We start from the raw sequence: 66,539 nt of genomic DNA on the forward strand, positions 1-66,539 counted from the left end.
ATCGATATTCTCAGGAATGTCTCCTGCAACGTCATTACAGAAATGAGGAAAGAATGAAATAAATAGATGTAAGGAACGGGATAAGCTCCTAAAAACCATGCGGTTAAGATACTTACTCGGATGATTCTGTGTCAAAGGGATCTCATAAGGAGGATCTGCCACGAAAACATGAGTATGACAACCATCTCCAAATAACGCATTGGGGGCAGATTGAGCATCAGGAAATGTAGGCGCAATCTGCACATGCAGGTAAGGTTTCGGAACGGGAGGGTCAATGTGTGCCGGATGATCCATTGCTAGGGTAAACCCATGAGGGATTGGATCAACTAACACCTGACGAACAACCACGTCCAAACATTGCAGCTGGCTCTTCATAGCCGATCTCACATAGTTGTCCCACTGATCCGCACAACTAATTGAGATCATTCGCCTGAAGATGTTCGGAGGACAACCTAGGTGCAGTACACCATCAACTGCAATGTCATCATCTCCAAAGCAATGCAGCTCCTCCCGAGCCCTTGCAACCATATCACTAAATGAAGGCCTATCATTGAATAGCACAGGCACGCTTTGCATGTCAAGAAACTTAACATATCCATAACGATCGCTTTCAACCGTGCCTCCATAATATATGGTCACTAGGTTGTCCATCTATTTAAAAAACGTAACGAAACACATGTCCTTTAGTCCAAATTATACGATAGATAGTACCTAACAAGTACTTTCTAACTACAAACTAAGTAATCATGATAATACCTACGTATATATTTATAGTGTACTCACTAAATAGCAAGATCATATGTAGTTAACTACAAATATAACTACATATCTAAGTAGCTATCTAACTATATCTATTTATCAATGTATTTATATTTCTATCTATCTACATATATATATAACTAAATCAACTAACAAAGTCATCACAATATAACTAGTCAATAACATACACCAACTAAATAGGTACATTGCATATTCATATTTTATACCTTTCCGGGTCGACGGACGATGGGCGTAGGTCAAGGCGAATATCCGGGACTACGGTGGCGCGGCCAACGACAGAGGTGGCGCGCGGCGGTCGCGGGGTGGCCGGCGCTCCGCGCTGTGAGACCGGCTCGACGACCGCGGGAGGCGGGGCGAGGCGAGGACAGCGGTGGACGTCGGCAAGGCGGGGCGAAGGCCGAGGCCGGCGGTGGAGACAAAGGCTACGCGACGGTGGAGGACTGGCGGCTCGGTGCTGGCAGCCACCACGGCCAACGCGCGAGGGCAACGCGGCGCGGTGCGGGCTCGGGCGAGGGAGCGGAGGGCAGCGCTCTGGCGCGGGCTTGGCCACCGGAGCAGCAGCGGCTCGGATGGGAGGCGAGCGCTCCGCGGGGAGTGCGCGCGACCTAGAGGGGCTGGGGGGCTGGAGGCGGCGGTCGATGGGAGCGCGGGCGGTCGGGGTGCAGCGTGTGCTCGCCGAGCGGCGCGGGCGGGTCTGTTCGTCGGGTCGGGCGACGGTCGGGGTGCGGCGGGTTGCCGGGCGCGGGCGTGTGGCGCAGGCTGGCGGCGGCAGGGTCTGGCTAGGGGCAAGGAGATAGGGAAGAAGGTCCAGGTAGATATTTAGGCCGAGCTCGGCGCCAGAGTGGATGGCGCCGAGCCCCTTGCAGGCCGTTTGCCCGTGGCCAGGAGCTCGGCGCCAGTCACCGTGGCGCCGAGCTCGGCGCCACTCACCCTGGCGCCGAGCCAAGGGTCCATTTCTGGAATTCTTTCCGCCAGAGGTCTATTTAAGAGAAACTTTCAAAAAAAAAAAGGGCCAAAAAGTAAAAAATTCGGACAGACTGACGAGTGAAAACAGGAATAGGTTCCTTCCTCGTGAGCAGCAGTCTGATTATGATTAGAAAATGGACTTCCGTGCAAGAAACAAAATCGGCACTTGCTTTGGAAACAATTTCCTGAAGAAACCGGCGCTTCCACAGTGCCGGTGGTGGTACTGGTACCATGTGCATTTTCTTCAGAAATGCAACACAAATATTCCTACATTGAACAGGGAACACATCGAATATTCTGGAGCTCGAAACAATGAAGCTGTTTGGACGGAAATACTACGTGCAGGGTTACGTATACATAACCAGCAGGCTGTAGCTGGTAGATCTGGTGTGGTCAGGTCAACAATTCCTGCTAGTGGTCACCGGGTCGTTTCAGCTAGCTCATTTAGTTCTTTCTGTTCTGCGTGGGTACAAGCAAAGCGGTCGTAAAGGTCGAACAGAACAGAACCCTCTCCGAAAAAGAAAAGAAAAGAAAAGAAAAGGGTGAACAGAAGCATGGGTGGACTGGGAGCGCACTCAAATTCTGCAGAAGAGGCTCAACGGCTCAATGCATCGATGGCGTCTCGATGGCGTTCACCAACTTATCAGCTCGGTTTATTAGCCATCCAACAATATTTTTCTCTCATAATAAATCAGATTCAGTCGACTTATCAGCCACCGTAGAAACCTTCAGCCAAACAGGTACGGTATTGAGCTCGCCCACCAAGAACCAACCCTGGTGATTGGGTGAACGATGACCTGACGGGTCTGTTCGCTTGGAGGAATTTGGATGGTTTGGAGGAGTGCTGGAGAAATTTATGAGAGAAAAATACTGTTTCGAAAAAAAAAACGGATCAAGTCAGATTCAAGGGCACGCGAACGGGGCGATGACGCACCTGCAGGACAGACTGGGCGACTACAGTCTGCATAATTGCTGATGAAGATGAGGCACTGATGATGATGTGCTAGTTGCTGCTGCTTCTTTTTTTTCCTGAGAAAGTGTAACAGAGAAAAGTGACAAGTAGCAAGTGGTGTCTGTAGCCAGAACAAAAACAGCGAGCGAAAGCAAGCAACATGCCGCCCGGCCTGGGTGCCTCCGGTCAAACGCATCGTTGGCCGGATACAAAGCTTCTTCTAATCCGCTTCGCTGTCGACTGTCGTTCGGTGGTGTGTGAAACGAACCGAGGATTACGCCTTTACCCCACGTGCACGCCTGCCTGCCTTGCTTGCGGGCCTCGCCGAAAGCAACAGCGAAGGGGAAGCAAAAGTTCCACATCCCCACCCGATCCAGCTCCAGCCCGCCCCCGGGCTTTCACCGCAGGTTGTTTGTTACTGCTTGCTACCACCAGGCGTCCAGGCGCCAGCGCAGTCGGTCAGATTAAAAACTAGCTGCTGTCGCGGTGAAAGAGCGGCGCGATTGGTGCACCGGAGGGGGATATGCCCCGTGCCTTTACGTGCAGCGATCTCGATGCCGATGCCGATGCGGACGTCCACGTCCTGTCAGGCCGAATTCTCGCCCCGGATGCACGATGGATCATTAAACAACAGTATCCATTCGACCATTCCCCTCTCCAACGGACGCGCGCGCGCTGCCCTGGCCGGCTGGCCCTGCTCAGCTGAGTTCAACGGCAGGCAGGTCCTGGGATCGCGGCGCGAGCGCGCGAGGCGGTGACGGACTGACGGTGGTGACCCGATCGGGTGGCCGTGGTCCCCTCTCGCTCGCCCGCCACGCCTCCGAGGTGTCGCGTGCGTGAGCGCGAGTGGCGGTGGCGGACGAGCCTCTTGGGCTCTTGCCCCGGTCCCGACCCCGCGCGGCCGCGTGCGCGCCGTCGCTTTCGCGAGTCGGGGGCGCCGCGCCGGGCTGGTGGTTAGTTGGTTGGGCGGCCTGCTCGGCGCGCCGGAACCCCCCTCTCGTGCTCGGTCGGCCCGGCCGCGGACTCGGGACTTTGCTCGTTTGACCGCGCGCGATATGGGTGCTCGCTCGGTTCTCGGCTGGCTTGGCTCTTGGTTCCGGCAAGTGGCCATCGCGCTCGCGGACGTGCGTTTCAGCTGGAAACCAGCCGGAAAACGGTGGGAATTTGGAACAAATCATGGTGCGGCGCTGACAAGTGTCGGGTAGGCAGTTGTTTTCAGATTTCCATCACCGGCAAATTTCTCAGCCACAGCAGCATGTGGAGTTTCCTCCAGGGCGAATAGTCAGGCCAGACCTATTTTCTCTGTGGAATACGTCTCCACCAGCGTCGCACCAACGAACGTTTGTTACCCTTGTGTTGTTGTTACGGTAAGCTGAAAACTCAGCTAAAAGGTTGTTTTTTACGGTACGGTGATACAAGGTCTCAACGTGCGTGTGAACTAACGGTCTTGGTAGATACCATGGATCGAGTCGTTGTTAGGGCTCGATATCGAGCCAGCTCGGCTCGGCTCGGCTCGATCCAACTCGAGCTAGCTCGTTAGGCTAATAAGTCAGCTCGGCTCAGCTCATTAATATTACGAGCTAGAAGCGTAGTTCAGCTCGGCTCGTTAGCGAGCTACTCGTTAAGCTCGTGAGCTATAAAAAAATAGGGCACACATGTTTATAATATTTATGTTACATTAATTCTAGAAGGTCATGACCACTATTATACAACCATACATGATTAATACACATCAGGTTTATTAAAAGTATCAACCATGCAACATTTAAGTAATAGTTGGTACATCCATGATCTATGTAGTTCCAACATACTTACTAGTTGATTGCCACCATAGATTTAGAAAAGTCCACAAGTTCAATATCAGCATCATCTTCTCCCTAGAAAGTAATCCATAAATCATCATTTAAGTACTACGACAATTATAAAATCAAAATCCATACGAAACAGATGAAAATAAGGACTGCATACAAATAGAATATGTTGACATTTATAGGTCAGCATCATCATCTTTTGGATTCATAGTTATGGGCTGATAGGCCTCAGATTGTTTCAGCTCGTGAGCTGACTCGTTAAAACAATGAGCCATATTTTCAGCCAAGCTCATAAAAAAGTTAAAACGAGTCAAGCCGAGACTAGCCAGCCACGAGTCGAACGAGTTGACGAGGCATGACTATTTTGTCCGGCCCTGGTCGTTGTCATCTGCCAAACACCCGCGCCACGAGCGGTTTTTTTTCGCTAACGGGTTTTAGAGCAAGGCTAATAATACAGCCGGTTTGCTGGTTGTAAGATTCCTTACAGCCTTCTCTCAGCCCACTCATATAGTAGTTAGCTCTTTACAGTTAATACATGGCCCACTTGTCTCTCTCACAGACTTTTTTTTATTCTTGTGCTCAAATCGACTATAAGCTTACAGCCCGTTTTTTCTCTCTCTCTTCCACCTTAGCATTTAGTCGGCTTACAGCCTGCTATTATACTGGCTCTTAGAGCGTTCATACGTAACAGAGCGTCCCTTTCGTGTACGGTGCACAAATTGTGATGGAAGGACGCATCCAATTCATGTAGGCGTTGGTATGGCATGCAAAAAAAAAAAATCTAGGGGGGGGGGGGGGCAGGGGGGGTTTCCCCTCCAAACACCGTTAGAATGACACGTTTCAAGATTTTATTATGAGTCACAAGTATCAATATCTACTTACCTCTTATTATATATATGTTCAATCCGTGTGAATCATGAGGATCACCTTATGTTTGCCCGGGTTTAAAATTTTACTCCCTCCGTTTCAAAATATATGACGTTTTGGCTTTTCTTGATGCATTATTTTTATTATATATCTAGACATAGCGTATATTTATATGCATAGTAAAAACTATGTATTTAGAAAAGCCAAAACGTATTATAATTTAGATAGAGAGAGTAGAGTAGACTAGCAAATGTGCTCGTCTGTTACAATAAAACTCAAATACATATTAATCAGACTCTGTATTGGCGCTAGGCACGAGTTGTTATAGCTAGTATGAGCATGACTAATCATGATTTTGTCATACACGAGATACGGAGGGCATGGTCCAATACGTCTTGGATTGACACTTCTTGTCGGTGCAGAAAGTGAGAACAAGTAAATATTTGTAGTTTTACCGTACGTTGTGATCGGAGATGGCTTAGCACTCAATGACATAGGGTTTATACTGGTTCAGGCAACGTGCCCTACGTCCAGTTTGAGTCGGTCAGTGACTTTATTCCTAAGTCCAGGTGCTCAAAGTTTGCAGTGGGGTTACAAACGAGAAGGAGAAAGATGAGGTATACTAGAGGTCCGATCGGACTCTGGTCGGAAAGGCCGAGAGTGACGGGAGCCCCGCTATGAGCTAAGTGTTCAAACGTGTGCTTGAGGTTCAAACCTGGCGGTTCTGTGGTTGTGAACTAGTGAACTTAATCGATCTAATAAATCTGGAATCACTTGACTGAACCTATCTGTTGGGAGATAGCGCATCCCTTTTTATAGATGAAGGGGATGGCCTTACAAGTGAGATGGAAGGAGTATGTTTGCTTCTAAGCCTTGTTGCCCATGCCGGTGGATACATGATGATGGTAGGCGTCCACAACACTGTTGGATGTCAGATGCACATGGGAAGTTACGTCGTCTTGTTTGGGTATGACAGATGTCGGTACCTGCTGTTACTATTGATGCCTAGAGGCATGTGAGAAGTTTCACCATGTTCACTCGGTACGATAAATGTCGACGCCATAACGATGTCGATGCCTAGAGGCATGTGGGGGAGCCTTACCATATGGGAGTTAACGGCGCCCACAATACTGTAGGGGAAAATGTCGATGCCTACAACACTGTTTGGGCTCTATTGTGCTAGGGAGGTTGTAGAGTACTGTTTCTACAGGTGTATAGAGTATGGTCCCTGGTATTGAGGTTTGACTTGTGCGCCCTGCTTTGCTTTCTCTGTCCGTTTCCTGGTCCTTGCCGAGCGGACGTCTCCGGTTGATTGGTCCCAGTCGACTTTGATTGTGCCAGTCGGAGAAGAGCAATGAGCAAGGTTTTTGAGTGCCCCGGTCGGAGACGTGGGGTCGGAGTCGGATGTAGCGCTTTGGCCAGGCCTTCCAGTCGAAGAGGTGGGCTAGAGTCAGAAGGCGGGTGTCGTTCCTCCTCGGCCAGACCTTTTGGTTGGTGATTGGATTTCTTTTCTGGCCTATCGTTCAGATACTTGGGTTGGCCCATGAGTTGCGTGTTTGTCTGCTTGGGCCAAGTCTTTGTTGGAAAGCCGGTCCACGAGGGACCCTGGCTTTATGAACCCAATAGGAGCCCCCGAGCCCCCGGGCAATTCGGGTAGGATCGTCTAGGGAATTTTTAGTCTTGACGGCGGGTGTGCGCGAGCGCACCCACGGGTGTAGCCCCCGAGCCTTCGGTCAATTTGGGCAGAATAGTCCAGGGGGGTTTTTCATGTTGCCAGCGAGGGAGGTTTTCGTTTCATCAGCGGGTGCGCGCGAGTGCACCCGCGGGTGTAGCCCCCGAGCCTCGGGTGATTCGAGCAGAATTGTCTAGGGATGTTTGTCACTGACCGTGTGTGCGTGCTTTTTAGTCGAGATCGAGTTATCAACCAAGGCGTCGTTGCGCAGCCAAGGCGGTTAGTTTTTTTAGGGATCGAGTGAGACGAAGCTCGTAGATCCTAGCGTCGGTGCGCTCCATGGCATCGGGTGAGTCAGAGTCATGGATCCTGGCGTCAGTGTAGCCTATGCAGCCGAGGCGGTTTAGTATAGAGATCGAACGAGGCAGAGCTCGCTGATCCTGGCATCGGTATGCGTCATGGGATCAGGTGAGTCGGAGTCGTGGATCTTAGCCTCGGTGCAGCCTGTGTAGCTAAGGCAGTTAGTATAGGGATCAGACGAGACGGAGCTCGCTGATTCTGGCATCGGTGCGCGCCGTGGGATCGGGCGAGTCGGAGTCGTGGATCCTGGCCTTGGTGCAGCCCGCGCGACCGAGGTAGTTAGTTAGTTAGTTTTAGGGATCGGGCGAGACAGAGCTCGTGGATCCTGATGGGCTGAGTTCAGGGTCACAGACCTAGGCGTTTGGTGTGCAGTCGAATCGTAGCCGAATTAGGTGAGTTTAGGGTCGCAGAACTAGGCGTTTGGTGTGCAGTCAAAGCATAGCCGGATGGGGTGAGTTTGGGGTCGCAGACCTAGGTGTTTGGTGTGCAGTCGAAGCGTAGCCGGATGGGGCGAGTTTGGAGTCATAGACCTAGGCGTTTTGTGTCTTGAGCCCCCGAGCCCCGTTGGGCTTTAGTAGGGGTCGATTTTGAGTTATGTGCATTACCTCGTCCTCGGTTTCTCACAACTAGAGAGGTTGAGTTTTGTCGCTTGTCCCGATCGCTCGGGCTCGAGTGACGCGCTCGATGAGTTTGCTAACGGGTATGATCGAGTGGAATCCAGGTCCATCATTCGTGATGGGGTTAGCATAGCCCTCTTGTGACATTCCACTGCTCCTTTACCTACAACTCGGTAGATGCTTGGGTTGTTTCGGAGACCGACCCGGGTGGCCTAATGGCCTCCCCTCGATGGAGGTTCTGTGGGTTTAGCAGAGGCTTAGGATCGAATGAGAAGGTTGAGATGACCCTATCTGCTAGACTAGGCGAGGGCCGCATAGGGCTCATCTGCGTTTTTCTCCCCTGGCTCTGTTTGACATGGGGCGGCCTTGAGCCCTTCGTGGGCCAGCCTTCTGAAAGGTCCATGTTTGGTTTTAGTAATTAAGTGACAACCTAGGTGGACTAATTATGTTTATGTGAGATACACAGGTGATTAGTCCACAGGTACATGTGTGTGAAAATGGCTTGGAAATGTTGCAAAGCTCACACATGTGATGATGAAGGAGCTTAAATACACATGAGACATGACATTGAGTCATGTGATCAAGGTGGAGAAGATCAAGACAAGACTTGGCTTGATGGACCGGTTGCAAGCGTAAAGGGCAAGTCGAAGGCTTTGGAGTGATGGACCACGTGGCGGTGAAGCTTGAGCAAGACTTGGCGTCGATGGACGATGGCAACGGTGAAGAGCAAGTAGAGTCAAGATCGATGAACCAATATGATCATGTGATGATATGAAGTGGATCATATCATTATTGATCATGTTGGTGCATGTGTTGCATCGATATTGAAGGAGATGGAATGGAATGCGCAAGGCAAAGGTATAACCTAGGGCATTTCATTTCACCGGTTATAGGTGTGTAGAGAAGTTTATGACAGGGTTTAGGATAGATGGTCGTACTATCAAGAGGGGCAAACTTGTTTGCATATCGGTCATCTAGTGCCACTCGAGTGATCTAACTTTGTATTATCGCTAGGATCGAGTGGCGTGGCAAGTTGAGTGGCTAACATCCTTTGGGAAATGATCGTGAAAATGCTAACACACTTACACATGGTGGTGTACACTTGGTGGTGTTGGCACATTTACAAAGGAGGTGGTGTTTGTAGGGGTGAGATGGGTTTGGGTCTCTCTGGATTCGGCGCTTTTGGGAAAATGGAATGCCTATTTTCTATTGCGCCGGATGCAAATTCTTGGTGGTTAGCACATTGGAGCAAGGGTGAAGAAGTTAGAAGTGAAAACGAGTTGGTCGCGAAGATGCTGGCGTCGGTCAACTAACCAGACGCTGGATCTAAATGCACCGGACGCTGGCAGGCTGCGTCCAGTCAGGCTGATGTATGATGACGCAGAAGCTGGAGTGTGACCGGACGCTGGCTGCGTCCGATCAAGTGTGACCGGACACGTCCGGTCGAGGTCGGTACCTTACTGGAAACGACCAGATGCTGGGGGTTCAGTGTCCGGTCAGTTGAAAGCTGTTGTGTCCGGTCAAGTCAAGTGACCGTTGGAACCGGGACACGTGGCCGTCTGCGGGCGACCGGACACTGAGGTCCAGCGTTCGGTCAACACGACCGGAGCATCCGATCGGCCCGACCGTTGCCCAGTGAAGGGGTAACGGCTAGTTTAGTCCTTGGGGCTATAAATAGAAGTGGCCTTCGGCCATGGCTGGTGTGGAGCACCTTGGGGGACTTTGTGTCCATGCTTGAGAGTGCTTAGGAGCCCTCCATCTCACACATACTTGATAGCGATCATCCGATTATGTGAGTGAGCGATTCTAGTGCTATTGCATCGTGAGGTTGCATCGAGTGGCACTAGGTGATCGAGTTACAAGCCAGTGGTGCGTGTTACTCTTGGAGGTTGCCACCTCCTAGATGGCTTGGTGGTGGTCTCCATGGAAGCCCACAAGAAGCTTGTGCGGCGCTCCGGAGAAGTGCTTGTGAGGGGCATTGTGCTCGCCCCGCGGGAGCCGCGAAGAGCAACTCTAGTAAAGCATGTCATTGAGCTACCCTCACTCAAGGGGTAGGTTCTTGCGGCGCCCGACGTGCGGACTTAGCGGGTGATGCTAATTAGCCGCCGAACCACCAAGTGAGCGGTCGACACAACGGGGACTAGCGTGTTGGCAAACACGTGAACCTCGGGAGAAAAATCATCGTGTCAACCTTGTTCTTCCCGTTGGTTTGCATCCCCATTACACAAGCTTGCTATTACTTTTATACATATTAATCTTGTGTAGTTGCTCTTGTAATTAGATAGCTTGTGTAGCTTGCTAATTACCTTCTTGCTTGTGTAGCATAGAAGTAGCTCCCTTGCGTGGCTAATTTGGTTTTAGTAACCTTGTTAGTCACATTGCTTAGTTTGTGTAGCTAAGTATTTGCGCTCTCTAATTAGGCATTGGTTGCCTTGTTATTGAGCATTGCTAGTGAGTATCGTTAGCTTTGTGCTTTTGCTTACTAGCATGTGTAGGAGCTCCCTTGTCGCTTAAAATACTAGTGGCATAGGTTTGTGTAACCTTGCTCCTAGAATTGTTTAGGAGAGCTCTAGCTAGCCGGCACCTTAGTTGTATAATTAGTATCTTTGCAAGGTGCTAGAGAACATAGATAGAGGGGTGTAGTCTTGGCTAGACCGATAGTTATAATTCCGCACTTGTTTCGGTTAGCCGACGCGATTAATTTTAGAAAAGACTATTCACCCCCCCTCTAGTCGCCATCTCGACCCTTCACCTTCAAACCCTAGTCGGTCGTCGCTCATATCGAATGAGACAACTACCGCTTTATGACGCAACTTGGAGCATTGTGATGCATTTCGCTGCACGTGCGATGCTTAGTTCCTGAGCCCCCGGGCGGTTCAGGGCCCGAGTTGTCCGGGGGGCATGGGCGTATGGAATGAATGCGCATATAGATGTATGAAATGATTTAATAAAGAAATAGTGGGGGTCGGTAGTGGTACCTTGATGACTTGAGTGACAGGGTTCGAAGAGCTCTAATCAGAAATGTCCGACTAGGACCCGTGCTCGTCGTTCATGATGGAGTGGGCATGGCCTATATGGGGGTGCCCCTTTACTCCTTACCTGTCTCTCAGTGTGTTTTTTTGAGCCATTCGATCGACTTAGGAAGCCCGATGGTCTCTCCTAGCGGAGATCCCTTTGTTTGGATTTTTCAAGTCCTGCCTAGGGAGGCGGAGAGCCGCCCGCGTGTGGTGGTGCTTTGGTTTTTGTGCCCGGTCGTGTGGTAGGGGTGGGCCATACCCAGGCCACGTCCTGTTTTATCAGGCGTCGTTTCATCTGACCAAGCGTCGTTTCGTCGGTCAGTGTGCGTCCCAGCGGTCATAGTACGTCCCATCATTTCCCATTCGCATTGAATGGGGAAGGGAGAGAGTTTCTCGCTCTGATCTTTTGCCCCTCTTCAGCTATCGTGTTTCCTCTTTAAATAGGGGGAGGGAGAGGGCTTCTTGTCATAGTCCTTTGCCTATTCTCTAACTGTTGTCTCTCCTCCTTCTTCCTCACCGAGAGTGTAGTATGTCATAGCGGTTTCTAAGTGAGAGAGAGAGTAAGCGAGGGGGAGGACTTACAGATTCTTTCGTGAATCTAGAGCGTGATGTCGAGCTGGAGGCTACCCAGGGCTATGCTGGTCATCTTTGCCTAAGAAGGGGCGGCTTCAGTCAGAGGGGGTGGCATGCTAGATTCATCTACAAGGCCTTCTTCGGGATGGAGCCATGTGTGGATTTTCTTCGGTGGATCTTCATTGGGCGAGCCTTGTTGGAGGGGAGTTTGCTCAGGATCATGCTGGTGGAGGGTTTCGCGCCTGCAACTGCTTAGGTTGGCCAGTTCATAAAGTTTGATGAGATCTCTTCCAGTCATGGTGGCCATACCTCGGTAGCAGCATCCCTGCCTAGGAGCTACCTCGACTACATGAGAAGGTCAGGAGCTCCATGTTCTTCTACTGAGCATCTATGGGTGCGACACCCTTAAGGTACCCATTGCACTCACCGAAGTCGAGGGAGCGAAACCGAGGGGGGGGTCCCTTGAGGTACACATTGAGCTCACCGAAGTTGAGGGAGTGGAACCGGGTGGGTCCCTTGAGGTACCCGTTGAGCTCGCCAAAGTCAAGGGAGCAGAACCGGGCGAGGCCCCAGCGACGGTGGTTATGTCCAGCAGCGTGTGTCGTGGTTTCTCCTTTGGCGTTCAGGTGATGTCATCAAGCGGCCACAATAGTATTTGGAGTAGTAGTAGAAAATGTAATAGTTGAGTTTGTGGGTGAGTCCCCATGTGAATAGTTTTTTTTGTATCAATGAATACATCAGTACTGCTTTTGCGATAGAATCACTATTCGTTCCTTGTTTTTATCCTAGCATAGCTATTGTTTTTTCCTTTCTTTTTCGCACTTGCCCATTAGTTCCATAGGCTATAGCTTTTTTAAGAACCTAGGCATGGCCCGCGGGGCTCAGCTACTCATAACCGTAGGTCATGGTGGGGTGCGTTCGGTTAGGAGTACGAACAAAGTTACGTAGGACAATCAAAGGAAAAGGAATGTGCTTCCGTTCGGGGACGAAGTTGTTTACCATGTGATAGTAAAAAAGAGAGGTAGTATTCAGTATTGTACCCTCATGGAGCCCTCGAGTGACCTGGGCTAAAAGTGTTCGGGCTAGGGTGCTTTACAGGGGCAAGTGTTGACTAAAAAGCGGTAAGATCAAATTTAGGGGAAAAATGACGTAGTTGTTCAATGTTCCAAGTCTTGGTGAGAACATTGCCGTTGTTGTCCTCCAGTCGGTAGGTGCCCGGTCGGATTACTTTGGTCACTGTATACGCCACTTCCTATGGTGGAGAGAGTTTGTGTTTTTCCTTCGTTGATTGGGTCCTCTAGAGTACGAGATCGCCAACTTCAAGTATCCTCCCCCTAATCTTCCTTTCATGGTACCTGCGCAGGGTTTGTTGGTAGTGAGCAGAATGGATGACGGTCGTCTCACGGGCCTCTTCGAGCAGGTCATAGTCAAAAGCCTTCACTCTTAGGGCACCATGGTTGAGGTTGGAGGGTAGCACTACCTTAGCTTTGTAGGCCAGGAAGAAGGGTGTGAACCCTGTAGATCGGTTTGGGGTCGTTCTTAGGCTCTAGAGGATCGCTAGGACCTCTGCAACCCATCGCTCAGTGTACTTGTTGAGTCGGTCGAAGATGTGTGACTTAAGTCCTTGGAGGACAATGCCATTGGCACGCTTGACCTGACCGTAAGTTCATGGATGTCCGACTGAGGCCCAGTCGATCCTGATGCCGTATCTATCACTAAAGTCTAAGAACTTCTTTCTAGTGAAGTTAGTCCCATGGTCGGTGATGATACAGTTAGGAACGCCGAACCGGTAGATGATGTCGAGGAAGAATTTGACTACCTCTTCCGAGCAGATGTTGGTGATGGACTTGGCCTCTATCCACTTGGTAAACTTGTTGACTGCTATGAGTAGGTGAGTGAAGCCACCTAGGCCCTTTTTGAGGGGTCCCACCATGTCGAGGCCCCAGACCACGAATGGCTAGGTGATGGGGATGGTTTGAAGCTCCTGTGTTGGCAAATGGGTTTGCCAAGCGTAGAACCGACATCCTTCACACCTATGGATGACCTCCTCTACATCTTGTAGCACGGTGGACCAGTAAAAACCTTGGTGAAAGGCTTTTCTGACCAGCGACCTTGGGGCCACGTGATATCCACAGATCTTGGCATGGACTTCAAGGAGGAGCTGCTTCCCTTGGTTGGTGGGGATGCACTTCATGAGTACCCCTAATGGACTCTATTTGTAGAGTTTGTCACCGAGCGTGACGAAGGTCTTGGTGCGTAGAGCGATCCATCAGGCCTCAGTCCTTTTGAGTGGGATAACCTCCTCGAGGAGGTAGGTAAGTAGCGGTGCTCGCCAGTCGGTTTGATCGAGTGCTAATACGGTGATGTCGGCAGGTGACGTCGTCATGGAGGTACTAGGATCGGTGCCCCCAAGCGTTGGCTTAGCATTGGGGTCAGAGCCCCCGGGCGCTGGCTTCACGTCAGGGTCAGAGACCCCGGGCACCGGCTAGGCATCGAGGTGTGTCAGGGCTGGACCCTCTAGGATGTGGGCAGACGGCTCATGGACATCGTTGATGAAGACCATTCTTGGAGATGGATCCCGCCTAGCGGCCAATTTTGCAAAAAAAATCGGTGGCATCGTTGTCCTTTCAGAGGACGTGATGTAGCTCGATCCCTTGGAATTTATCCTCAAGCTTATGCACCTCTTGGTAGTATGCTATCATGAGGGGGCTTTTGTAGGAGGACTCCTTTATGACCTGATCAATGACTAGCTCTAAGTCACCATGAACGTAGAGTCATGTAGCACCCAGCTCGATGGCGATGGGTAGTCCGTTGATGAGGGCCTACTACTCCATGGCATTGTTTGAGGCTGAAAAGTAGAGGCGAATGATGTAGCGGGGCCTACTCCCATCTGAGGAGATCAAAACCACTCTAGCCCCTGAGCTAGGAGCCATTACGGACCCATCGAAGTACATTGTTCAGTACTCGTGGGTGATGTCTGGGGTCGGTAGCTGCACCTCTGTCCATTCGGCGACAAAATCTGTGAGAGCCTAAGATTTAATGGTAGTACGAGGGATGTACCTCATGTCATGGCCCATGAGTTCGAGAGCCCACTTAGAGATCTGTCTCGTGGTGTCGTGGTTGCGGATGATGTCCCCGAGCGGGTATGAAGTGACGACCATAACTTCGTGGTCGGTAAAGTAGTGCAGGACCTTCCGGGTCGCCATCAGCATGGTGTATAGGAGTTTCTGGACCTAGGGGTACCAGACCTTGGGGTCGGTGAGTACTTCCTCGACGAAGTATACGAGCTGCTAGACCTTAAGTTGGTGCCCTGGCTCCTCCCTTTCGATGACCAGCACGGCGCTTACCACATGGTTGTTGGCCATGATGTAGCGGAGAAGGTGTTCTCCCTGTTCAGGAGCGACGAGGATCAGGGCTGACGTCAGGGATGCTTTGAGCCTCTCTAGGGCCTACTGGGCTTCCTTAGTCTAGACGAAAGTGTCCGTCTTTTTGAGGAGCTTGTAGAGTGGCATCTCCCATTCACTGAGCTAGGAGATGAATTGACCTAGGGCAGCCAGACAGCTAGTGAGCCTTTGCACATCCTTGACGTTGCGTATGGGACCCATGTTGGAGATGGCCATGATTTTTTGGGGTTGGCCTCGATGCCGCGCTCGGACACAATGTATCCTAGTAGCTTCCCCTTTGGAACCTCAAAAACACATTTTTGGGATTTAGCCTGATGTTGAATCTTCAGAGGTTCGTGAACGTTGTGGCCAAGTTTGTGATCAGATCATAGGCTTGAGTTGTTTTGACCACTATGTCATCAACATAGACGACGATCATTGGTCTTGGCCGCTCAGCTTGATCAGGCTGATCGAGCAGGTCGATTTGGTCAGCAAAGTATTGTTGCATGCACCTTTGGTAGGTGGCGCCAGTGTTCTTGAAGCCAAATGGCATGGTTACATAGCAGTACAAACCATATGGGGTGATGAATGAGGTTGTGAGTTGATCGGATTCTTTCATCATGATCTGGTGATAGTCCGAGTAGGCATCCAAAAATGAGAGGATCTCGCAACCCAAGGTGGAGTCAACTATCTAGTCTATGCACGGCAAAGGGAAGTGGTCCTTTGGGCACGCTTTGTTGAGGCCGGTATAATCAATGCACATTCTCCATTTCTCAGTCTTCTTTTTAATAAGAACGGGATTGGCAAGCCAGTCGGAGTGGAATACATCTCTGATAAATCCGACTACCAGGAGTTTGGTGATCTCTTCGCCTACGGCCCTACACCTTTCATTGTCAAAACGGTGCAGGCGTTGCTTGGTGGGCTTTAAGCCCAGGATGAGGCACAGTGCATGCTTGGTGACCTCCCGTGGTATGCCTGGCATGTTAGAGGGCTGCCATGCGAAGACATCGCAATTGGCGAGTAGGAAGTCGATGAGCTCGCATTCCTATTTGGGTGGGAGCTAGATCCTGATCCACACCATCTTGGCCGGGTCGATGGGGTTGACCCCCACTGCCTTGGTTTCCTCGAGCGGATGGAAGGCCGTCGAGGAGGTTAGTTTGTTGTAGTCTGGGACTACCAGGATCAATGATTCCCCAAGCCATGGGAGCTCAGACAAGTTGATGACCATAGTGGCGAGCTCGTAGTGCTCGTGGTAGCACATGAAGGCGTGCGAGAAGGCGCTGCTCACGGTGATGACACCATTTAGCCCCGACATCTTCAGCTTGAGGTAGGTGTAGTTGGGGATTGACATGAATTTGGCGTAGTATAGCCGCCCCAAGATGGCGTGGTAGGACCCTAGAAAGTCCACCACTTCGAAGGTAAGGACCTCCGAGCGGAAGTTGGCTCGATTGCCAAACGTGACAGGTAGGTCGATCTACCCGAGCGGATATGCCTACGCTCCTAGGATCACGCAGTGGAAGGGAGAGCCCGCCAGGCGGAGCTTTGACCAGGGATGCGCATGGCGTCGAGGGTGTCGACGTAGAGGATGTTGAGGCCGCTGCCTCCATCCATCAGCACCTTGGTGAGGCGCTTCTTGCGGATGATGGGATCGATGGCGAGCGGGTAGCGTCCTGATCTCATGATGTGGGAGGGATGGTCCCTCTGATCGAAGGTGATCATAGATTCCGATCAACTGAGGAAGGAGGCGATGGCTATTTCGATGGCGCATGCCTCCCTATAGCGTACCTTGTGCTAGCGCTTAGACCAGATGGCGTTAGATCCATCGAAGATCATGATGCATTCATTAGCGTTGGGGAAACTATCTCCATCCTTGCCCACCATGCCTCCTTTCTTGGATGCCGCCTCTTTGTCGTCCCCTTCTTTTGGCCCGCCGGTTGTCATAGGAAACATTTGAGGAGCTCGTAGTCCTTGTAGAGGTGTTTGATGGGTTAGGTATGGTTGGTGCATGGACTGTCTATGAGCTTGTTGAAGTGGTCATGCAGTCCCTGTTGGGGCTACTTGCCCGTGCGATCAGCCACGGCGACCAACGCGGTGTTGTCCGATCAGCGTCAATCCTTTTTGTTCTTCTTGCCCCTCTATGTGGTGGGGCCCTCATCTTGGTGTGTGTGCTTAGCCTTGCCTTTGTCCCGACCCCTGTTGAAGACCGCTCCAACCGCCTCCTCGCTGGAGGCGTGGTTAGTGGCGATGTCGAGCAGGTCACGGGTGGTACGGGGCTTCAGGCATCCAAGCTTATGGATCAGGGACTCACAGGTCATCCCAGAGAGGAATGCGCTGATGATGTCTGCATCGACGACATCAGGGAGGGAGTTGTATCATTGGGAGAACCTATGGATGTAATCCCGCAGGGACTCGCTGGGCTCCTGCTGGCAGCTCTTGAGGTCCTAGGAGTTTCCAGGGCGGACATACGACCCCTAGAAATTTCTGACGAAGACCCTCTTGAGGTCCACCCAGTCATAGATGCTATCGTGCGGGAGGAACTCAAGCCACGTATGAACATGGTCCCCTACGTAGATGGGGAGATACTGAATGATGAAATAGTCATCATCCACCCCTCCGGCTCAGCAAGCGAGCTGGAAATCTTCGAGCCAAATACCAAGGTTTGTCTCCTCGGTGTACTTGGTGATGTTGGTGGGCGGTCAAAAGCGCTGTAGAAACGGCGCTCTCTAGATACGCTAATCAAAGGCCTATGGTCCTAGGCCCTCAGGGCTAGGACTCTGGTTGTCCAGCCGATGACTATGCCTAGGGCACGTTTCATCGCTCCCCTTAAGGGTTTGGTCGGGATCCATGTCGCCTACTCTCACCACCGCTCGGTGGACGTCATCATCATGCCAGGCCTAATGTCGGGTGCTGACGACACTGCGAGCATCCTGGTGCGGACCGGGCTGTTCATGTATCGGCGGTCGATGCAGAGCAGGTGCCAGGTCGGACCGAGGCGCAGCTGCTACCTCTCGAGTCACACCTGGCGGCTACAACGGTGAGCAGATGGAGCAATCTGTCTAGCGCGTCCCTGCTCCCCTAGTGGGGAGAGAGGGAGCATGTTGGAGGCGTGATGCAGAGCTTTCCGCTTGTTGAACGGCGGTGGCTTCTACAAGAATCCGGAGGTTTCGGTAGACCGCCCGCTCCTAGGGGTCGACGGGCTCGGGAACACCGTGTAGAAGCATTGCTACAGCAGTGATGTTCTGGCTAGCTCAAGCGAACTGTGGGAGATCGTTCCCCTCGTTCATGATGTCATGTTGGACCTGGCGGGCTCGACCCCGAGCGCCGCCCACCGGGTTATGCGCATAGTGCGCAACGTGCTGTACCGAGCTTGCCGGTGCAAGCGGCGGCTGGTTCTGTCGCTGTTGTCGTAGTTCCTGGGTGTGCCCTTGCACAAACATGAGGGCCCCACATGCGGGTCTGGAGGGATGTGAGTTTGCGTAGACTCCACAACGACCGGCTACTGTGCCAGAGCGTCCGCCATAGCGTACTCCTGGGACGAACGGTGGCTAGGTGCCACGTCGCCGATGCTGGAGCCGTCGCTCTCACCCTTATCATCCGGGAGTTTGTGGAAAGTGGTAGGAGCATAGCTCGCCATTCCTACAAATTCGGATGTGAGAGGGGATGGCGATAGCGTCCCTCGGAGCCCCCGAGCGCATGCGTCCGCGGGGGACGCGAGGCCATAGGGGAACCGATCGTATGGTGTCCGTGATGCGGTAAATATGGTCTCTCTAGATAATCGGTGGGAGATAGTAAATAGAGAGTAATAACAATATGCATATTACTCACAGTGGGGTTTGAACAGAGAGTTTGCTCAGAATGAAGCGCAGATGTCGTGTCGTTGAAGTCGTCGCGCATCCCAGAGCTGATGGAGGGTGCCCCTACGATGAGCACCGGAATCGGTGCCTCCTCGCAGAGGTGTAGTACGCTGAGCCGGTCGACGATGAAGTCCAAGCTTCCAAGGAGGAAGGCCTCGGATGGCTCGAAAATGGGTGGAACCCACATCCCAACAGGTGGAAGTGCGGGAAACTCTAGTGAGCCGAAGCAAATCGCATCGCCTGAGCCCGCCATGGCGAAAGTGGCAGAAAAGTGGGCCATCCAATGACCAAAAAAGTGTTGAACGTATAGCGTCTTCCCCACAGACGACGCTAACTGTCGGTGCAGAAAGTGACCAATAAGTAAATATTTATAGTGTTGCCATACGTTGTGATCGAATGTGGCCTAGCACTTAATGACATAGGGTTTATACTGGTTCAGGCAACATGCCCTACGTCCAGTTTGAGTCGGTCGGTGACTTTATTCCTGAGCCTAGGTGCTCAAAGTTTGCAGTGGGGTTACAAATGAGAAGGAGAAAGATGGGATGTACTAGAGGTCTGGTCGGACTTCGGTTGGAAGGGCCAAAAGTGATGGGAGCCCCGCTATAAGCTAAGTGTTCAAGCATGTGCTTGAGGTTCGAACCTAGCGGTTCTGTGGTTGTGAACTAGTAAGCTTAATCGATCTAATGAATCTGGAATCACTTGACTAAACCTATCTATTGGGAGAGAGCGCATCCCCTTTTATAGATGAAGGGGATGGTCTTACAAGTGAGAGGAAAGGAGTATGTTTGCTTCTAAGCCTTGTTGCCCACGCCGGTGGGTATAGGATGATGGTAGGCGCCCACAACACTGTTGGATGCCAGATGCACGTGGGAGGTTATGTCGTCTTGTTCGGGTATGGCAGATGTCGGTACCTGCCATTACTATTAATGCCCAGAGGCATGTGAGGAGTTTCACCATGTTCACTCGGTATGGTAAATGTCGACGCCCATAACACTGTCGATGCCCAGAGGCATGTGGGGGAGCCTTACCGTATGGGAGTTAACGGCGCCCACAATACTGTAGGGGAAAATGTCAGCGCCTACAACATTGTTTGGGCTCTATTGTGCTAAGGAGGTTGTAGAGTACTATTTCTACAAGTGTACAGAGTATGGTCCCTGGTATTGAGGTTTGACTTGTACGCCCTGCCTTACTTTCTCCATCCGTTTCCTAGTCCTTACCGAGCGGACGTCTCTGGTCGGTTGGTCCTAGTCGGCTCTGATTGTGCCAGTCGGAGAAGAGCAGTGAGCATGGTTTTTGCGTACCCCGGTCGGAGACGTGGGGTCGGAGTCAGAAGTAGCGCTTTGGCCAGGCCTTCCGGTCGGAGAGGTGGGCCGGAGTCGGAGGGCGGGTGCCATTCCTCCTCAGCCAGACCTTCCGGTCAGTGATTGGATTTTCTTTCTGGCCTATTGTTCAGATACTTGGGTCGGCCCACGAGTTGCGCATTTGTCTGCTTGGGCTGAGCCTTTGTTGGGAAGCCAGTCCATGAGGGACCCTGGGTTTATGAACCCAACACTTCGTATCGATCATCGCTTGATGCGAGTTGTTCTAATTTGTATGAGTACGGGTCATGGATCCAGATATAAGAGACATGGAGGGTGTAAGGACAGTGTTTAGGAAGTAAAAAAAGGACGAAAATTCTCCATTATTTAGTTGTTAGGAGGTGGTGGACCAAAAATATAATTAATTTTGACTCTTTAATATTAGGTATAGAGATATAGATATAGATTGATAGACATAGTAGAAAAAATAAATACCTAGCCATAACTGGTATGATCGTAAACTTTCTCTTTGCAAATTGAAACTTGAGAGTTGCCCCATATAATGACTAAGTTATTTTTCAACACAGTTGCCTCACTAGAGAGTAGAAACACGAACCTCAAATATCTATTTACGGAGAGGAGTCTATGTTATGCATGATGTAATTTGTTACCAACTCTTTATAAACTTCTATTTAAATGAATTTAGTAACATATTTTATTGATATATATCTTCCGCTGAATAGCTAAGATTACATGCTTAAAGCTAGTGGTGTTTTAGGCTGAAAGATGTGGTTAGTGCCAAAAACACTAGTAGTGCTCATGTATCTAGCTACACTTCAGATAGCTACAAAATCATTACACGATACAATTAGGTTGAGGTCTTGGGTGCCCCTCTTTGATTCATGAGTAAGCATATCCTGACTAAAATCTACCAAAAATATGTTGCATTGTGGAAGACACTGAACAATAGCATGTTTGAAATCTAAATTTAAAAGAAAATGTTTATTATGTTGAAAATAAGATTTTTTTTGCGACCAAAGAAGAATTATATTAGATAATAGCTGGGTACATCAACACGTTACAAGCACTCTGGATTACACAAATATCCAGAAACTGATTTTTATCTAAATTGTACCCACGCTGTGAATAGCTCAAGATCTCAAGATCATGACACTTTACAGTATGGATGACCATATAGGCAAACACTCGGCAAAAGGCCTGAGAAAATATGTCCAACGAACGACTGTCAGCATTCATATAGGCAGAGTTGAGAAACTTCTTCTTTCTGGTGTCTTCTTTCTTCTTGCTGCCACCGAAGAATAAGAAAGACTCATCTAAAATTTATTCTCCCTTGTCCTTCATCGTGTCCAGATCTAACCACAATAAAATAGAGAAGAGATCGGAGAAAATTATTCCATGGCGGTGACACCATCTCCGTCTTGATGCCGCCGTCCAGAAATAAAAGTCTCCATGTTGTCATACCGGTGAGAATGCTGAAAGGACCATGACGTCGCCTAGAGGGGGATGAGTAGGCGCTTTTGAAAATTAATAACAAATAAAACTTGCAGCGAATTAGTAGAGTACGCGGCACTGCTGCTTCATCGCGCGACACTGCCGCACTACAGCACTGACTCGCTGAGAATGCGGCACTACCGCGCCTGCGTAGAGAGCTTCAACAGTAGCTATGCCTAGAACCCAAACTTGGAGATGTGTATGGAGATGTCCTATCGGGTTCATAAACCCAGAGTCCCTAATGGACCTGCTTTCCAGCAAAAGCTCGGCCCAACAGACGACGTTACAAATAATGCGTAAACTCCTAGGCCGGCCTAGATACCTAACGATAGGCTGAAAGGGCGATCCAGTCTCTGACTGGAAGGCATGGCCAAGGAGGAACGACGCTCGCTTCTGACTCCAACCCGCCTCTTTGACCAGAAGTCCTAGCCAAGGAGGAACGACGCTCGCTTCTGACTCTGACCTACCTCTCCGACCGAAAGGCCTGGCCTAGGAGAGAACGACGCTCGCTTCCGACTCCAACCCACCTCTCCGATCAGAAGTACACCGAACCTCTGCTTATAGCTCTTCTTCGACCGACACGGTCAGAGCCGACTGGGAAACAACCGAACAGGGATGCCTGCTCGGTAAGGACCAAAAGAATCAGGCGAACCAAGTAAGACAGGGCGCTCAAGTCAAACCGCAATACCAAGGACCGTACCCTACATGCCTGTAGGACAGTACTGTCAGGCCATGTCAGAAGGGTACTTTATAACCTTCCAGACATGTCAGAATACGAACAGTGTTGTGGGCGTCGATATTTGTCCTACAGTATGGTAGGTGCCGACATTTGCCATACCAAAGGAGCACTATGGAACCTACCACATGCATCTGGTCATCAACAATATTGTAGGTGCCGATAAACCGTCTTGTACCCGATGGCGTGGGCAACAAGACTAGGACATACACTTTCACTCTCTCTCTCTCTTGTAAGGCCATCCCCTTCGCCTATAAAAGGGGATGCACTCTCTCCTAAAATGAGATGATTGATTCAGACAGTTGATTTTGATTCTCTCTGCTTGGCTCTAGAACTCTAAAGCCAGACAGAGTATATGTTTGAACACTTAGCGTATGTTGGAGCTCCCGTCGCTCTTGGCCTTCGGTCCGGAGTGTGACCGAACCTCTGATACCCCCCATCTTACTCCCTCTCATTTATAACCCCGCAACAAACTTCGAGCACCTAGGCTCAGGAATAAAGTCACCGACTGCCTCAAACTGGATGTAGGGCACGTTGTCTAAACCAGTATAAACCCTATGTCATTGAGTGCTAGGCCACATCCGATCACAACGTATGACAAGACGATAAATAATTACTAGTTGGTCACTTTTCGCACCGACATATCCAGTGGCAAGTCCACTAAGTACCTGCACTCATAAACACGCACAACCAAGTAGATCGAGTGGAACACGGATAATGCAATTCAAAACATAAAGAAGACAATACACAAGATTTATCCCGTGGTTCAGCTCGCCACCAAGACTTGCCTATGTCCATGTTGTTGAGAAAGCCACTAAGACTTAGGCTTTGCAACCCTTATCCTCGTTCTCAAGTCAAGAGAGTGAACTCTTGAGTTGAGGGGTTTCCACTAGATCAATAGGGTGATTAACAAACTGTCCCGTGGCTCACCACAAGCACGGGAGCTCACCGGACGATGCCTAGCCATCTAGGAGGCTTCACCTCCAAGAGTAACAAATGTGCAACGAAGATTGACGAAGCCCAACAAGTGTTCAAGGATTGGCTTGCTCTTAATTGCTCTCTAACACTTAATCAATCACTAATCACTCACTCTCATAAAGAGGGGTTAGAGATAGCTCACAAATGGCTTTGTGAAGGGTTTGGAATGGTTGGAGCATCAGCAGCAACACCAGGAGACGTGTGATGGGTATTTATAGCCACCCCACACAAGCTAGCCTTTGCAGTTCAAAAACTAGCCGTTATGACCTGTATAGGTGCGACACTACCGTACCGACCCACGGCACTGCTGTAAAAATTCGCGGCACTGCCGCAGCTCCTAGAAACAACACATGTCGCCTTACTGAAAATGCCATAACTTTTTACTCCAAACTCCGTTTTTAGTGATCTTAGACTTTCTGGAAAGCTTATTTCGAGGGCTATCCAACACAGCCAAGAACAAGCCCCAAAATCAACAAGTGCAGATATTGTGCTAATGTGTTTTCTCATGTTAGCACTTGGGTTCGGTTAGTTTGAGCACTTGAGACTTGTCTATGATTCGTATTGCACCCCCTTGAAAGTAGGCATACCTATACTCATTTCAACCACTTGAGTCTTCAGTGTCTTCATATGCCATTTCTTCTTAATATCACTTTATAAGGGGTTGTAATCATCTTTATCTCATCTATTCGAGCAAACACACCTTGAGCATGTGACTTGAACCATTTCCTTACATATGAGTTCACCTCAATGGCTTCAAGTCACTTTCATTAATGATTTGATCCTCGACACAATATGACTCATCATAGCTTGATTAGTTTCTCAACTCAATGTAAGTACTCTCTTCTTCACCTTAGCCATGGTACCTTAGTCCTCAAGCCATCGCTTGCCCTTCACCTTCGCTTAGTCCCTCGAAGCCCTTTCCTTGCTATCTTCACCTTATCAAGCCATACTCAAGTCATATCATATTAAGCATCCATTGAAAAAATATTTCTTCAATAGTATGATCCTTGCTTTAATATTTTTCTACATATGAATGTTGAGATCAATCAAGCTTTAGTTTGATTCACATAAAGACATATATGAATCAACATCAATATGGTCAAGCCAATTCACGATTCTTTATATCCTCTTCATTTTGGCTTGACACTCCTAATACTCACTTCAATATCTATCTTCATACTTCTAGCTTGATCAAGTCAATGCAAAGTGATTTTTCAAATCTTTATCCATACAAGCAAACTAATGTAGAGAACATCTTATATCTATTATACATTGTCTCCTTTGTCATTTCACCTTTGCTTAACATTTCCTCACTTATACACTCTTGATTCATTCTTTAATCCTTGATCAAAGCTAGTCCGCTATCTAACTCTTCTTGTTCATGCAAAGCAAGCCATTATAGAGACCAATCCAAAATCATCAACTTATGTCTCATTTGCCATTTGCCAAATATGCTTGCTTTTCACATGATGCTATGATATCCCATAACATAAAATCCGTTTCATTGATTATATTTGCATTGTTGTCTTTTGCTTGAACTAGATTGTTTCCGTAATCTTTCAATACAACAATATACAATTTGGCCTTCATTACAATACTATGTGGCATATCATCAAGTTTATCTTCTTGTTGAACCTATATACACCTTATTCCACAATCCATAAGTGTATGCAATAAACTCAATTTCTTATTCAACACTTAGCAAGCTTGTTAAACCTTTAATGGTGTTGTCATTCAGTTCACCAAAACCCACTAAAGGGCTAGATGCACTTACAGATGCTGACGCCGTAGTTGTCGCCTCCATCTTCAACAGAGCCATCACGGAGAAAACGATTCCACCATGCCCTCTCGCAGTCGCCGAAGTGGAGGAGGAGATAAATTCATAAAACCAAGAAACTTGGCATGGAGAAACCCTAATCCTAAGACTTGATCTACTGAAAAAATTATTAAAAACGATGGATCCCCACTCCCTTTGGCCTCCGGCGATATACCGGAGGGGGAGGGAGGGGGACCAACGGTGGTAGAGGCATGGGGGGCGGCGGCGGCGGCGCTCCGGAGTCGAGTCGCGAGGGTGCTTGGGGCGAGTCGTGAGTCTTCGGTCATGTTGAAAATAAGATACACATGCAATATCTATGTGCCTTTGTGCTTGATACTTTGAATTTATCCAGCTGCATGGCACGAGCTAATACCTCTAGTCGTAATTGTATTTGTCGGATTAGATAACGACAAATTTGAAGACAACAGTCAACCCTAGACTACATGGTTTAATTAATATTTTATTTTTAAAAACTATGTACCTTGGATTGTGATCGGACGGCTATAATGCGGCGAGTTGAAGTGACGCTCTATAAACCTATATCTTGCACACAACCTGGATAAAAAACTATAAGAGACCATAAAAACCTTAATAATAAGCTCTATACGTGCTAAATGAAGATAAATGGATTCCAACAGAGGAAAGCGTGTGCACAAGCAGCCATAGGCCAGCTATTTTCCTCAAATAAAGACTACTCTCCACGCTTAAAATAAAAGAACAAGAATGACGAATGCTGTCATCTCTCTCTCATCACGATGTGTCGACAAACTAACCGTATCATCATTTTCTTGGGGCTAAAAAGTAAAAAGAAAAGCGCAAAAGGCCATGAGCTTCTAGAACCGCTTGACCTGAGCACGGTCACGCATCAGAATTTGTATTAAATACGGGCTCCGTTCTGTTCCAGCTTAAAAAATAGGTTAAAAAAAGATGAATTATAAGCGAATTGGACCCCCCAACTTCCCATGGCCTGCGTACGCGTAGTCTCCAAAAATCTCACGACGACGACGACGTCACACGAGCCCTGACGCAGCAGGAGACGCCGCCGGCCGTCTCGAGCCTGTCGGTGGTGCGGCTCGTGCTGCGCCGTATCCAAACCACTGTTCGGCCGCGGGCCCGGACTCCGGACCCAAGCTCCGTCTCCGTGTCCGTGGTAGCTACGATCCGGACGCAGACGCGACGCTGTCAGAGCCTAGCACTGACAGTAGGAGTAGCCGCGTCTTGTGATGCGGAATTCGACGGCAAGCTTATCGTAGTCCGTATAAATCCAGATCTCCTAAATCGCGTCCTCAAAAACCTCTCGTCCCGAAAGCGCACACAACAACAACAACTCAGAAGACACACGCGACGCGACGGACAGGTAGAGACAGATCCATCTCTCGCCTCGCCCCACCTCCCTCGCCGATCGGGGTCCGCCGCCGCGCCCAGATCGCTTCTTCGCCTCGGCGCGGAGGTGGCCGAGGGGAGGAGGAGCCTCCCGGATCCGCCTCGCCGTCGCCGTCGGCTGTAAGTGCTTCTCGCACCTCTCGATCTCTCTCTGCGAGCTTTGGGTTTTGTGTCGTGGGAGCCTTGGAAGTGGTTAATCCACGGTGATCTCTGATCTGCGATCTGTGTTGTGGAGGTGTATGGCTCTGGCGTCTAACGGCGAAAGACGTGTTTTTTTGCTGCTGTGTGGTGTGCAGGATCGGGGCGCGATCCGCGGGGGAGCAGCAATGACGGCGGAGGGGACGGCGTGCAACGGCGCCGGCGAGGCGCCGAATGCGGAATTCGCGCCGGAGAAGGTGGTGGTGGCCGCGTCGCCGGAGGAGAAGGCGGCGGTCGGGGAGCGCGAGGGCGAGGAGGACGTCGGCGGGCCGTTCGTGATCGTCAACGGCGGCGACTCCGACCGTGGCTCAGATCTGGGCAAGGCGCCCGACGAGGACTCGCCGTCCGAGGAGGACGACGCGCCCGGCTCCAATGCAGCTCCGGACGCGGCCGTGGGCGGAGATCACGGGGCCGCCGAAGGGGAAGTGGGTGCGGCGCTCGGAGCTTCGTCGGCGGACGGGGGTGATCGTGCTTCCGACGGGTCTGAGGGTGGCGCGGGTGAGGGCAAAGGTGAGCCAAGTTCCGATTGTGTCGCTGAAGTGGCGCAGCAGGAGGCTGTTGGTGAAGAGGACGGTGGGGCAGCTGCTCTGGCGTCCGGTGGATGCGAACCTGCCATCGCCAGTGCTGATTCTGAGGCACCCGCTGTGGATTCTGAGGTTCAAGGCAAGGAGGGCACAGTGGATGGAAGTGCTGTTGCTGATATCCCTGAAGCGGTGGTGCATCAGGAAGCTAGCACAGAGCAGGATGGAGATGCTGCTGTGATGTCCTGTGGCCATGATGGTGCCCTAACGCCTCCTAAGTCTTCATCTGCTGCCATGGAGTCCGAGGTTATTAGAGAGGATAGCAAAGAAGAGAGTACGGCTGATGTTGTGGAGCCACAGGAGCAGGGTACAGTTGGGGCAAGTGCTTTGGTAGAGAATGAACATCTTTGTGCCGACATGAGGGCTGATTCATTTGTAGCTGCTACTGAGGCTGACAGTCAAGAGGATATTTCTGTGGAGTCCTGCAGGCACGATGATGCCCTAATTTGTACTGAGTCTGGTTCTGCTGACATTGAGTCTGAGGTTTATGCAGAGGATGGCAAACAAGAACAGAGCAACGCTGATGTCGTGGAGGTCGTGGGGCAGGGTGTTGATAGGGCAGATGCGCTGATGGCAAATGGGCATCTTTGTGCCGACACCCGAGCTGATTCTTCTGAAGCTACTACTGAGCCTGAGAACCATGCTAATGAGAGCAAACTGACTGAAGTTGCAGAATCAGTGGAGGGCGATGCTGCCAGTGAAGAACAGGATGCCACAGATGCAACACAAACAAATGGGCATATTTATGTTGCCTTGAGTGCTGATTCTTGTATAGTTGCTTCTGAGTCCAAGGCTCATTCATTTGAGACGGATGGGAAAGAAACTGATCAGCAAGAAGAGGAAGCTCCAAAAACTGAAGCTGAAGTATTGGAGGGAGTGCTAAAACCAACTGAAAGGAACTATGCAGGCAGTGTTGAGGGACTCATAGAAGAGGAAGTTGACGCAGATGGGCATGCCAGTGTAGAAGGTACAGCTGATGCTTCTGGGGAGCAAGAAGCCAAGCCCATGCAGGGAGAAGGTGAAGCCACATGTGGTATTCTCGAATTTGAAGAAGTGGATAAGGACGGTGAGGAGGGTTTGTGTGATGACCGCACGGTTGGTGTTGTTTCCTCTAATGAGGAAACAGAGCTTCCTATTAAGGAAAGAATAGATGAAGCTGTCCCCAATGTTAATGTTGGTGAGTCAGAGGAAGTAACTGAGAATACAAGCCAAGATACCATGCATGGTGGATTGGCCAAAGATGGAGCTTCTATAGGCACAATTCATGTTAAGCTAGGATCAGATCCTTATGTTGAATCAGGCCTTGAACATAAAGTTAAGGCAGAAGTTGATTTAGTTGATGAAATCACAGCAGAGTCAGATTTGAAAGCTGAAAATATGGTTGAAGTGAAAAGAACAGCTCATGAAGTTGATGAAATAGAGGTAAAGGAACTTGCTTTTGCTGAGGCTATTGTAGCTCCTTTACACCTTCAGCAGGGCTGTGAATCTGTTATGGAAACTATAGAGCATGAGAAGGTAGAAGCACCAGGTGTCTGTCAAGCTCATGAAATTGAGAATTCTTCAGAAGTAGAACCAAAGAAAGAGTTTGAGATGGAGGTTGATGATGCCGTTCCATTTCAAGAAGCTGCAGCTTCTGCGGCCTCTGTTTTCCACCATGAGCCAAGGTCCATTGATTTAGTTGAGAATGATAGCGGTAACTATTCCAGCCCAACTACTGTGTTGGAATCCTGTGACCATGTGCAAACCGAAGAGAGCAGATCCCAAGAAATTTCTATGACCACTGTTGAGCAACCTATATGCAGTGCTGCTTTGGAACATGGAACAATGGTGGTTGATGAAGTTGAAATAAACTCTGCAACAGGAAATGTATCTAAAGAAAAATCTAGCGACGTTGCTGTTGATCAAGTTGAACCTGTCAAACTGAATGTAGATGAACTTGTTGTGGTTGATGGTGATCAACCCAGTTTTGATCCAAGCTGTGAATCTGTTAGTGAGATTGTTGAAGATAGCAAATCACTGGAAAATCAGTCAGAAATTTGCAATGCATCTGGTATGTCTGATGAGTGTTCCTCCAGAATTGCAAATGATGGTTCCCCTAATGAGGCTCCTAATCTAACTGAGGAGCCTTGCCTCTCAGACAAATCATGCAACACTATTGATTACGAAAATGGAAATGAGCCTGCTAAATCTTCTGATGTGGTTGAAACCAAATGTGTGGAAGGTATGTCCATTATTTTCTGGGTATCCATTTTTTTTTTAAATAAAATGTATTATTCTCCTTAAATGCTAATTATAACCCACATGGGAGTTAAATGGTCACTTTCATAATCCTTGAGCAGCACTAGTGACAGAACAGGACAATGGACACCATGCTTCTGGTGAGTGGCATGGAGATCATGCGCAAGTCATAGGCCCACAGAAGATCTACATAATTAAAGTTCCAAAGTTTGCCGGTGATGATCTCTGGAATAAGATCCAGGCTGCGCAGGTTCACTTAGACCAACTGTCCCAGGAAAGAGATGCGATTAACCGTCGTAGGCAAAAGCAAAAGGTAATAATAACCTTCCAAATGTTTTTTTTTTTCAAACAAACCTCCAAATTTCCATCTTCTTTCTTTTTCTTCATGTCATGCTTCTTATTTTTTGGAAAACAAATATTGCAGGCTGTATGTGATCAATACAGGGAGAAGCTTGAGGCAGCACGTCGAGAAGAGTGGGAAGCTAGGACTGCCCATGGAGATAAGAAGAATGATTTAAATAGTGTACGTTCGGTATTAGGGAAATTGCACCAAGCAAATTCAGTTGAAGAACTTGATGAGCTGGTATGAATTCTGCAATGTTGTACCTACTTTGCTCCCTTCACTTTAAATTGCAATGTTCTTTAAATCTTAGCTCGTTTTCTTCTTTTACTTGATGTCTTAGATTGCGAAGAAAGAGAGGACTATGCAACATGAGACCATTTCTTTGAAAGAAGAAAAGCTTTTAATTAAAGAGATTAATGAATTAAAAGCCCAACGGAAGCAGCTTTCTGCCACTATGGGCTCAAAGGCTGAAATCAATGAGGCATTTGACCAAAAAGATCACATTCAAGAGCGGCATAAGGTATTGAAAGCAGAAAATTCTAACTGTGCTCTTAATACCATTCCATCCTTTATATATTGACTGGTTTTCTTTATCATGTCTAGGTGTTAAAGAAGGATTCTGATGCTTTATTCACCAACCTGAAAGCCCTAGAGGAAATCACAAGAAAGATTCAAAAATCTTTCGAAGATGAAAGAACAGCTCTTAGAAAATTAACAGAGGAACACCGAGCAGCTAATGAAATACGTCAAAAGGCCTACAGTGAGTGGACTGTGCTTAGAAATGAGCCCAGCAAGAAGGTACAGATCTTTACTTGTTGCAGTTCTTGTCCATTTGGTTCAGGGAGTGATTTATTGAATATTCAGTCTGTTTCATTTTACACCATTCACAAATTGAACAGTGTCACGTGGTTAAATATTCAGAAATACAAAGTACTGGATATAATGGTGTATTGGATACATGATTAGTTCGAGAAGATTCCTGGTTACATGGAATGAAAGGCTAACTGATGGGTTAGGAATAACATTACACTTCAAGTTTCATTAAGTCATCACTATCAGTGATGTGGTCCTCATCAATGCCACCTGTTGTGTGCCCTGTGCTCATGTTATCAGAATTTAATTACTGATTACCAATGACGGGCATTTTCTATGTGATGTGCTGCTCCTGTTTCCTGGAGGCAGGGGTGTTTTCACTTGTGCCAGCAAAAAAGTAGTGTCATCACCTACACACAGTCAAATTTCTTGTAGGGAAGCATGTGATCTGTAGTGTTTAAAGTTTGCTTATTAGTTTTCTAAAAGCTGAACATCTTCCTTTGCATTTGTTTTGGATTGCAGAATGAATACTTTTTCAAGTACAGGGACGCCCGGAATGCAGCAGAAACTTTCAGAGCTAATGGAGATATAAATGGACTTAAATCACACTGTAATAGTCAGGTAAATCGCACAGCCTGTCTTCAATATGGCTGCAATTACTATATCAGTGTTTAATCTGGTTTGGTTTCTGTTGATTAAGCTGGTTTGATATTCCATATGCTTTTTGCTAATTAAGGAACGGTACAAATCCATACCATTAATGTTTGCAAGTGCTTCTGCACATTATATGTATTCCAGTACTACAGCTAAGCATTGTATTTGTAGTCCTACCCTTCTAATAACTGCCAGCATTGTGGAGACTCCTATTTTTTTCATTCGATTTGATTGCTATTAAAGCTCAACCCTCCTGTGCACTGGTTCTAAAATACAATGCTGTCTTGTCTCAACATTTTGTGATGTGCCAATATTTTTTTTTCTTCTTTTAGATTGAGAGAGTTATGGAAATGTGGAACAATAACGAGGACTTCCGCAAGCAGTATGTTGAATCAAACAAGGTTAGCACACTAAAGAGATTAGGAACCCATGATGGACGAAGACTTGGCCCTGATGAGGATCCTCCAGTCATTCCAAGCAGAAGACCAAGCAGCATTTATCCATTGTCTGCCTCAAGCCCGGAAGTGCCCACTTTAGCTTCTACACCAGCACCTGTATTGGCTGCTCCAGCTGCAGTCCCTGCCAAAGAGGACTCCTTTCCTGTTTTGGCAGCCCCCCAGACCAGTAAGCGCGCCAAATCAAAAGCGTCTGGTAGCTCTGCCCAGATTGAGAACAATTCTGTTATAGTATCAGAGGCAGAAGATTTGAAACAAACTTTAAAAGAAAAGGCTCGTCTATTGGAGGAACAATTGGAGTTAGCTAGGAAGGCAGAGGAGTTAGCACGGAAGGAGGAGGAATTAAGAAAAGAGAGGGATGCAGCTGAAAAGGAGCGGCTTAGGCTGGAGCAGAAGGCTAAGGCTAAGGAGGCTGAGGAGAGGAAGAGGCGGAAAGCAGAGAAGGACAAGGAAAGAGCCGAGTTCAAAGCACGCAAGGAAGCTGAGGAGAGGGAGAAGGTATGATATGTTCTACATGTCCTCTGCTTTGATATTTGAGTTACATTACTTAACCATACGATAGACCATCCATGCAACAAGTTTCCAATTCTAACTCGACCTTGTTCAAACATCTGCAGAAGAAAGCAAAGAAAGACAAAAAGAAAGGCACAGCACTAGCAGATACGAGCACCATTAGCGACAGCCAGGCTGCGGCTTTGGCTACAGCGGATACTGACAGCAATGCATCAGACAACCCCAGGGAAGTTGAGGTTTCTCAACCAGCGGCTCCCAAGAGGCTGTCTAGGCCAGCAGCGGCAATCAAGCAACTGAACAGGTTGCAGCCCATGCCAGCGCCCCTACGCAACAGGGGCAGGAGGAAGCTGCGGCAGTACATCCTGATTGCGGCGGCCGTGCTATCGGTGCTGGCGTTGTTCGTGGCAGGCAACTACATTCCCAGGCTGAAGTCGGTTCACTCCTAAGCTTATATCCACTACATTCCCAGGCTGAAGTCGGTTCACTCCTAAGCTTATCGGTAGGAAAGAAGGGGTGCCAATTCTGTCAGCGGTGAACCTGGTTTTTCTACCTGGAGGATTCGTCGTCTTATTTCAACTGTTCCGGTTGATTTGTATTTATTTTCCCTTATATAGGTTGTGAGATGAAAGTTGGGGGTGCATTGTGTTAAAGTTATTACCGGATGGTGGTGAAATATTCGTTAGAACATGATAATAATGACAATAGATTCTTTTTTGTACATAGGCCTCTGGTGGTCGCCTTAGCGTATATGATGTTTAATCCTATGGCGTTGGCTGTCTCTGCCGCGGAATTCTTTCGGTCCGAACGCTCGGACGGACGGGAACCATCGGCCGATGATTTTCCCGCACGGCGTTTTTCCCGCGAAGATTTTCCCGAGCGGCGGGCTGTGCGGACGGAGCCGCTGCGGCCCACATGAAAGCCCGATTGTTTTGATTTCCCAGCGTAGGTCGGTAAGTACGTATGTTTTCTTTTTCTTTTATTTTTCTTTTCTTTTCTTTTATTTTTCTTATTTCTTTTTATCTTTTTCATTTTCCTTTCATATGTTTTCTTTCTCTTCTTTTTTCTTTCTTGTTTATTTTCTAATCATGTTTTTATTTTCTTATCTTTTTTTTCATTTTTCATTTTCTTTTCTTTTCTTTTTCTTTCTTTTTTCTTGTTCTTTTCCTTTTTTATTCTTTTTCTTTTAATGCATAATTTATTTTTGTTTTTGTTTTATGTGAATTATTATTATTCTTTTCATTTTTTATTTTTATCTTTTCTTATTTGTTTTTTTGCTTTCACTATAATTAATTACTTTGTTTATTTTACTTTTTTCTTATGTTTTATTCTTTTTGTTTTTATTTCTTTTTCCTTTTTCCCTTTTGTCTTTATGTATTCTATAGCTTTTTTATTTTTCCTTTTTCTATTTTATCCTTATTAATTATTTTTTTCATGTTTATTTTTTACTTTTTTATTTCATTAGATGTTCTTTCACATAGTATATAATGATCCTCTATAATATATTTTGTGATGTTCATGTATTATACATGTGGTGTTTTATGGTGTATTTTGTAATGTTCACGTAGTATAAATGTGATGTTCTATTATATTTTCGTGATATATTTTTATGATGTTTACGTAATATACATGTGATGTTCACATGGTATACACACGATGTTTTATGATATATTTTATGATGTTCACGTAGTATACATGTGATATTTTGAGATGTATTTTATGATGTTCACGTAGTATACATGTGATGTTCTGTGATATATTTTGTGATGTTCACGTAATATACCTGCTATGTTCACGTAGTATATATGTGATGTTCTATGATATATTTAGTGATGTTCACGTAATATATATGCGATATTTTATAATGTATTTAGTGATGTTCATCTAGCATATATGTGATGTTTTATAGTATATTTTAGGATGTTTAAAAAGTATCTACATGATGTTCTTTTAAATTTTTCTCTATTATGTGTTTTTATTTTTTTTTCTTATATTTTGCTCTATATTTTATTATTTTATACATACGCAAGCTAAGAGGAGTGAGGTGGGCCTGCGCGATGGGACAGCCTATCCCAGGCATCCGGCCCGAGCGCGCGCTACTGTCCTCCGAAGTTATTTTAGCAGCCCCCTCTGGTGTGAGTGTGAATGCTGTCGTTCGCTCTGTTTGACAGAGGCAAGTTGCATGTATATCTTGTGTGCGATGTGGACATCCATACTCCGTAGCTGTTGGAGAACCAGCGTAGAGACGAGAGGTAGAGCATATTGGACCATGGTCAGCTTGTTGGCGTGTTGGACCATGGTCGGCTTGGAAGATTCCGTGCACATGTGCCGGTTATTCTAGCTACATTTGGATCGATATGGTCTTCGGAGGTTAAATAGTCTCAACGAGGTGGGGTAAGCACAAGTCACAGCCGCTACAAATCATCACTCGCAAGTTCAGTGCATCCTAGCCTTCCTGCTACAGCGTTACTTGCAGGGCTACGAGCTCTTAGACAGCTTGCCGAGGTTTGCCAGCTGACTGCCTGAAGGAACAACAGTTGAAATTGAAGTCTGAATCGTATGGTGATTGTATATGAACAGCCTTAATCTTGCGTGGTGGCATAAGAATGAAAGTTATCTTGCGAGTTGCGTGGACTAGGCAAACGTCTTTCTCTCTCTCCCAGTTAGGTTCACGTACAACTGCATCCTACTACACGACCAGGTTGCCGACTGCCGTGATGATCTACGGCATGTGAACTGGAGATTTTTTCTTCTCCTAAAAAAAAAACTAGAGAATATTTCTCGCTGCTGATCTGTGTGACTGATGGGCAGTCGCACGTCGAACACTTGCCCTTGCTGGTTACAGAACCAGCGACTGCCCGTTCTGCCTGCGTATGCGTAGGATGGCCTCTTACCCCAAGGGCTGAACAGTGGCTACGTTCGCTTGTCTTATAATTCATACTTTTTAGCTTGTTTTTTAATCGAAACAGTATTTTTTTTCTCACGATAAATCAGCCGAAACAGTATTTCGGCTTGTTTTTTCAGCGAAGCGAACGGAGCCAGTATTTTTCCCCGTGACCGTGCGACACAGAAAACCTATGAGAAGTGAATATCTAAACTGGCAAGATGTTCGGCTGGCTGGTTGTTTTATTTTTTCAGCTGAAACAGTATTTTTCTTTAAAAAAAACAATATAAACAGTAAAACTAGCATGAATAATTTTTTTTAGTCCAGCCGAACAAGCTGTAGCTTGGCCAGCCTGTGCAGGTGTAGTGTAGCACAAGCTCAATGCCGGTCCTGACATTTCAAAGGCCTAGAGCCCTAGAGCGAACTTAAAATCAGGGGCCCTTAATAGAAACACGAAATATTATAAGTCGTTCTAACTTTCTTGGAGAGTCAAATTATTTTAAGTTTGACCAAATTTATGTAATAAAATAACAACATTTATGATACCAAATAAGTATCATTAGATTCTTTATTAATTATATTTTCGTAGTATACCCATTTGATGTCTTAATTTTTTGTAATACTCACTATAATTTTTTGTCAAAATAGAGATGTTTTGACTCTTCAAAAAAATTGAAACACGTACGTAGTTCTAGGGATGCATAGTCCAATATGCAATTTATGATTGTAACAAAAGATACCCATAATTTGTTCAAATAGGGCATAGAATTTGTTTAATCAGTTAGGGCTAGTTGTTAGTAGAGACTAAAATCAATCCAAATTAGTCATGATTGCTCAGCTAGTTAACTAACGGTTGAAGTCTTGGCTAAAAAATTAGCCCACCTGTTTGTTTTTTTAACTAACATTTTTGGTCGCGCCTATTGTCATGACACGGTGAAATGTCTGTGTCGCGCCATGCATGGTGGTGCGGCAGGAGGGTGACGTGGCGAAGACCGGGACCGCTGACCGGTGACGTGGTAGGGTCTGCCGCGCCACCGATCTTGGCGCGGCACTGACGCGCCACGGTGCATGGCGCGGCAGAACCTGGGCGCAGACAGAAGATCGGCTGCTTTTGGTTGAGGATCGGCAGTGACGCGATCATGGACCATGGACCCCAGCTTCATCGACCCCTTCCTGGTGGGCTCTGACCAGGTGCTCTAGTCCGACATGGGGTCACGCAGCACGGTCGACTACTGCGTGTCTAACTAGGGTGCCTTCTTCGGCGATTTCGTGGCGGCGATGACCATGCTCGGGAGGATCGGGGTCAAGACGCCGGCCACCGGCATCAAGATACGCCGGGATTGTCGGTTCCCGAACTAGTTGCTACTTAATCTCGCCGGCAGTGCTGCCGCGACACATTAAAATGAATATGAAGCAAATAAATGGAGTCCGTGCGCAAGTTGACAAGCTGCCACATAAAATTTTCATTGGTTTCACATAAGTTCGACATAACATAACTAACTAAGCCTGTAAGTTTCGAACGTCAATATTCGTTCGACCGAACAAACTAAGACCCAGGTGTGTAAGGATCCCTCGGGCGCCTCTGTCTCTTCAGATTTGTTGGCGACACATCGGGAGTGTAGCCAACATCGGTGTGGTTGCATCGCCGTTGCGTATGGCTCGTACCCTACAAGTATAAGATATGCACGATTACTTATAATCTTTATGATCGTTAATTCATGGAACCTATGTATTTAAAGAAACTACCTTTGTTAGTACATGTGAAGCGATTACATGTGTGTCCTCATAGACCTGTGAAGCCACCGTAGGTACTCATCGAATATGTGCTGGTTGTGTGGAGGACCCGCATGGATCGGCTGCCGTTCCCTGGTCTCCCACAAGTGGATGTGTGCGTTGTGTGTCACGCGCCAATCCTTGGTCTTGTACCACTTCCTACGGTCATACCTGCAACAAAACGATGTTAGTTGTACCACACAGACCTCTGAATTATAGCTTTGTTATTAATCGATAACGCACCCATGCAATTCTTGGTTGATGGAGTAAAGCGGTGGTGGGCAACCTATCATTCTTCCAAACTGTATGCAGACCCTAATGGGTAAGTGAATCTCGACCACGTGGAAGAAAATAAGAGGGACGTTGCAGCGATACTCGTCTGACTCGTCCCTAGTGATAGGACTCAGATAGTACTCGAGCTCCGGAGCATCCCAAGGACACCAATGCACCTAAACATTTCGTAATTGAGTTAGGTTGTGATATAGTATACATCGAACAAGACACATGTATGATAGTAAAGAGAGCGTAACCTGGTGCTGCGTCAGGACGTCGAGACCATCCATGTACTCCCTGTACTTGCGTCTCGTATTTCCTCTAACTAACTCTGCTTCTGTCTAGATATACAGAGATGTAGGGAGTGTATCCTGCCCGTTCTATTGCTGCATTGAACGCGATAATGAATTAGCCATTAATAATTTTATCATATGTAACTGCCTCGAAGAATATAGTCAACTGAAGTACTTACCGGTAAACCAGTATTAAGGGGCCTCCCAACGGGCCATCGTTACCAATACTAAACCTGGAGTAGGTAGGAGTAACCCCCAAGGTTCGCATACCCTGAGGTGCGACAGTAGGCAACACATAGCTGTCGATACGTCCATGCTAGGACTGCACTGCCCCAGCTGTACGCCGCTATGTTTTCCCGCGGCTGGCATAGTATGTCAAGGAAGATCCAGCTGATAGTGTTGCCCGAGGCGTTTAGGAAGAGGAAAACACTAAGGAAGTGCCAGAGCCACACTCTCGCCAACCTGTTGATCTGAGCCTCCTCAGCCTGTGGGTCCAAGTATTCAAAGCGCTCTGTGATCCAGGACAACGAAACACCAGAACTTTTCCTAAAATTGACCAAAGAAAATGAGACCCGATAACTGCAGGAAAGCAATGCAAGTATTAAATAGGCTTAAATTGCTCACTTATTTTTCTTGGAAGCCTTGTCGTCCGGTGGAAGAAAGCCAGTGAACTGAGCCACCAACTCCCTCTAGTGATCGTTGTCAACTATCCCTATCACTGCAAGTCCCCCCAACCGAAGGCCAAAGATAGTCTTCACGTCCTGCATGGTCAAGGTCATCTCACCGCAAGGTAGGTGGAACGTGTGGGTCTCAGGCCTCCACCTGTTATAAGAATAGAAAGACTATTCGTTGCCTTAAATTTGTTATAAGAATGTTTACGTACAAAGAAGGCACCCGTACCTGTCTACAGCTGCAGTAAGTAGTGCTGGGTCAAGGGGCGGAAGACCGTAGTTGACAACACGGACAAGCTCGAGAAAGTCGACACGTCGTATATACGGCGCGTAACGCTCGTCCCACTGGTGCGCCCTGGTGTGCGTGCGGGGCCTCAAAGTAGGCAAGGCCACCTGTGCGTTGGTGTCACTCAAGATGTGTGCTCAGTGCTATTCGTCGTACTCCACCTCAAGAATGGGATACAACAGGTGCTGCGTGGGGGAGGGGGGCCATCCTGTTACAAATTGATAAACAAAGGCTTAGAGTATTTAAATTAACAATATTCAAATTAACATTATATAGCATTATAAAATTTAAACTACTTGTTATATAATACGAACACAATATGAAAGCACATGTATATATTCAAAGTAAAATTAACAGACATATTAAACAACTTCACTAGAAAAATAAGCATTTGATGAAACTTCATGAAGTCATCTAAATCGTCGTATCACGCACTACTAAGTACCGACAATTAATCCCAAAATCCTAAATCCTAACTAACAGTAACCTAAACCCTAACTACCTAACCAAAACTATCTAACCTAAACCCAAAATCAATCTCTAAACCCTAACTACTTAACCAAACCTTAACTATCCTAAATCACTAACAAATTCTAAACCACTATCCTAAATCAATAACAAATCCTAACAAATCTACTAACCTAACTATCATAAATCACTAACCCTAACTAAAATAACAATCATAATAACATGAAATAGAGAGCCTACCTTAATATGAGCGGGCGGGTGGGCGGCCGGCGGCCGTGACGCGCCGGCGTTCATGGGGCGGCCGGAGTGGGTGGGCGCGGCGGGCACGTGCAGCGCGGTCGGTCGGTCGGTCGGTGGGGCTCTGCGCGGCGTGCGGGTGGGCGGGCAGGTGCGGTGGTCGACGTGCAGGCACGGCGGCGATAGGCGCTGTGGGCGCGGCGGCGGCGACGCTTCGGGCAGGGGCGGTAGACAGAGGCAGGGCGGGCGGCTCAGGGGCAGGGGCGGCTCGCGGGCAATATTTATCTGATCCTGCCACGCCATGCTCTGTGACGCGTCAGTGCCGCGGCAGATCCTGCCATGTCACCAGTCAGCGGCCCCGGTCTTCGCCACGTCACCCTTCCGCCACGCCACCATGCATGGCGCGGCACAGGCATTTCGCCGCGTCATGACAATAGGCGTGGCCAAAATGTTAGTTTAAAAAAACAGTGTTAGATTTAAAATTATTTTAAAAAAGTGTTAAAATTAAAAAAATTTCCCAACGACACATTGGTCATCAATGTGGACACATTGGTCATCAATGTGTCCACAGGGCGAACGCAAAATCGTGAACTCACGATGGGAATTGAACGATGTGCATCTCGCAGCCTTGGTCTAGGCCTGTGGAAGGCTGCGGCTACGGCGGGCGGTCGCGGCGCACACGCACACACACACACAAGCGGGAAAAATTTGCAGGCGATGGGTTCATTCAACGGCCATGCGCCCCTACGCCGAATATTTGACACGTGGTGAGGAAAAAAATCAATCGAGGAAAGAGATCAAGCACGGACCAGTAGTATATTTGGCCATCCGGCACGGATACTGTGGACCGGCTCAGGCACAGCACGAAGAAGCATGGTCCAGGCACGGTTCGGCCCGTGCCCGTAGTGCCGGCACGGACACGGCACGAATTTTAGGCCGGCACGATGTGGCCCGATAGTTTGTAGCTATTGGATGATTTCAGATATTTCTAGCCGTTGGATTGGAGTATATAATCACCTCTCCAAACCCTAACTCCTAATTTCCCTGTACTCCCAAGTCCCCACGTCCTCCTTCTCGCAGCCTCCTCGCCATGTCCGATTCCTCTGTTTTGTGCCCAGACTCTCCACCACTGCTACCCACGGTGCCTCCTCCAGTCCCACGGCGTCACGATGACCTTGGCGCGGGGGAGCTGGAGAGCGACACAGCGACCATGGTGTGGCAACGCGACAGCAGCGCTTGGCCGAGGCGCGTCCCCGCGGCGGCGGCGATCGGCCAGGGGCGCGTCCGCGCCGGATTTGCAATGGCTGCACAGAGTGACGCGACGGCGGCGACGGCCGGGCGTGGCGACGGCGGCGGCTGGGCGCGGCGTCGAGCCAGGGCCGACACGGGCACTGTGGGCAGTCGTGCCCCGTGGCATGGCGCGGCACGACTCGGAGACCATAGTGCCGTGCCTCAGCCAAGACAGCGGCACTAACAGGCACGACACGGCTAGCCGGCGTGCCGCATAGTGTCGTGCCTGACTGTGCCCATGCCTGTGTCGTATGGTCCGGTTGGCCATGTATAACAGTAGGCGCCGCGGACGCGAGCGCTTCATAAGAGTCGTCCCTCCATGAGCAGTTGATTTTTCTTAATCACTACGTGTCAAACATCCAGCGTAGGAGCGCATGGCTGGTTGAATGAACATCGCCCATGCAATTTTTTTCCGCACAGGCACACGCTACTACTACTTTTTTTTCACATTTGCTATCCTACTGGTGCCTGAAAGTGAAGATATGACTACCAGCAAGCGAGAAGGCGTTCGGCCAGTGTTGAGAATGAGTATGGATCTTTGGATTTAGAATAGATGGATGACGTTCGTCGCCTGAAAAGAATGCAAAAATCAGGCGCCTGTGATTTTGCACCTCTCTTCTTTTTAGAATTACAAAGAATAATGTAGACGTCCACACAACGCACGCACACTTACCCCTATAAATATACGTACGCAAAACCTATCTCTATAAGCATCTCCAAAAAATTGAGCCAACAGATCTCAAGATTCACGCCAGCGCATGCCAAACCAAATGATTCGTGAAGTCATTTTTGTAGAGATTCGACAAGCAAGTATAGTCCTCTGAAACATGCGCGCTGCTTGACCAAATATGTATATTACAGTATGATTACTGTAATTACGTGCACTTTGCACGAGACGAGCGATAGAGGGCAGATCGATGACACAACACAGGACAAACTTAAAATTTGCTGATCCGAAGCTACCTAGCTTCTCCTGCTTCTCCCAATGCTCTCGACGAAGGCCTCCCCGATGCCCTCCCCGATCCCCTCGATGAGGCCGCCGATGACCCCGAACAGCGCGTTGACGGTGACCCTGGCGGCGGTGGCCAGCGCATTCCTCTTCTCCGGCGGCACGACGCCGTGCACGTAGAGCCCGTTCACCATGTCCTTGGCGCACCTGGCGTGGAGGTAGTACCCACATGGCAGGCACTGGTACACGTGCTGCCCCGACCTCTTCGTCCGCCTGCACACCTGGCACACGAAGCTGGTCTCCGGCTCCGCGCCATCGTCCTGCGCCAGCAGCAGCGGGTGCTCGTGCACGGCGGGGAGGTCCATCCGCCGCGCCATGGACGCGCAGCACGGGTGCATGTCGAAGCTGCACGACGCGCACCGGTACGAGAACCCCCTCACGGACTTGCCGCAGAGGTCGCACTTGCGGCGGAGGAAGCCGCCGCCGCCCGGCGCCGGCTTCACGAAGAAGAGCAGGTGCGGGTGCTTGCGGTGGAACGGGTGGTCGTGCAGCTGGAAGCCGCAGGCCTGGCACATGAACCGCTTCCCGGCGCCGTACTCCTTGCAGCCCATGCACATGAACAGGTACGGGAAGTCGAACCGGGCCAGCCGGTGCTCCGGGTGGCTGAAATGCACCATCATCTCGCCGTCATCAGCCTCAGGCCTACAGTCGCCGACGTGTTGATCTCTCGTCGTCTCCGGAACAGCGTCTTCGGACGGCGACGGCAGCCGGTGGCCGCTGAGCTTCCTTGAGTTCATGGACACGCACCTGCTGTTCATGTTGTTGCTTCGGCTCTGCCTCTACCTGGCTTGGCGGCTACACGCTCTTTCTTTGATCTCTACCATTGCCAAGGCCAGAATTTTGGAAGGTTATATACGGCAACATGTAAGGAAGAAATCTTGATCAGGAAGATCTCACCCTCCCGGTTTTAACGTCGCACAGCACAGGCATTGCTGGTCCTGAGATCTGCAGCACTGTACGCTGCAGCCTTTTTTACACCGTGTGGTAAAGCTAAGTTTTGATGCTTGTGTCACGAACAAGTCTGGTCTCCTCTGTGAAAGTTACAGCATCAAGAAATCTTCGTTCCCTTTACAGGGACGAATTCTGATAGATTTAGAACCCTTGGCAACCTTAGAAATTGCCACGTTAAGAAAATATGTCAATTTCATGATGTGAAACGGTCATATGTATATATGTCTCATATATAACATACTAGCGTGGGCGCCCACGCTTCGCGTGGGAAGGAGGGCGGGGAAAAGAAGGGAAAAAAAAGATGAAACGGACACATACTGTTTTAGAATGGGTATGTACTGTTCCTTAGCGGGTTTATACGGTTCCTTATCGAGTTTGTACTGTTGGGCAATGTTCGCCGCAAATCCAGGGCCCGTTACTGCTGATCTACAGTGATCTGAGTGTGGGGACGTCGAACGAACAGTAGATGCGATGTGAAAGGCCTAAATTTAAATTTCTTTATATATATATATATATGTATATAAAGAGAAAGTTCACACGTCACTATTTTTTCAGGCTTGTTGCATGCGCACCATCATAGCCTTATTCTTACTCAGGTGGAGTTTGAACCATTACAGTTAACATTCGCTTTGAAATTAAAAAGAAAACGTTCAGTTTTATACTGGTCTTTCAATGAAGCCACGACTCAGTGAAGTTTAATCAAGCATGAAGGTAAAATTTATTGGGAGCCGGGAGATGCTCATTTATAGCCAGCCCTTAGTAAAATACCATTTATTAGAGTTATCTTCCTTTTACCTTTGCTGCTTTGCAAATTGCAATAGTGCTCATGTTAGGTTCTCGGAGGATAGGTGATTAGGAAACTTTACTCTGAGGCCCGTTTGGATCTTTGAAATTGAATTCATTCTAATAATTATGATTTAGGCATATATTAATTAAGCTAATACGGTTGTATAGGGAATATATTTGTATACTATTGTTAGCCATGGCAACATCAGCAGAACTTTCCCCCAACCCTAGCCCGACCCTGACGGGACACGGCCCGCCGCCGCCGGTGGCGCTGGCAGCCACCTCGGCACCGGCGCCCCCCGCTCCCTCCTCCTCCTCCCCCCTCCTCCTCCCCTACCTTTCCGACCCCCAAAGCCGACCCGTGACCCCGCCCAGACCCGGCCGCGCCACCATCGTCGTAGGGAGCAGCCGCCGCGGCCGCCACCGAGGCCACCCCCGCTGGATCTGGCGTAGGGGCACCCCCGCGGGCTCCCTCAACGCCCGCGGCGCCGCCGCCACGGTGAAAGGTCCTAATGGCTAGAAGAGGGTGAATAACCTATTAAAAATTTCTTCAACAACACTAAGACAAGTGATTAGTAAATAAGATGGCGAAGCGAATATTGCGCTAAAAAAGGGCAGACCCAGTGTTGGAGGCTCCCACATGAGTGGGGTTTGGGGAAGAGAAAAACCGAGGCAAGCCTTTCCCCCATAAAATCTGCGGAGAGGCTACTTCGAACCCGTGACCTGGTGACTCAGTGAGACAGCTCTCACCACTACACCAGGCCTGCCCTTCCGAAGCGAATATTGCGCTAGCCTACTAAAAATGAAAGCCACCTACCACCAATTCTAGTCAATTATGATCACTAAGCACTCAAAGCTATGTCACTACTTTCTACACTTGAGCTAGCTAGGAACTAAAACAACTTAAGAAGCTAAGCTACACAACTAGTTACAACTACCACAAGTAAATACACAAAGTAAAGCAAGGGAGTGGTAGAGGTGATATACCATCTTGGCAAGTGATCAATCAATGAATACCAAGAATACCAAGGAGACAATGATGACACAATCAATTTTTCTTCCGAGGTTCACTTGCTTGCCGACAAGCAAGTCCCCGTTGTGGTGATTCACTCACTTGGAGGTTCACGCGCTAATAGGCATCACATGCCTAACCCGCAATCAGGTGCCGCACAACCAACACAAGATGAGGATCCACAAGCCACATGCAATCCACTGGAGTTGCCTTTGTCGTTCCACCGGGAAAGGCACAAGAAACCCTCACAATCACAATGATCGGAGCCAAAGACAATCTCCTTCCTCCGCTCGACGATCCACCAATCACCGGGCCATCTAGGTATCGGTAAACACCAAGAGTAACAAGATTTCTACTAGCCCAAATCGTCCAACTAGTGCCACAAGATGCTAGAACACTAAGCAATGCACTAGAGGCTCTCCAATCTCACTTAAGATGATGAAATCAAGTGTGCAAGTGAGTGGAGTGGTGTGCTCAGCTCTCAAAGGGTGTATGCAGCTGTTAGAAGTGCCAAGAGGGTGGCCAAGGCTGGCCACAAGCTCTATTATAAGCCCACAAGCAAATAGAGCCGTTACCCTTTTGAGTCAGCTTCTGTGGGGTCACCGGACACGGTGGTGCGGTCACTGGACAGGGGGTGGCGGTGCCACCCTGGGCCAACCCCTCATTTTCCCTCCTGTCTGGAAAAATGGGGCAGTGCACTACCATAGGGTGGCGGTGATCGTGGCGGTGCCCATCTCCAGTTCACTCGCACTCTGTTAAAAAGGGGTGGTGCCACCGAACAGGGTGGCGGTGCCAACGACGGTGCACCATCGCGCCTGTGGCGGTGCACACCGCCACTTTCGGTGCCAGCCCCAGCACCAGCTCTCCTCGGCCACGTCTAGGTGGGCACCTCCCTAGGGATGGCGGTGCCACCGGACAAGGGGTGGTGGTGCCCCACCAGAACACCTCCCTCTCGGCATCCTCAGCTGGTTACCGCCATAGGGGTGGCGATGCATCGAACAAGGCATGACGGTGCCCCCAGGGCAGCACACCGAGCCCAGCAACGTCTCCTCTTCTTCACCTTTTTCACCACCTTTGCAAATGTGCTAACACTCCAAGTGTCTCACCATCACGTGCAAGTGTGTTAGCATTTTCACAATCATTTTTCAAAGGTTAATCACTTTCTTACCGAATGTGCACTAGGCCTAAATGCATATGCATGTATTCCAACACCTAGTGGCACTAGATGATCGAGTTGTCTGATAAGAGCTCCCCTCTTAATAGTACAACCATCTATCCTAAAAGTGATCACACTCTCTATAGTGTCTTGATCACCAAAAACAAAATGGCCCTATAGATTTCACATTTACCTTGAGCCCATTTTATTTTTCTCCTTTTCTTTTCCAAGCCCGAGCACTTGATCATCACCATGGCTAACCACTTGGAATGTACTTAACCTATCTCATATTCACTTAGAGCACAGTACCTAGGGTTTCATCAATTCACCAAAACTAAACTAGAGCTTTCAATCTCCCCCTTTTTGGTAATTGATGACAACCCTCTCACAAAGATATGAATTGAAATCCAATTGAATCCATGTTGCTTGCCCAAGCATATTTACCATGTGTAAAAGGATATGGACAAGTTTCATGAACCTCAATTGGTAGCATTAGGCCCCCCTACATACATGCTAAGAGTTTGGATTGAAGCTTGCACATATGTAAGGATTAGAAATGTGGGAGGGCAATGTCTGTCAAATGATGCTAAGGTATAAGAGATGGACCTTTGAAGCATCATACCAATTGGAGTGCACTAAATATACCATCCTTAGTACCATTGTTAATTAGATACCACTTGCAAAGATAAGAACTAGATACCTCATGAGATTAACATTATAAGCAAGGTTCTAGTACCGCTTATGAAAACAAATGCAAGGCATATCTAACTATCACCTATGCATGCTAGTTTTTCATTTCATCAATTAAACCTACAACTAGCATACACCACACAAGCATGTATATTGAATTTAAAACTTATGCCATGCAAGCATAATTATGTAATGCACATTCAAATGCATCAATCAAGTTTATGAGCTTGCTCCCCCTACTTATGTGCTCAAATTTTAATTAATCTCCTTACTTTCATATTTCTCCCCCTATGTCAAAATTTCACTATCTTTGTTTCTCTCCCCCTATCTTTGTGAATTACTTCTCCCCCTTTGTCATCAATGGCCACAAAAGTTCAAGTTTAGATAGGTTAAGATTATCAATGTCAATCAATGGGGTGATGATCATTTTCCTAAATTTGGTTCAATCTAGAACACTTGCCAAAGATATTTACCTCGGTTTGATCCAAGGACAAGCTTCTTCACACCTCATTTCAAGGGTTATCTTGTACCGTGTTGAGTTAAACACTTATAGCTCATTTTCTAGATCAAATACTAGGTTCACAAATCCACAAACATGTCATATGCTACCACTAGATTAAGTCAAGCATAAAAGCAATAGTGGTACCATACAAAGCATCAAATTCATTTGTTTTTCATGAATGAGCCTATTAAATGTGAGGAATGACTAGATGCACTAAACATGTCCTAAGCAAAGGATGTATGCCATGCCAAACAACTTTTACCTTGGTAGCTCGGAGGAGAGGCATGTCATATTAGTGGGGGTGCATCAACACATATTTGAGAAATCCAATATGTTCAACTCATTCCTTAGCTTGCAAAACCTCTTCTTATCTAGTGGCTTGGTGAATATGTTAGCAAGTTGATTTTCGGTGCCCATACTCTCAATGCAAATATCCCCTTTTTGTTAATGATCTCTTATGAATGGTGGTAGACATCAATGTGCTTTGTTTTTACATGTTGAACTGGATTGTTGGTTAGCTTGATTGCATTCTTATTGTCACATAGCAATGGTACTTTCTTGAACTTGATTCCAAAGTCATTCAAGGTGGCCTTCATCCAAAGGATTTATGCACAACAACTACCGGCGGATATGTATTCGGCTTTGGTGATTGATAATGCAACACTATTTTGCTTCTTTGGTGACCATAAAATAAGTGATCTTCCCAACAATTGACAAGTGGATGAGGTGCTCTTCCTTTCAACCTTGCATCCCGCATAGTCAGAGTTCGAATATCCAACAAGTTCAAACTTTTCTCTTTTGGGATACCACAAACCAACATTTTGTGTATGTTTCAAGTACCTCAAAATTCTCTTTGTAGCTTTCAAATAACTTTCTCTTGGTGAGGCTTGAAATCTTGCACACATGCACACACTAAATATGACATCTGACCTTGATGCGGTCACATAGAGTAGGCTTCTAATCATAGGCCGATACAACTTTTGATCCACCATGTTGCCACTTGTATCACTCCCAAATTGCTATTTGTTCCTATTGGTGTGCTAATGTCTTTGCTCTCATTCATGCCAAACTTCTTGAGCATGTCTTTGATGTAATTGTCTTGACTCACAAATGTTCCATTCTTCAATTGCTTAATTTGAAGACCAAGAAAGTAACTCAACTCTCCAATCATGGACATCTAAAACTCATTAGCCATTATTTTCCCAAACTCTTCACAAAAGTCTTGATTGGTTGATCCAAATATGATGTCATCAATATAGATTTGCAACACAAACAAGTCCTTGCTAATCTTTTTGGTGAAAATAGTGGTGTCAACCTTTCCCACAATGAATCCCTTTGACAGTAGGAAGTCCCTCAATCTCTCATACCATACTCTAGGTGCTTGCTTCAAGCTATACAATGCCTTCTTCAACTTGCACATATGGTCGGGCTTCTTATCATCTTCAAAACCAGGAGGTTGCTCAACATATACTTCTTCATTGATATAGCCATTGAGAAATACACTCTTGACATCCATTTGATAGAGCTTGATGTTGTGGGCACAAGCATAAGCTAGCAAGATTCTAATTGCTTCCAATCTAGCAACCAGGGCATATATTTCTCAAAAGTCAAGACCTTCCACTTAAATGTATCCTTGTGCTACCAATCTTGCTTTGTTCCTTACTACTATCCCATCTTGATCTTGTTTGTTTCTATAGACCTATTTGGTTTCAATCACATTGTGGTTCTTTGGTCTTTCCACTAACTCTCATACTTGATTTCTTATGAAGTTATTCAATTCTTCATGCATAGCATTCACCCAATCAACATCCTTCAATGCTTCATCTACCTTCTTTGGTTCAATTGATGATACAAATGAGAAATACTCACAAAATAAAGCCAATCTTGATCTTGTTTGTACACCTCTAGAGATATCTCCAATTATAGTATCCGATAGGTGATCTCTTGAAATATTAGTTGGTTGAAGTATTGGAACATTGCTTGCACTTTCTTGATTATTAGGTTGAGATGATGTACTAGCCACTTGTTTATCTTACACATTATCATGAGAACCACTTGTACTTGCTTGATTTGTATCATCTTGCACATTTGAGATAGAGAGCACTTGCACTTGATCATCTTCATCATCAATCACTTGCCTAGGTCTCAAGTCATCAACATCCATGTTCTTTATGGCATTTGAAAGTTGAATGCCTCTAACATCTTTCAAGTTCTCATTCTCATCTTGGGAACCCTTGGTTTCATCAAATTTCACATCATGAACTTCCTCAAGAGTACCATTTGCTAAATTTCAAACTCTATAAGCTTTGCTAGTGGTTGAGTGTCCAAGCAAGAATCCTTCATCATATTTCTTGTCAAACTTACTTGATCTAGTGTCTTTTATCAATATGTAACATTTACAACCAAATACTCAAAAATATGCAATATTGGGCTTTCTACCATTCAAGAGCTCATAAGGTGCCTTTTCTTTCAATGGGTGACAATATAGGCGGTTGCTATAATAGCAAGCCATGTTGATAGCTTCGGCCCAAAAGGATTGACTCACATTGTACTTACTAATCATAGACCTTGCCATGTCAATAAGTGTTCTATTCTTTCTCTCAACAAGGCCATTTGGTTGTGGAGTGTACTTGGCCGAGAATTGATATCTAATTCCAAAATCATCATATAATTCATCAATTCTAGTATTCTTGAACTCACTACCATTGTCACTTCTAACTCTCTTAATGGTTATTTCAAACTCATTGTGTATGCCCTTAATAAATGATTTGAATATTGCAAACACATCACTTTTGTCCACTAGAAAGAATGCCCAAGTGTACCTAGTGTAATCATCCTCTATCACAAAACCATATTTGTTTCCACCAATGCTAGTATATTGTGTTGGCCCAAACAAGTCCATGTGCAATAACTCAAATGTCTTTCTAGTACTCATTATGCTCTTCTTAGAATGGGTGTTTCCATCTTGTTTGCCAGCTTGATAAGAGCTACAAAGCTTATCCTTCTCAAACACAACATCTTTTAAGCCTCTAACCAAGTCATGCTTAACCAATCTATTCAATTGTTTTATTCCAACATGACCAAGCCTTCTATGCCATAACCAACCCATGCTAGACTTAGTGAACAAGCATATTGACAATTGAGTATCACTAGCATTGAAATTAACCAAGTATAGATTCTCATATCTAAAGCCTTTGAAGATTAAGTCAGAGCCATCTACACTTATGATCTCTACATCATGTACCCCAAATATGCATTTGAATCCAAGATCACACAATTGAGCCACGGATAGCAAATTGAAGTTTAAGCTCTCAACTAGAACCACATTGGATATGCTCAAGCCATTAGAGATTGTAATCTTACTAAGTTCTTTGACCTTGCCTTTACCATTATCACAAAATGTGATACTATCATAGTCATTACTATCATTGGTGTTGATTGAGTTGAACATTCTTGCATCACCGATCATGTGTTGAGTGCACCCACTATCAAGAATCCAATGTCTTCCTCCGGCTTTGTAATTGACATACAAAAGAAGATCAATTATTTTTAGATACCCAAACTTGCTTGGGTCCTTGAAGGTTAGTTACTAAGCTCTTTAGTACCCAAATAACTTTCTTCTTTGAGCCCATCCATGGTGCACTAATGAACTTAGCCTTCACACCATTTGCACCCTTGGAAAGCACATAGAAAGAATTAAGCTTAATTGAGGATACATTAGCTTGTGATTTCTTGTTTATGCATTTTTGCTCAATGTGACTAACTTGCTTGTAACTAGTACAAAACCGACCATTGTTCTTCACAAAACTAGTCTTGTGAGGAGCAAAGGTCACCTTGCCTTTCTTAGGGATATAGCCTAATTCCATTTTATAGAGAGAAGCTCTTTAGCTACCCAAGCACATAAGCAAGTGGTCCTCACCACCATAGGCTTTGCCTAAGGCACGAGTGAGCTCATTTACCTCCTTGAGGGTCTCATTTTCAACCATAAGTGAGGCATCATAAGTGAAACCATCACTCATAGGTGAAGTGGAAGTGGATGATAAGCTACACAAAGGGTTAGCGGTAGCAACAACAATAGACTTATATAATGATTCATCAATTATATCACAAGTTAAGCCTTTGTCACATGTTACAACATGCTCCTTCTTATTTTAATCATTAAGTAGAGAGGAATGAGCTTTTTCAAGCCTCTTATGAGCCTTGCCAAGCTCCTCATGGTCTTTCTTTAGACTCTCATAAGTAGCATTGAGCTCATCAAAGGCTTGCTTAAGGGCTTTTAGTTCTTTACGTAAGTCTTTGCATTCCCTTCTCTTAATGTCAAAATGTTCTTTAGCATCTTCCAACATGTCAATTAGTTTATCTTTAGTAGGTTCATCATCATCATCACTTTCACTTTCATTATCATGTTCCTCATCACATACATCATCACAAGTTTGTACCTTAGTGGCCTTAGCCATGAAGCAAGTTGATGGAGTGTTGAAGAGAGAAAGTTTCTCATTAATGGCAATGCTTGTAAGAGCCTTCTTCTTGGTGGTCTTGTCATCATCACTATCATCATCATCACTTGAGGAAGCATCACTATCCCAAGTGACCACATAAGAACCACCCTTCTTCTTCTTCTTGAAGGTCATCTTGTCCTTCTTCTCCTTCTTGTCTTTCTTCTTGACCTTCTTGTCATCATCTTCATTCTCACTATTGTAGGGGCATTGAGCAACAAGATGGTTCTTGCTACCACACTTGAAGCACCTTCTTGCCTCATCTTTGCTCTTGGATGATGACTTCTTCCTTCTTGCATGATAGCCCTTCTTCACCATGAACTTGCCAAATCTCTTCACAAAGAGAGCCATCTTCTCATCATCAAACTCATCAAAGCTTGAGTCTTCATCTTCACTTGATGAATCTTGCTTTGCCTTGCCCTTGGATGATGATGTGGCTTTGAATGCCACATTCTTCTTCTTCTCATCTTTCTTCTCCTTCCTTTCTTCCTTCTCATCATTATCTCTATATGTATCATCGATCATCACATCACCCAACACTTGGTGTTGACGGTCACTAACACCCATTTTGACCATCAACATTCCACCCAAAAGCATGGCAACATGAGGTAAATCATCATCACATGTGTAGAATTTTGTTTATAATTCACCTAGTTCCACTTGTGCTTGTAGAATTATTTGTATGCAGGAAATATACCAAAATTTGGCCAAAAAGGTGACAAATATGGACATATGGAGCAAGTAGATGTGGCAAGAGGCCTTGGGCCTACTTGGGCCCACCTCCAGGCCCCACTAGGGCATCGCTTGGCCCCCCAAGTGGCCCTACCATGTCACCAATCCATGGGTACTGCTCCTAAGCCAATGAGAAGCATCCATTCAAGTCGGTTTGATCAACAAACAAGATTTGATGCCGGTGGATTCATGGGCCCATTATCATAGACTTGGGAGCTCTCCACTGACTTACCAACCACCATACCTAACGAATTTCACCACATCCTAGCTTCACAACCACCTTGGAGGAGCAACCATCACCCTTGGATGGAAAGGCGGTGCACCCAAGGGTCGGTCAGTGCCCCTATGTCGCCGTCCGCCACCCCCTGCCTCCACCAACCTCCCTGCTACCTACAAATACCCCTTCCCTCACTATACACTATTAATAGTGGGTGTGGAGCTCGATGGAGAAGTTCCCCATTTAAATCCAAGCTCTCCAAACTTCTCTTAGCATTCTAGCTTAGCATTAGCTATAGAGTAGTAGTCTAGTAGTGGAGTAGAGCAAGAGCAGAGCTTCTTAGAGTCCAGAAGAGTCTTCTGGATCTATTATAGCTCCTTTATAATTCTTTGATTTCTACATTACTTTATTTAGTATTTATTTCAGTACTTTATTCTAGTATTGCTCACTTTACTTTAAGTACTTAGTCATTAGTGTTCATCATTAGTGAGCTAAGGTGCTTATTGTTTGGCATTAGTAGCATAGGTTATCTTATCATTAGTAGTCTTTCGTTAGTACCGGTTCCACCATCTGGTTAGGGTGCTTTGATCTCATTTCATCGAAGCTCAGATCGAAGTAGTAAGTTTATGTAACACCCTCGGTGTTACACCCTAAATCAATTACTGAACCATGTCATGAGTATCATGTTTATGTGATAATGCATGTGATAGAGTGTGTAGATCAATTTCTTGTAACCTAAAATGACAAATAAAAATGTTAAATGAAAGTCGATTCAATAGCTCATGTATATCAAGTAGGGTTTAAAACTAATTTTTGTTGGACAAAAACACAATAGAACATATGTGTAGCACTTAAATAAAGTTTGGAATTTGAACTTTATAGATGACAGTAAAATACTTGCTGTTGAAAAATGATATTACTAACTAATATTTCTACTAGCCTAGAAATTGCAAATTTAAATCAAGGCCAGCTCAAAAACTAAAAAATCTCCAAGTTTGTCAACAGCTAGACATTGCTATGTTTAGCAAATTATTTTGAGAGATTGGGTTAAGGGGTGGTGTAGTGTTATAGCTCAATTTGGTAGTCTCATATGCCATCTTGAGTATGGTGAAGATGGTTTAGGTCTAGAAGCAACCATTTAGTTGTTATAGGTGCTTTAAAATTCGTGCACGGTGTGTTCTTGGGCTAGCTTGCCGGGTGGACGCGGTCACCAGGCTTGGGCGCTCGGCGTCACCGTGCTAGTCATGCATGCATGCACTACCGCGTGTGGCCAGCCGTGGCTGCCACTAGCCTAACTATGGCCCGGTCGCCGCTGGCCCCACACCACGCTGCGATGGAGTCGCTGCCGACGCCATCATCTCGCCATCGTGTTCGCACTGCTGCCCTGCCTTGCGTTGCTGCTACCGACGCCACTATGACGTTGTGCTATGCTGCCACTCGCCTTTCCCCACATGCACGTGGGCTATCCTGGCTGCCTCGTGCCATCGCCTTGCCTTAATGGTGCTGTGGCGCACATGTCGTGCCCCCACCTGCCTCCGCGTGCGCACACGTGGTCTTGCCGCGTTGTCGCATAGCGAGTGCACAGACGTTGCCTTAGGTCTGGCCAGCCGCTTGCCGCCAAGGTGAGGACGAGCCGAGCCAGACCTACCCCTCCCTCTATGCCACTGCGACCAGCCGACCCTGCTCGCTTAATTCGATATGGTTGAGTCAGCATCGCTCGATTCATCACGTCCCTAGATTCTCCATTAAGCCACCTAACCCCCTGTCCTTACCCAGCCTTGAAGCGAGCATGACCAAGCTCCAATTTGGAGTTTTTCCCCACTGCCATACCATTAAGGCCGCGCTTGGCCATTATCGAGGACAGCCCTCCTACCGTCCCTATCGATCTAATTCGCCTGCACCATTAGTTTCGCCTTGCCTCCCTCTCCACCTTACGCACGCTAGTGGAACCGCTACCACCTTACCATCATCGTTGACGCGACTGTGCTACCGTGGTGTGCCACCGCATAGCTCAGCCGCACATGGCTAGCCCTCCTCCATCATCCTCCGCCCTAACCGTCACCTTAGCTAGGTCCACGGTAGCCTCCTAATGCTCGCGCGCTAACCAATTAGGTTTGTAGCTACCCTAGCTTGTCGGAACAGTGGCATCGCCATCGCGGATGGCTGAGCACTATTGTAGCCTTCCCCAGCAAGTCATGTCACCCTGCACCACCGCTTAGCATAGCCGCTCGGGTCGGAGATGGTGACCGGCTCGTTAGGAGGGTCGGCATAGGTCCTAGGTGGCCGGCGTGGCCGCGCTATGTCACCGCCGCCGCGCCGCCGTACGCTGAGTCGCCTGGGGTGCGTGTGGGGGAACTCCAGGAAAGCTAGGGGCTTAAGTGAGAAGGTTTGAGAGAGGGAAAAATAGTGTTAGGACTTAGTTGTAATTCGAAAGAAGTGTGAGGTCTATTTTGCAAAAGTGCCAGCGTGCGTATGATTCCCCCGCCATGGGCTGTTTCGTGCATGGGCCGACCTCATGTGGGCCGTGCCTATGGGCCGCTGCGTGCGCGCTGTGTCGCGTGGGCCGTGCGTGTGGGCCGCGCGGGAGAATTTGTTTTTCTTTTTTCATAAGGAATTAGAAATAGTTTTCTAATTTAATTTCTGAGCTAGTCTTTGGCAATTAATATAAAATCATGTTGGTATCCAAAAATTGTTAAACAAATTTTGTTAGGTCTCTAAAATTATGCTCTTTCTGTTAGTGTATTTAGTTCATATATATACATGTTGATACCAGGAGCTATTAAATCATTTGAGAGTGCTCAATATTATTAAATTAAAAATTGTATGAATTTTTGTGGTAAATTGGTGATAGCTTTAGTCCTAAAATTTTTATGGTAGCTTCATTGTATTATTATATGCTCACTGTAATTTTTGTAGCCTTAGAATAGACTAAGCATTAGGGTAGTTAAATGTTCTCTGTTTCAATATACATTAAATCACTAGTACCAATAAAGATATATCCTTAATTTGCCAAGCTAAGAGAGTGAGCCAAGAGGCTATACGTCTTCGCCTTTTCCCCTTCTCTTTGTTAGGAAAGGCTAAGCAATGGTTTTACTCTAACCGCAATGTTGTAGATACCTGGGACAAGTGTTCCAACGCTTTCCTAGTTAAGTTTTCCCCATGGGGAAGACTAATGCTCTGTGCAATAAAATCTCTAGTTTTTAACAACTAATAGATGAATTGATTCTCGAGGCTTGGGAATGAATGCAAGAGTATATCTCTGCATGCCCACACCATGGCATGGAAGACTGGCTTTTGATCTAGAACTTCTACCATGGATTAGTGTCGTTAGATAGGAGCCATTTAGTTGCTACTGATGGTGGTGCATTCTTTTCGCTAAGTGTTGCAGATGCAAAGATGTTGATCGAGAAGATGGTCTCTAACCAAGGATGGAGCGACAATCAACTCCAACCTCGTAAACAAGGTATGCATTCAATTAAAGAAATTAACATGCTTGCAGCTAAGATGGATATACTTGCGAAGCGAGTGAAACATTATCAGAAGATGAGTGCCCAAGAGACACTCAAAGCCATGGATTCCCACACGACTTGTGAAGTCTATGGAGATGTTGGACATTCAGGCAATTCCTACCCTGAAACCCAAGGGGACCTCAACTTCGTCAACACTGACAAGTGGTAACAACCTTGTCCATCCTCTGTATTCCACCACGATAGGTCTAGTTATTAAATCATAGGGCTCATGGTAGACCTTGTCTATTTAACTCTCCTAGTTGGTAGGTGGGCTATGCCCTGAAGTACTATTGTATTTCTCCTAGTTATTTGTTTACCCTTAGTTACTAGAAAGATATATCACTCGCTCTTCCACCTAGCTATCTCTGGTTAGCTTGTATTTAGTAGTTAGTTTAGGTAGTTCACACCCATCATTCACTATCATTCACCTACCTAGGATCAACTTAAGGCCTTCCTCTAGCAAATCCTAGTCCTATATAAATTCTAGCCCAATGCCTTCTGGTGGGAAAAAAATATAAATTTGACACTCGGCACTTACCGAGCGAAGTGTTATGCGATAGTTCTATGCGTTTGCGGAATCCTCCAATAGTCATTAAGAAATATCAACACTTGGTTTGGCATCATTGTGTCCAAACCACTCCACACTAGCAAGGTTTACCAACATGCCAAATCTTGATGGTAAGCATCTCAAGAACTTATGAGAGAAGTCCTTGTCCTTCACTTCTTCACAAAGTGCTTTGAGATCATTAACAAGCACTTGGAGCCTATGGAACATCTCCGCCACACTCTCATCGTCCTTCATCTTGAAGCTTGCAAACTTTTCTTTGAGAATGTATGCTTTGGTGCCCTTCCCCGCTTGAGTGCCCTCAAATGATTCCTCCAACTTCTTCCAAGCCTCATGAGCTATCTCAATGTTCTTGATTTGCTTAAATGTTCTCTCATCAATAGCATCATGAATGGCACTTAGAGCAATGTCATTATTTTGGAGAAGCACTTCTTTGGCTATGGTGGGATTCTCTAGATTGGCTATCTCAATTTTGGTCTCCACCACCTTCCACACATTTCTATTGATTGACTTGATATGTGTGGTCATCTTTGACTTCCAATATGGATAATTTGTGCCATCAAATTATGGCGGCTTCTTGGTGTTGTTGATTTGAGCCATTTTGATACCGAAGGTTGTTAAGCCTCAAATCATAGTGACCATGGCTCTGATACCGCTTGAAAGGTCCTAATGGCTAGACGGGCGTGAATAACCTATTAAAAACTTCTACAACAACATTAAGACAAGTGATTAGTAAATAAGATGGCAAAATGAATGTTGCGCTAGCCTACTAAAAATGCAAGCCACCTACCACCAATTCTAGTAAATTATGATCACTAAGCACTCAAAGTTATGCCACTACTTTCTACACTAGTTGAGATAGCTAGGAACTAAAACAAATTAAGAAGCTAAGGTACACAACTAGTTACAACTACCACAAGCTCTACACAAGTAAATACACAAAGTAAAGCAAGAGAGTTTTAGAGGTGATATACCGCCATGGCAAGTGATCAATCAATGAATACCAAGAATACCAAGGAGACAATGATGACACAATCAATTTTTCCTTCGAGGTTCACTTTCTTGCCGGCAAGCTAGTCCCCGTTGTGGTGATTCACTCACTTGGAGGTTCACACTCTAATAGGCATCACATGCCTAACCTACAATCGGGTGCTGCACAACCAACACAAAATAAGGATCCACAAGCCACGCGCAATCCACTAGAGTTGCCTTTGTCGCTCCGCCAGGGAAGGCACAAGAACCCCTTACAATTACAATGATTGGAGCCAGAGACAATCACCTTCCTCTGCTCAATGATCCACCAATCATCGGGCCATTTAGGTGTCGGCAAACACCAAGAGTAACAAGATCTCCACCAGCCCAAATCGCCCAACTAGTAACACAAGATGCTAGAACACTAAGCAATGTACTAGAGGCTCTCCAATCTCACTTAAGATGGTGAAATCAAGTGTGCAAGTGAGTGGAGTGGTATGCTCAGCTCTCAAAGGGTGTATGTAGCTATTAGAAGTGCCAATAGGGTGGCCAAGGCTGGCCACAAGCTCTGTTTATAAGCCCATAAGCAAATAGAGCCATTACCCCCTTTAAGTCAGCTTCTGCGGGGTCACCAGACATGGCAGTTAGGTCACCGGACAGGGGGTGGTGGTGACCATCAAATGGTCATCCAACAACCATTGGGTCACCGAACAGGGGGTGGCGGTGCCACCCTAGGCCAGCCCCTCATTTTCCATCCTCTCTAGAAAAATGGGGTGGTGCACCACCATAGGGTGGCGGTGACCGCGGCGATGCCCATCTCTAGTTCACCCGCTCTCTGTTCAAAAGGGGTGGTGCCACTAGACAGGGTGGTAGTGCCCACGGCGGTGCACCGCAGCGCTTGTGGCATTGCACACCGCCACTTTCGGTGCTAGCCCTAGCACCAGTTCTCCTTGGCCACATCCAGGTGGGCACCGCCCTAGAGGTGACGGTGCCACCGTACAAGGGGTGGCAGTGCCCCACCAGAACACCTCCCTCTCAGCCTCCTCAACTGGTCACCGCCATAGGGGTGGTGGTGCACCGGACAAGGCATGGTGGTGCCCCGGGGACGACAAATCAAGCCCGGCAACGTCTCCTTTTCTTCACCTTTTTCACCACCTTTGCAAATGTGCTAACACTCCAAGTGTCTCACCATCACATGCAAGTGTGTTAGCATTTTCATAATCATTTTTCAAAGGTTAATCACTTTCTTACTGAACGTGCACTAGGCCTAAATGCATATGCATGTATCCCAACACCTAGTGGCACTAGATGATCAAGTTGTCCGATAAGAGCTCCCCTCTTAATAGTACAACCATCTATCCTAAAAGTTATCACACTCGCTATAGTGTCTTGATCACTGAAAACAAAATAGCCCTATGGATTTCACCTTTGCCTTGAGCCCATTTTGTTTTTGTCTTTCTTCTTTTCCAAGGCTGAGCACTTGATCATCACCATCATCTTCATTGTTTGCTCCACCACTTGGAATGTACTTAACCTATCTCATATGCACTTAGAGCACATAGGTTAGTACCTAGGGTTTCATCAATTCACCAAAACCAAACTAGAGCTTTCATGCGGCCGCCTCAGAGCCCACCACCACCGGATACGGCTCTGGGGTGTTCCCGTGGGCTCCCTCAATGCACACGCCGCCGCCGATGTTGGGGGCTGGTGTCACAGCCATCTCTGAGCCCATCCCTACTGGATCTGTCACTGGGGTGCCTCCGCAGGCATCACCACTAGCCTCATAGCCGTTGACGTCGGCACCGCCACCAAGTCCCCACCTACGATGACCCCCGGGCCTGCCATGGCTGATGGATGTGCCCTAGGTGATAGATGTGCCTCTACCTCCCCAACGCCATTGCCACTGGTGGCCCCCTACCCCGGTTGCCACCTGGCGCCCAAGCCCCAGCTGAGCGTGGACACCGCACCACCACTGCCTCCGCCTCTACCTGTGAAAGCCGCGCCATCCTCACCAAAGTCTAGTGCCTCCTTGCCCCCTCTGCCGCCATGGCCGGATGCCAAGACGGAGATGCGGCTGATGGAGGATGATTCGCTGGTCATTGTCGAAGATGTTTTGGAAGGCGAGGATGAGGATGAAGACGATGACGATGAAGCAGACCCATTGATGGCTACGCATACGCCCTCCCTGTCACCAGTGCCATAGGTGCTAGGTTCTATGGCCGCGAGCACCTCCCTCTATGCGGACATTAGAGTCAAGATGGGCACCCCCTAGATGCGTGAGGTCTCCAGGGGTAGGAGCACCTCCCTATGTCCTCTTGCCACACCCTTCTTCCCAGCCAAGTAGTCTGTGGGCAGATCCAAGGCTCTGCGATGGATGGAGGACTTTGGCGACTCCGATTTTGACTGTGCATCCTCTGTTGCCCAATCGCCATACCTAGAAGCCACTCACTGGGCCATCAAGGTGATGACCTTGCCCATGCCTATAGCATCGTATGAAGGGGAGAGCCTTGCCTTCGTCCAGTCATCATCACCAAGAAGAGGTGGCACCGTCGTTGTCGTCGAGCCAGGACCGGGGACTCCGACAGTCCTCCAGTGGTGCCCCCACACCCGGTCGCTAGGGCATCCACACACCAGTGGCTTGGCCCATAGCCGGTCATGCATGTTCCCATGCACCAGCGCCTCGGCTCATAGCTTCCTCGATGTCACGTTCCTCGAGCAGGTGCGCCTGTCGACGTCGATGGCTTCGCGCTTGTTCAAAGCTACCGGCACTAGCGTCGTCGTGCCCAGCCCTACCCTCATCACAAGTGGCTAGTGCCATCCTCGCTTGTTGGTCTCTATTTCAATTGTCTGGCTGGGGACCACATCGCCGCCTGGTGCGCCTTTCTATCCCACTGCCTTTTCTGCCTCAGCATGGAGCACCGGGCGAGGAACTGCAAGCACGACCATTCGCCCCCACGCCTTTCCTCAAACAGGGTGTGGGAGCCTCCAAGGTGTGGTCCTCGTTGTCGTGCTGCTAGTGGCAACCATGGTCGCTTTGGTTCATGCCCGCGCCGATAATGCCTTGATCATGATGGTGACGTGGATGACAACGCCAGCGACGGCCAGGACGTTGGCGGCGCACCGGAGCCATAGCTTGAGCCTGGGTGGGGCCTAATGTTCCAGCAAGCACCACCTGTCCTTGTGGGAGAGATTCTTTGCCTGGCCTAACTAGGTATCGGTCCCTCATCGTCTGGGCCACGTAGGTAGTGCCTACTGCTGAAGGGTGCGCAATGTCACCAGCCCTCATCACGTTCGGTGTTGTCTTCCCCTACCAGGCACCCGAGGCCTCCCAAGAGTTTAAATTTCAAATTATATCGTGGCCTCAACCGCCGCCCCCATGGATAGATCCGATGCTTTATGTCTCTGACTTGGAGGCCACTGTTCATGACCACCCAAAGCCCGCGGCCTTGGAGCACCTGCTACAGGTCTTGGAGCCGGACATGGCACTGCAAAGTAGCCCTCCACAGGTGTCCTGGGCATCGGGGCTGGTGGCCGATGAGCATGAGCTCATGGTATGGCCCATAGTCATGTCCGTGATTCGCGGGGATACTCCGATGTGTGCCCATTTGCTGCCTCAATAGCTTTCCATCGGGCTACCAGCCAAGCCCATGAAGCGCAGCCTCAGCAGCTCTTCATCGGGGTCTACGATGACGCCCACGATGGGCAGCCTGCTCGGCCCACTGACGATGGCCCATCTACGCCGGTACATGGGACGAACCCTCCTCCTTTTGTTGTTGCCTCGCCTATAGTCCAACCAACCTCTGTCGAGGACTTCATCGCCGTTCTAAAGCTGCCGCTCGAGAAGCCGTTGATCCAGTCGCCGCCGCGCCTTCGTGTCTCGCGCGTGCGGGTCGAGAACCTGGTGTCACGCCCCAGTGATAGACTTGCTTCCAAGTCCGTCTACCATGACCCGGAGAAGCAGGCCAAGCAGGTCATGCTCAGCAAATGGCAGCTATCAACGAGCGTCCCACGGTCAGCGCCGGCGACGCCTGACGCGACCATAGCCACTCGGTTCCAAGAGACGTTCCAAGAGCCATTGTCGTCGTCCAAGCGCGAGGCAATGCACTCTTCCCCATGGCTGGTGCTCGTGGGAGGCAGGCGACGACGCAGGTGCCTTGAGCACGGGTTCGTTCAACATCGCAAGCCTGTCGGTCGCACATTTAGTTTCTTATTTAGTTACAACAGCGTGCGTTCCACCGCCTTGCGATGCCTTGTGTTCATGTTCAACCCATCGCTCATGGCACCTCGCTGTGATGTGATTTTGGACGTGTAAACCTTCTCACTTCTTCTTAATGAAACATGTGCTAAGCATGTTCTCGAAAAAAAAAATTGTTAGCCATATAAGGGAGATAATTATATGCTGCATTTGTAGAGCGTGCTATAAGTCATCGAGTAGAAACATAGCTAACTCATTCCTATGAATTTGATACAGGTTTATATATGAACTTGAAAAAGTTGTGGAATATCAAATTCCAAGTTAAATAGCATAATCCATTTCTCTAAAATAAAATGATCTAAACGACCCCTAAAAGAAAAAATATCCATTTTTATACATTACTGCAAGAAATAAACATACGGCAGTGGCTAGACGTTTAGACGTTTAGTACTACAACACTTAATATTCACAGAGCCCCAGTGGATAAACATACGGCAGTAGCTAAGACGTTTAGACGTTTAGTACCACACCACTTAATATTCACAGAGCCCCAGTGGAGTATAAACTGCAAACAATGGAATGAGTTAGCTACAAAAGTACCATTTGTGTAATTCGATGACCAACTTGATTCTATCAAATGGAGCCTTATGATCCAAGAGGTGTATACGGTACAATCTATGTATAAGCTTTTAGTCAACCAAATTGTAATGCTTTAAATAGATCGATCTGGAAGCTGAAGTTACCCCTAAAATTTAAGATATTTGTTTGGTTCTTAATCAATATAGTCAATTTCACAAAAGAGAATCTCCTACAGAGAAATTGGAAATGTGATGAAAATTGTTGTTTTTTAGCAATGAAGAAACCATCCAACACTTGATGTTTGATTGTAATGTTGCAAGATCTATTTTGATGATAGATTAATTTGCATTTGGTTTACAACCACCAAATTGTGTGAAACACATTCTCCATGTATGGATAAAACAATTGGACCCTACTTTTTTTCGCCACCGTACCTCAGCACGCATTTCATTAAGAGGGGTAGAAACATTACAAGGCATGACAACGGTAACCAGAAGATTACCGAGGCGGCAGCCCAAGGACGCTTAAGAGCAAGTATAATAGCAGGCTGTAAGCCGACTAAATGCTGAGGTGGAAGAGAGAGGGAAGAAGAGAGAGAAGAAGCGGGCTGTAAGCTTACAGCCGGCTTGGGCACAAGAACCAAGAAAGTCTGTGAGAGAGACAAGTGGACCATGTATTAACTGTAAAGAGCCAACTACTATATGAGTGGACTGAGAGAAGGCTGCAAGAAACCTTACAACCAGCAAGCCGGCTATATTATTCCCCTTGCTCTAAAGGAGAGAAAACGATTACACTGAAACCGATATTACAGAAACACAGCTAGCGACTTAAAGCCTATAACCTGCTTGAAGCCAAATCGAAGCCTATTGGACCCTACTTTGCAATTTCAAATCCACGTGGGAGCAAGTGCATGGCTAGAAATGATGCAGTTTTTTTAATCGTGAAGTACTTCACTCTTATTTACAGGTTATTTTTAGGACTAATCACTGGATCATTCATGGTCCATTCTATAGAAAGAGGAAAAAAAGACCTGCAGTAAAATGGACATGTCAAATGTTGGAAACTACGTCAACAGAGATGTCCTCCAAGAATAAGTGGTTGTCTTTTAATAGACATAGTGTTTAGTTTGTTGGTCTCTGCTTTTATTTGCTTTTTGTGAGCTCCTCAAATCTTGCCGGGGGCTCAATGTATTGGCTTAGTCAAAACTCTTGCAAGACTAGAATAAATTTTCCTTTTTCTATAAAGAGTCTCGACATCAAAAGACGTTTTTTCGCTATGCATTATTACAATAGCTAGCAGATTGTTAAAAAAGAGTTGGTTCTTGTGGCATTCATCAAATGTGGTTACTAAACCTTCAGCCATGACAAGCGAAGATTTTCGCAGTTTCTTTAGGACCTGATTGTTTACCCCCACAGCTTATACTATAATCTGACTTTATCTCAGCTATAATCCAGATTATATAAGCTCTAGTGGTTAGCAAACATCTAAACTTATAGGACAGCTATCCTATATAAACTGTGCTCGACAAACTTGTTTTAATTCTTCTTCTTCGGCACCTATAAGCTGATGGTAACCAAACTAGCCCTAGGTAACCTACAAACCTACTCCCTCTGTCCCAAAATAAGTCATTTTTGTTTTTTGAGAAGTCAACTTTTTAAAACTTTGACTAATTATATATAAAAGAATATTAATATTTATAATAAAAAAATTATTATAATTAGATAGATCGTAATGCTTTTATAATAAACGTATTTAGAGATATAAATGTTGCACGTATTTACTATAAACCTAATCAAAGTTAAGAAAGTTTGACCTGCATGTATCCTATAGGGAGTACACGGACTGTAATTGGATTTCAAATTATTAGTGGAATGGACAGTAACACGTATTTTGAGTCATCGAGTGCAAAGTGTCATTCCATTTTCAACCGCTGCAATGCTGCTCCAGTACTGAAAAAAAGGAGACAGCTGTTATATTGGGCTTGCATTCAGATCACTATTGAAATGCCTAACGGGCCTGCTCTCCAACCCCGGCCTTTTCCACGTTTCAGCCGCTCCGTCCAGCACTTCCGCTCAGGCTGCGGCCGTTTTGCCCGCAGAGAAGTGCAGAGCAACCGATGCGGCGCCGGCTACTCTTGGCCCGCAAATCAGACTAAAATTACCATGCGACCTGATGGTTAATTGTCTTAGTTATTATCCAAAAGAAAAAGAGCTCCATGACATTATTGGGAAGACAATATTGATTGATTTGGTTGAGATGTGCCAAGCCCATGCAATAGTGCACCACTAGGGCTGACAATAGGACCCTGTAGCAAGCTACTTGAACAAGTTTTTTCCCACGAAAAATAGAATGTGCTACGTATTTCAACTCAAGCACTAAATAGTGATAGTACCGATCTTATCTTAACCAAAAAAACTGTGAAAGGTATGGGTTTTCTTGGCACAGTGACCCTTGTTCTATGTAAGTATCATCAGGTCGGTCTCCCTCGCGTCGCGATGTGGTACTCATGCTCTATGCTGATTAATGGCAACCAGCCAACCAGGGCACCAGGCACGCAAAAGCAAAACAGGATGGATTACACGTCCTATTGGCATTTAAAGGCGGCCCATCTCTATATAGGAATCCTGCTATCAAAAGCGGGCTAATTGATAGAGCCACGTCACCCGTTAGCCTATTGGCCGTCCGATCCGGCCAAGATGCAATATCAACCATTGGATCGGGGCTGTAGAGGGTGTCTTACCCGATAAGCCGTTAACCCGAACACACGCGAATGCTCCCGCTCGGTTGAGCACGCCGTCCCTCTGCCTCGGGCCGCACTGCTCTCCTTCTCGAAGGCCCATCGGCCTCACCCACGCCGCCTGCAGTAACGCCACCGCCACCCTCCCTTCCGCACTTTCCGCGAGCCCGCCATGCTCCTCCGGCTAATCCTCACGAACTCGCTCGCGTGGGCGGGGAGATCGGCGAGGCCACGAGGGGACGGCCAGCCGAGGGCGGTGAGACATGGGGACAGGCACGTGCATCGAGTACAGGCAAGCATGGTGGCCGGGGACCGCGGTATGCTGCTCACGATGCCGCTAAGCATGCTCGAACCAGCTGCGCTGCCCGTCGGCTTCTTCCCTTCGTACGCCTCGCCGCCCGCACCTCCCTCTGCCATGGCCCTCGTCCCAGGCCTGACCACTTCGGCCCTTCCATAGTGATGCAAGTTGGGGGCCATCCCTCAACCACGGGCAGCAACACACGCAAAGAAGAAGATACGACGGGTCCACTGGGCACACACGCGGCCCGGACGCCACCGCTGCACCCGTCGTGTCTCCCTCCCCAGCGCCGGTCTGCAGGGAACCCGCCGCGGCCACGATGCGATGGGCAAAAATGCAGATTTGGCCCAGCAGCGAGTATATCCGGTCGTGCTATTTGCTGCTCGATAAGGAGCACATTTGTGCTCGTTTCAGAAAAAAATGAACAATTTTTTGCAGCAAAACTCCATGATCTTTCCATCCTTCAGTAGCCACCCAAAGGTTTGCTTCCTTGTATTGCTTTGAAATTTTTCCTCAATTGGGTGTCCTGCTCTTGCATTTGCAATTTTGTACCAGCTGATCAAGAACTGCCGTGCAACTTGAGCTGCAGCCAATTCACATTTCATAATGGCATCAACTGAGGCCTACTTGATAACTACTAATGATGTTGTACTTTGAAGATTCAATCATCAAAATTTGACAGCTACTAAATGACCCTAATATTTCATATGGGGTAGTTTCCCAGGTCTAGAAAGAGAGGTCCTACTATATACTATGTTGTATGCATAAGGATGTTCAATTACATTTGTCAAATATCTATCCCCATGAGAAAAATAAATTTGATTAATACCCCATTTTCTTTTACTCAAGATCTCTATATCAGTGTCAGTTAATACTCAGTACATTGTATGGTAGTAATCTGGGTTAGCCATGCTAAAAAAAATATGCTTGTTGCATCCAGGCTAGGCTTATTGCAATTATCAGACCATTGATGTTGTGCCACAAGTTCTGTTTATTTTCACGTAACCAAGCTTCTGATATCAAGCTTCTGATGCAAGTTCCGGAAGTGGCCTGTTTTCAAGATTTTCTTATATGATAGGAATGGATTCTCTCTTATTGACCTTCTGAATTTCTCTGAGAAGATTTCAGATGAGTATGCCTTGATTAGTAGTTTTATTTTTGTAACTACTTGTAATGTTTGAGTTATCAAGTCTCAGGACTTATTAGTTATTCCTTCATGTCAGTATTCATGCTTTATGGCTTTGTCGCCATGGTTATTAATTTATTCTAATGTCAAATGCAAATTGTAGTGAGGGCTGTCATATCCAGACTCCCTTATGTGCCCACGGTGTTTTGTATAATAACCTACTCAATAGGTTACTCCACATTTTATTTTAAGGTGAAATACAGATTTTAGTGAGGTCTGTCATATCCAGCTCCCTTTTATGGCTTAACCAGCCCATATTGTTTTCTATATTAACCTACTCGATAGGTTACTCCATATTTTATTCTAATGTGAAATGCAAATTTTAGTGAGGGCTGCCATATCCAGCTCCCTTTTGCGGCTTAACAATAACCTACCAATAGGTTACTCCACATTCTTTTGTGTACT

At 47.2% G+C, this 66,539-nt stretch overlaps 3 protein-coding genes and 1 non-coding gene across 4 annotated transcripts; 1 reads left to right on the forward strand and 3 right to left on the reverse strand.

Annotated features, from left to right (window-relative positions):
• Window positions 1–16,058: 16,058 nt before the first annotated feature.
• Window positions 16,059–16,678, reverse strand: LOC136544232 (uncharacterized). Its single transcript, XM_066536459.1, has 2 exons — window positions 16,546–16,678; window positions 16,059–16,393 (listed from the first exon to the last, which is right to left on the reverse strand). Exons 1-2 carry the CDS (start codon window positions 16,676–16,678, stop codon window positions 16,059–16,061), a joined length of 468 nt encoding a protein of 155 aa, XP_066392556.1.
• Window positions 16,679–26,477: 9,799 nt separating this feature from the next.
• LOC136542099 (intracellular protein transport protein USO1-like) lies at window positions 26,478–33,117 on the forward strand. The gene is made up of 9 exons (XM_066534384.1): window positions 26,478–26,695; window positions 26,872–29,575; window positions 29,694–29,905; window positions 30,017–30,175; window positions 30,276–30,455; window positions 30,539–30,733; window positions 31,271–31,369; window positions 31,735–32,355; window positions 32,475–33,117. The coding sequence occupies exons 2-9, from the start codon at window positions 26,902–26,904 to the stop codon at window positions 32,814–32,816; spliced, it is 4,482 nt and encodes a 1,493-aa protein (XP_066390481.1). The 5' UTR covers window positions 26,478–26,695; window positions 26,872–26,901; the 3' UTR covers window positions 32,817–33,117.
• An 8,388-nt stretch (window positions 33,118–41,505) lies between these two features.
• LOC136544233 (protein VACUOLELESS GAMETOPHYTES-like) lies at window positions 41,506–42,309 on the reverse strand. Its single transcript, XM_066536460.1, has one exon. It carries the CDS (start codon window positions 42,307–42,309, stop codon window positions 41,506–41,508), a length of 804 nt encoding a protein of 267 aa, XP_066392557.1.
• Window positions 42,310–55,265: 12,956 nt separating this feature from the next.
• LOC136547653 (small nucleolar RNA R71) lies at window positions 55,266–55,374 on the reverse strand. The gene has a single exon (XR_010781617.1). It is a non-coding gene; the product is annotated as a small nucleolar RNA R71 (small nucleolar RNA).
• Window positions 55,375–66,539: the final 11,165 nt, after the last annotated feature.

This window comes from Miscanthus floridulus, chromosome 3, assembly GCF_019320115.1.
Source record: "Miscanthus floridulus cultivar M001 chromosome 3, ASM1932011v1, whole genome shotgun sequence".
Classification (NCBI taxonomy): domain Eukaryota; kingdom Viridiplantae; phylum Streptophyta; class Magnoliopsida; order Poales; family Poaceae; genus Miscanthus; species Miscanthus floridulus.

What these genes read in the sequence shown, in the direction of transcription:
- LOC136544233 (XM_066536460.1), bottom strand. Translation starts at nt 42,309, where the DNA reads ATGAACAGCAGGTGCGTGTCCATGAACTCAAGGAAGCTCAGCGGCCAC.
- LOC136544232 (XM_066536459.1), bottom strand. Translation starts at nt 16,678, where the DNA reads ATGAGATCAGGACGCTACCCGCTCGCCATCGATCCCATCATCCGCAAG. An exon ending in CGACGCCATGCGCATCCCTG is followed by an intron (nt 16,394 to 16,545) that starts GTCAAAGCTCCG and finishes TGGACTTTCTAG; the next exon opens with GGTCCTACCACGCCATCTTG.
- LOC136542099 (XM_066534384.1), top strand. Translation starts at nt 26,902, where the DNA reads ATGACGGCGGAGGGGACGGCGTGCAACGGCGCCGGCGAGGCGCCGAAT. An exon ending in TGAAACCAAATGTGTGGAAG is followed by an intron (nt 29,576 to 29,693) that starts GTATGTCCATTA and finishes ATCCTTGAGCAG; the next exon opens with CACTAGTGACAGAACAGGAC. An exon ending in AATCACACTGTAATAGTCAG is followed by an intron (nt 31,370 to 31,734) that starts GTAAATCGCACA and finishes TTCTTCTTTTAG; the next exon opens with ATTGAGAGAGTTATGGAAAT.